The sequence below is a fragment of the Coenobita brevimanus genome, chromosome 105, assembly GCF_032717465.1.
Source record: "Coenobita brevimanus isolate Jiangsu-jjx chromosome 105, ASM3271746v2, whole genome shotgun sequence".
In the NCBI taxonomy this organism is placed as follows: domain Eukaryota; kingdom Metazoa; phylum Arthropoda; class Malacostraca; order Decapoda; family Coenobitidae; genus Coenobita; species Coenobita brevimanus.
In genome coordinates, this window is record NC_137058.1 from 19,313,378 (window position 1) to 19,385,466 (window position 72,089).

Here is a 72,089-nt window from a genome sequence, read left to right on the forward strand (position 1 = left end):
GCATACCTCCGCAAAATGCAATTGTCATAGGATCCGGATACGGATTCGTGGAGATAATGTATAGAATACATAGGATTCGGATCCGCCCAGAAATTTTATCAATACGTCAGTTCTTTGACCCATGGCCCACACTTCCACAAAATTTTAGTGAAATTCATTAAGAACTTTAAGAGATAATGTGCGGGAAACATAGGATTCGCATCCGGATCCACCTCAAAATTTAACCAACTCTTTCTTGGCCCATGGCCCACCTTTCCACTATATTGAAATTCATTGAGAACTTTAGGGGATGTCTTGAGGACAAACTAACAAACAAACAGAGGTGAATACATACAGTATTCTCCTCCAACTTCGTTGGCGGAGGGAAAAAAATAGACAGATACATACACAGTACCATGCAGAAACCACTGGTTAGGCTGGCATCGATACAACCGCAATTTTTCTTGCAGTATTTACACAGTATGGTTATGCCCATGCGCTTGACAATGAAGCATAACAACTGTGAGAATTAATGAATGTGTTGAAAGCTTTAATTGCATCACTTAACATATTTCTGACATTCCCTGTTGGAAGTCATGGTGCCAATAATTCCAATGGCATCATAAGTATGTTTGTAACCGAGAAAGTAGACGTTACCGTGATTCATTCACAACATGCTTCTTTTATCGTTTCTAAATTACAGCACAAACGGTGACCGAGCAGCATTTAACCCAAGGAGCGAAATAAAGTAATATATCTTTGAATCATCACACCTTGAAGCTGCATCTAACGGTGGGCTGTATGTGTTGATGTTACTTTTCTTTTGTTTTCTTTTTTTTAGTGCATAAGCGTCTCTTTATGTTCAGCTGAACACTCTGGCACTAGGAGCAACGGAATTTCAACCCTTTTCCTAATTAAAAAAAAAAATTAAGGCTCAATAGAAACGTTTGATGGTAAGAAAAACGCAGTTTTTCAAAGTATGCCATTGTAATATGGGGATTAAAAGCATCAGCAGGCGAAAAAGAGGGACAGAACACTGACGAAAGTCAATGGATTTTGTGGTTTTCTCAAGTGGGCCAAATTCATCAACTCCCGGAGAACCAATCACTGCTGCCGGGTTTAAAATATAACCTTTTTCTCAACCCTTCCCCTATGTTTCGTAAAATTGAATTAGGGCTAAATTTTACTCTCTCTCTCTCTCTTTCTCTCTCTCTCTCTCTCTCTACCAGCCATGGGATGTGCACATGAGTGTAAATTGCCACCATTCTAATCAGGACACTGGCACCGTTATAAATGAATCGCATGACGCCAGGTACATGAAGTGACACTTGAGTAAATGTTTGTTTTTTGTTTTTTTCATTTTTGTTATTATAAGGAGATATTTGTTTTAATCCTTCACCACGACAATACCATCCAAACTACAACACCTATTTTCAAGGGGTGTAATATCTCCACCCTGCACAACCACTCACCAACATCCAATACGTCCTTTCTACTTCTTTCCGCCTGATTCATCCATTTTCTTCGCCGTCACATCGATTGTCTCACAGAAACTTGCTGGTAAAAAGTCCACCCCCCTCCTCCCGCCACCCGAAAAAAACACCCCACATACAACACTCACAGGAGTAATGAAAGGTAAACATCTTAATGAAGGGATTCGTGTTGAATACGTCAGTTCTTTCCATATAGGCAGCCTTTCCAAAGCAGACGAATCTTTTTTGGTGGTACTAAGGAAAGAGTTAAAAAAAAAAAAGTCAATATGTGAACGGGTTAAGCTTTAGCGAACTCATATTGTGTTCCGTGAGCGAGTTTGAAGCCGTATCCTTGTCAGTTTTAGGCGTTCCCCAACATCTCTTCCAGACTAGTTTATTTTTCCATACCGCATCATAATATTTTCTTATTTGTTATTCAGACTATCATTGGCTATATGAAAAAGAAGAACTAAACGTATCGATGAGAAGAAGATGGTATGGAACCTGATAAGACCAGGAGAGTAGGAGTGGTAGTGAGCTTCCGCCGAACCATGACCTTTTCACCAGCCACCAAAACAGGTTTCAAATGACTCTTAGCCTACCTGGCCTCTCAATGTGCAAGCCTTCAGTACGAGCGGACACTCCTAAAGCGATTAGAGTTGTCTAGCGGTAGGAAGAAAATAGTAAGAAAGGCATCGCCGTGCTAAAGATATTAATGTAAACTTTTTTCTGCTTTGTTTCATAAGCTTCAACTCACCGCATTGTTGCCGCTTCATATTTTTATCGTCGTTTGTAATGAATAAACTTAGCGAAAAAGTGTGCACTTAGCACGAGTAGAGATTCATCTAAACATTACCTTGGGTCTCCTAAGTCTAATAAAAATCGCCAGGAGGCAGGGAGAGTAAGACGAAAAACACGTCATCATATCACACCAAACCAACTAACGGAGATTGTTTCTATCCCGCTCCTTTTGATGCGTTTCTCATATCTTAAATTAACTCGTCTTTCAGTCAACAGAATGAATAAATAAAAACAATGTACTGAGGAGTCTAAACTCAGCGATATAGTGACCAATTAGTCCACTGACAAAACACGACCATGAAATTTTGGTGACACAAGAAATATGATTCTTAAACATCAACTGACTTTTCACTACAAGTTACTATACTCAGTTTTTTTTTTATATTGGAGCGAAGATGCACTTGACAGGATGGTGGTGATTGGCTGAATGCAACATGTCCAAACAACATTTACTAATCCAAATTTCCCCCTCAGTTATCTGTCGTTAATCAACAATGCTAACGAGTAAAGAGATTATGGAGTAATGTTGCATTCAGCGAGTCATCACCAACCTGTCTAGTGCATCTTCGCCTCCATAAAAAAGAAGTATAGTTTCATTTGTTGAGCAGTATAACTTAACGGTGGTGGAAATACGGGAATTCCTTGTCTGTAGGTTGCGGTGTGAATGACAAAGAATTCAGGAATCATTGTCAAAAGACAGCATGGAATATATAAGTCAGTGTTTTCCCAGACCATCGGTTTTGTGAATATTACCTAAACAAGTAATGAAAATTTTCAAACTGTAAGTGAACATATAAGTGCAGCATTGAAATGCATCACATTCCGAACCTATATGAACTATGAATATTCTACGAAATGCTCCATTGATGTTATACAACTTATACGAGTAAAGAGTGAAGTAAAATCAACAACCGCTTTATCTTCTTAGTTCATTCTCATCCTGCATTTGCTCATGATGTTAAAAAAAAATACTTCATAATCACCAACAACGGTATTCAGGACAAGAAACAAACTCTACATTTAATAATGAAGATGGTATTATTCAGTCACATAATGCATGATTAAAGGCAGATGTGACAAATTTGACTCAAGGGTCCAGGTTGTGTGTCCTGGCATGGACCATTGCTGATCGTAAAAAAAAAAAAAAAGTCCAAATCTCCCCAGTGGGGTCAAGGTCACTAACGAATAAAAGTGGAGACTTGTGACTGTACGTAGGGCAGCAACAGAGTTCCAATTAGTTACGTGTTTGTTACTGTATAGTCACAATAAAATAAGCCTCGTTACGTAAAAAGTATGTGTAATGTGAACAAGATCTGACGACCCTAAGGTAACTTCTTGCGTAACATTAACAAAGGATCTGACAATGATGTCGAAGAGCGCATATGTTTGCTACAGTTTCTTACAATGGCCTTGAACACACTGGGGGGGGGGGATTTTTTTTCATATCAGGAATGGCTCATGCCAGGACGCATAACCTGAGCCCTTCAGATTCCCTCCGCAGCGTCCGGTTCTCCTGGAATCGTCGCGAGGCTCTGAGGCCGGAATAATAATACCAGCAAAAACAGTAGTCTCCATTTATCTAATAGGTGGAGACTAATTACTAGACATACAGGTAGATAGATAGATAGATAGATAGAAAGATAGAAAGATAAATAGATTGATAGATACAGATATATGTATAGATAGATTTTTAGATAGAGATAAATAGATATATGTATAGATTGATAACTAGCTAGCTAGATAGATTTGTTGATTCATGACACTCCACTAGAAACTCACATAACGGTTTCTTACGTATCACAGGGACGGCTCTGTCTGCTGGTGTGGGCGTGGGTGTGGCAGTAGGAGTAGGAAGTACGTAAATGGTTCAGGATAGACAGTGATACTGCCGACTGAAATGTTCCCACAACACTGGAAAAATCGAATAACGGAGTGGAAGAGCAGCGTTATACATAGACCGCCCTATATATATATGTATACCGGTATCTATCTATCTATCTATCTATAGATAGATAGATAGATTGATTGATTGATTGACTGATAGATAGACAGAAGATAGATAGATATAGATATAGATATATAGATTGATAGATTGATATACAGTAGATATAGATATAGATATATGTATATATCCCCTTAATTCGACAGTTAGAAAACAAAGACCAAGATTAATTGTTGTAGGGTACATTAATATAGCCAATGTCACTAAAGTTGATCTCTCTCCCTCTCTCTCTCTCTCTCTCTCTCTCGAGAGAGAGAGAGAGAGAGAGAGAGAGAGAGAGACAAAAGTATACCGGGTAGTGTTATTATCATCATATTTATTGTCAGGAATAATCCCTCATATTAAGTCTCTCGTATTCTTATATTAATTACTTTAGAATTAATACTTTTTTTTTTTTATCCTGCTGGACATGAGTCAGTTGAGGAACAATTCCCAGTCCCATATTATCTTCCTAATTTCATAGAGGCTGCGAGGCTGCTTAAGCCAGATGTAGTTTACAGCGCGGTGGCAACGTCTCGCCCTAGCTTTGCAATCTTTTAGTCACCTTTTACCACACATCTGAAGTAAGTGAGAAATATTTATTCTGCTCATAATATTATGTGAAAAGTCTATACGAATCATATATTTTGTGATACAAGAGTAAACCGGTTTGTGCAAGTATGAAGCAAACTTTGTTGTTGTTGTTGTTGTTGTCATTTCGTCGACTCAAAAACAACCATTCTTTTAAACATAAGCATCCAGCTGTCGTAAAAAGATTTCTCTGTGTCAGTACTCCATTAGCGCATCAGAAATTTACAGCTGATGACTGAGGTGGAAACTTAGTCCCAGAACTACCTGGACATTTTTAGTGAATTTTAGCAACAATAACATGAACAATTGTAATTTTTGTCATCAATATTATGACCGAGAATTGCTCGTACTTAAGTACTTCATCATACAAAGGATGCTCTCTCTCTCTCTCTCTCTCTCTCTGATGATTATGCTTATAAATACTGTACTCACTTCAGTTTCTGAAGCATGGCTGCAGGTCCCTCTCATTCAGAATGAGTATTAGCCCCTCGGTGGGGAGGGTCTCATGGAATGCCAGTAACTCACTGTTCCCTGCTTTTGCTTGGTAACCCCTGCTTTGATATCCCTGGCTGCGACCGCCGGTGTTCTTCAACAACCTACAGCAGATGTTCACTCTTGGTGATCTTGGAGTTAAGTTCTGGATCAAGGCGATCCCTTTCCCCACCGCGTTGTTGGTGACTCGGAGTCCTCCAACAACAGTGACGTCAGCTTTGAAGTCCTCATTATCAGGCCATGTCTCAGGTTCCTTGGACAAGAAACTGGTCTTGCTTTTGAGCCGTTCAAAGAGGAGCTTTGATGCTTCGAAGGCAAAGTCCGAGAGCTGTTTAGTGGAAATGGAGGAGGCCGTAGGTACAATGGCACGCTTTGGTGGATCCTTGGAAGCCTCCTTCTCAAGGATTGTTCGAGCAATGTTCTTCCTCACTGTTGCATTGACTTTTGGATCAAAGAGGGCGAGACCAACCAAGTATTCACTCAGGTACCACAGGTGACAGCCAAAGACACTGAGGCAGGTCGCTGAGATCATGGTGTCGTGGTACTCTGCCAGGTCATGAAGGAGCTACAGAAGGAGTGGAGGATGGAACAGGGGCCGTGAACCATGCACGGACAGACAGCTCAAGTGCGAAGAAGGCGAACCGCTTAAAGCCAGATGTCTTATGAGCTGTCAGTTTAAACTGACTGGCATGGAGCAGGATCTTCAGGGCATCAATGACATTTGCCATCCACCGGGCTCGATGAAGTGCTCCTGGCCGTCAGAGTCGAAAGTTGGGTAAGCTCTATCGAGGCTCATGATTGCTAGCTCCAGGAGCTCACAGTAATCCTCATGAGGCTGAAGTTGGGCTAGGTGGAGCTTCCAGCAAGTGATCAGGTCATCTCATTTCTCATTTAAAATTTGGGGGAGGTCTGAGAGGGGGCTGTAATCATCTTGACTGATGTCATGCCACTTCTGCTTGAAGTGGGAGAAGAGACTAATCTCTGGTCCAGAGAAAGGTCACATGCATTCCACATATGCTTTCTTGACAACAAGCTCCAGAATGTGATGACAACACGCGAGATGCAGGAGACGGCGGCTGAGTTTCTGCTCTAGGATGACGCATGTCCCCGACAAGTACCCTGTGTTCGATGCCGTGGTATCAAAGCTTATCGCTGAGACCTTCTCCGACACATCCCATTCTTCAACCGCTGCACTCACTGCTGAACCAATGGCCTTGCCAGTCCCTGAAGTCAGCTTTGGGACACCCAGGACCTTCTCGGTGTCCACTCCAGTCACGAAAATGGCGAGTCGGTCAACACATCCACCTTCTTCATCTTGTAGAATTTTTCCATCCCAGTGCACAGTGAGCACTTCACTGGGTTGAAAGTTCTACTTGATTCCTTCCACAATCCCAGAATGGTGTGTCACTCACGATTGATGCATTGTCTCATAGTTGAGCACGAGTTCCTGTGGGTCATGACCGAGACAGTAGCTCCGACGATCCGGAGAGCTGAGCAGTGGGTGATCCCAGTACGATCTAATGTACTCGCCAATTCAGGGGTGATGACTTGGATAGTGCCACGACGCCTACGTTTTGGGAGAGAGGCCAGTGGTGAACCTGTAGATGATAGTGAGGAGCTCGGTGTTCCAGACGCAGAAGATGAAGTAGATTCCAGCTGGACACTTTCAAAAGCAGGATTGGATTGGCACTGATGCTGAGATTGCTTACCCTTAGCTTGTTTCCAACGCTTGACAGAACACGTCAAGTTCTTGTCCACTCCTACCATCGCTCCCCTCCTTCCCTTATCACGTTGAGCTGTCAGGAATGCACGATCCTCCTCGATGGTCAAGAGCTCCATTGCCCTGGAATGGGCAACATCGAAGAGGTCCTTCAACTCATCACAGAACTTATCCTATTTCTTCTGTTGTGTGTCCGTAGTGCAAGTGCATTTTTTTTTTAGACCCTTCCATGTCAAGAAGAGATCCACAACCTTTCCACCAATGCCCTTGTCTGTGATGGTAGGAATCCGTGCTTTCTCCCAGAAGCCTTTGACCAATGATGCCACCTCGATTGCTGAGTCATTCACTGTCCTCTGTTCCTTGTGAGCATGGAAAAACAGGCACAGAACGTCTCCAGATGAAGGGAGTCGCACGCCCTTGATCTCAAGTATGGGCTGGCCAATAAGCCAGATGTGAATTTTTGCACGTGTACTCGCCATTGAACCTGAAAAACATTGATGCTCTCTGTCAGTGTTAATCTTTTTTGCAAGCAGGAATACTTTTTTTAGTCACAACAATACCTATCTGAAATGAGCTGAAGATTATGCCAGTGTGAAACGGCCTTAGCTTCAAGCACCTTGAGGCACCTCTAAATGGTTTTCAAATTCCATGAAATTTTAGCTTCAGTGTTATCTCATAGGGAAACAGTATTGCACAAATGGCCATTAGATTTATCTGATTTTGAAATTTTACCCTCATGTACTATTGTCACCCTAAGGTATATGCTTCAATTAAAATCCATAGCGCTGATTGAAAAAAAAAAAAAATGAAACATGCATAATTCAACAAAATGGTAAAATGCTGTGCACATACTCTAACAACCATAAGCACGTATTACCCAGCACAGGCATATTAATGTCTTACTGCTCTTTCACATGGACACCTCTGACGTGTCATCAACTCAGCCAGTAACTCCTGCTGGGGTGACTCATTGTAAGATAGTTTACCTTTCCTGAGTCATTGTTTTATAGCTAATGTAAATTGTAGGTCATATGAGCCTTGCAGCTTGGCCTGTGCACACTTTCACTGTGACTCATATGAGGTATGCGGCTTGAAGAGCTAATAACAAAACACCAAATCTAATACTTATATCCATAAAGTATTATGTTCCAGAAGGTGGGTTGCAGTGTCCAGGAAGTGATGTTCCAAAGCCCCTGTTAGGAACAGATGTTTTCCAGCGTAGACATAAACACACACACACACACACACACACACACACACACACACACACACACACACACACACACACACACACACACACAAAAACTGGCCACAACATCACAGGAATTGGTTGTACAGATATAAGAATATATTACAGTATGTCTCATCAAAAAAATTATATTTAATATTCAGCTGTAGTTCGTTAAAGGCTCGACTGAAGGGACAAAATTATTAACTAAATAAAATGAACGATATAACGTTAGTGTAAGAGCTGAAATTCAGTTATGCAAGGCCAGCATATAAATGAAAAAGGTTTTTACATGCCACATCTGAGGTAAAAGCTGGAAACAGTTTTACCAGTAAAACCGTGCGTATCTATCACTTTTTGAGATAATGGGCATGAGTTTATAGGGCCTCCGTCTGCACATGACCACATACACGCACACATAGATTTTCCTCTGTTGGGATGCGCCCTTGTCCACGTCTGTTCCAATGCCCTGTTTTGCACGCCTGAAAGAGACCGCTCAAACGAAACTGTGTGAAGACCAGTCCGCGGTGCTCATTATTGTATGTTTGTGTGCATATATGTAAGTCTGTAAGACATCGTGAACTAGAGATTTATTACTTTGTATGTTAAGTTTTGTGATGAATCAGTACTACTTACTGGTTGGATATTTTGTTTAGCAGTGTTTAAGTCTGCTACATCAGTACTTACATATTGTCTTACTCTACGACCAGTAATAAAATTACTGGTTATGAAAATGTTTATAACATGAAGCAACAACATTCTTTTCACATCTTTCACACTACATGCTTCTCATGAGCTCTTTCTCTCCGACGAGGAGGGTATGCTTTCACCCCTGTTTAACTGTTTGTTTGTTTGTTAGCAGGATTACTCAAAAACTGAAAGAGAGACTTGGACCAAATTTGGTATGTAGATAGTCCATGTCCCACGGAGCAATCAATTAACTTTTGGGACCGATCCGGATCGTATTACAGGTTCTGGATCCTGAAAACACAGTTAACGAAATCATAATCAGTGATGAGAAAACTTAACCCATGATGAAGAGTGGTTTGGAAATTACATTGCCATTGTCAGATTGATGCGCTCCACTTAGTGCCCCTCTAATTATTACTGTAATATCTTTGATTTTAGTCTGCTCTCTCACCGAAGTTGATGTTTCCCTGTTTTTCTAAGATATTCCCAACAATGACCTTTCCATTGCTCACTGGGAGAGGAGCAGTTTATTTTGTATTGATTTTGTCAATTTCCAGATCTTAAAACCGTACATAATAGCTAGGATTAAACATTCGTTGTACCCTAAACATTTTGTGTCCCACATACTGGCAAACTACTTTTCGTGTTGTCTCTATGTTTACCGAAATCTTTTCATCAAGCTGTAATGCGTCGTTTTATTTCGTTTTCGTGATCTTTCGTTAGTTTTGTATTTAGCGCCAAGTAAATGTACTATCAGCTTCTTCACGAAATTCTTTGTTTATTTTGGCGACGCTCTTTGATGTATTTGGATGAAACATTACTTTCGTTTTACTCCAGTTCATCTTCAGCCCTACTGTGATACTTTATTTTGGTAATTTAATATTTTTTGCAAAATCTCTGTTGTTTCTGAGATTAGGACAATGTAATCTGCAATCTTAATTGTTTTACATATTCTCCATCTATGTTTACTCTTTTTTTTTCTTTCTTTTTTTCCCATTCTAGCTTTCTGAACTTGCTTTCGAGGAATGCTGTAAAAATTTTTGGTGAAACTCTGTCTCCCTAACCCACACCATTTTAAACTTTATTTTTCTCTGAGTCTATGCAACTTATCTGTAGCAGTTCCCTCTTTATGTGTATTTTCGAGCATCTGTACAATGCCCTCGTGTACTCCTTCCTGCAATGAATTTATAATTGCCATATGCTCCACTGAGGCGAAAGCCTTTTCGTAACCAGCAAGACCTAAGCAGTGTGGTTTATTATATTCTGTAGTTTTCTCAATTAACTGATTTACTGTGTGCAGATGGCCAATAGTCGGATACACGCATCGGAATCCTGCCTGCTCAGGAGGTTGGTTTTCTTTCAAATTTGTTGTTATTCTGTTCATAAGGACTTTTGTGAAGAGTTTGTCAGTAACTGATAATACGGTACTAGGTCAGTAGAGTTTGTCAGTAACTGATAATACGGTACTAGGTCAGTAATCATTAGGAACTTTCGGGCTGTCATTTTATTAAGCCATGTTTTGGGAATTTTCTTCTTTATACATTGGGTTAATAAGTGGGTGAGCCAGTTTTGAACTTCTGCTCCTGCATCCGATGGTAAATCTTCTGCTTTACCAAATTTTGGGGCTTTTCCTCTTTTAATACTTTTAAGATAATAATTTAATTCATCTGGTGCTACTTTTGGTACTTCACTTATGTCAACCAAAAAGTTAGCTATTTGTACTAATGTTTTTGATGCATACATATTATTTGTGTGTGTGTGTGTGTGTGTGTGTGTGTGTGTGTGTGTGTGTGTGTGTGTGTGTGTGTGTGTGTGTGTGTGTGTGTGTGTGTGTAATTATTCAACGCTGTTCATCATCATTTTGCATTTAATGACTAAACCATTTTTGTCATTTAGAAATATAATCTGTCGCTTTCCTAGTGGCATTTTGCTTCGGACCTGTATAAGACTTTTTCCTTTTGTGGTGGTTTCTTTGATCTGATCTATGTTTCTCTTGTTTTTCTACCCTCTGTCTATTGTTGATATGCTTATTTAATTCCGCTCTTTCTTTTTCATGTTTCTTAGTTTTTACTTTCATCTCCTTTCTTCTTGTCATAAACTAGAGAGTTGTTTCTGTATACTAGTAGGCTTTGGTTGTATTAGCTTTCCCTTCTGCCTTCGCTGATTCTCTAAGTACTTTTCTTAGTCTGTCGTTCAACTTGTTAATGTCACACTCGGTATAACTTAGAGCGTGAAGTCTGTTCTTTAGTCCAAACTGAAAGGCATCTTTGTTTTCACTTACGTTTATTGGACACATCTTTTTATTTACACTTTCTCTTCTGAAACTGAAACTGGCTGTGCGACCCAGCATTCAGTGATCACTACCCGTAATCTATTATTTACTTTGTTCATAAGTGACATTAGTGATCGTGTTGTTTTCATCTTCTATACTGAAGTCGATTTTGTTCTTTGTTTCTCCAGTTGGGCTTCTCCAGACCCATTTTTTCCCAGTTCATTTGTGAAAGAACGTATTCATTATTCTTATAAGATACATTTCAGTAAAATTTACTACTATTTCACCTCTATCATTCCTCTGTCCTACTCAGATTTTCACGTACATGTTTCTCAATTTTGTCTTCAAAAAAAGATTCATACATAGATAGACTGTCGTATGTGTAGATAGATAGACAGATAAATATAGATTTATATCGTAATAAGTAAAGTTACCTAATTACACTGTCTTTGTTTCCTAGGGATGTATTGTTTGTGGTTATGGAAAGCAACAAACGACGGCCATTACCCACAAATTTGACCCCATTTGTGTGTGTGAACTAAACAGCCAGCTCCGAATTTTTCTGAACAAGAATTGCATCGTAAACAACACAGATGGTGCCGCTGTGTGTATGTGAGGGGGAGGTTCCATTGCCGAGTGCATTACCTCCTTTTTGTAATGTAAAGTATCACGTTACTGAACACACAAATGCACTGTTAGAGTCGTTTGTAAATTTAATAAAGTACTAGCATAATTGTGGATGAATAGTGGGTGAATTACAGTCACAGCTTAATAAGTGTTTTTTTTTATTGTAAAGAAGCAATGCTTAGCTCCAGCTCTTGAGACTGTTTTATCCTTGATCTACGCACAGTTTTGTATATGAGTTTAATCTACATAAATACACTAAATTTCACTCTCCAGAAACATTAATTTAGTACGAGGTCGTTTTATTTACATACTGTTTTTATAATTTAGTAATTCTGCCTCCATGCGATTTATATCAGCTTATAAAACGTCTCTCGTGTTCAAGACGTTATTTTTTTTAAATAAACCTGGCAAAGGAATGCCTTCTTTTAACATTTTTTTCCTTAATACCATTTTCTTCAGACAGAGACAAACCCGTCCTTATGAAACGACTTGATAATTATGCAAATATCAAGACACGGAAAAAAAAAAAAAAAAAAACGCACGAGTAAGAAGCTTGGACTCTGCCTCATTGCCGGGCCTTTCATCCGGCGAAATAATCAGGCATGGATTTTGGTCAGTTGGGCAGCGGCTTTGAATGTGTACGACCGATTACACGTCTGGGTGGTTACAAAACAAAATACAAGTGTTTAATTACTGAGTCGTTATTCAGCTTTGTTAGCGAGGTAGGCCCAGTGGGGTAACAAGATCACTGGGTTTTGTAAGAGGAAAAAGGTACTGGGTGGATATGTAATGATCAGAATCGAACATAGAGAGATAGACAGAGACAAACACGTACAGAAACGGATACAACGACAGAGAGAGGATCAAAAGGAGAAAAAAAAAATAAAGGAAATGACGGAAAGATAAGGATGACGTAGAACAAATAAGGGGAAAGGAACAACTAGAGACAGGCTTAAGCTTATACAAAACGAAATACCGCGAAATAATATAATACGAGTGTGGCAAAAACCAAGGAAAAAAAAAGGAGAGAGAGAGAGAGAGAGAGAGAGAGAGAGAGAGAGAGAGAGAGAGAGAGAGGCTTTGCTTGGAAAAAAGTGAGGGATGGAGACTAGAATGTAAGGGGAATATCGAGGGATGGAAATATATATCAAACTAGTCAACTGACTTTGTATCTGACAGATATACCTGTACAGTAGATGCTGATAAGAGAAATACTGTAAAAATGTGGATCTGCAGTATTTACATTTCCACTTTGCTTTGAGGCTATCATTATGAATTTCGTATAACATCGGTGTATCTACACAGTCTTAAGATACAGTTGTTCACACATTTCTTTCAAGACTTGTCCAGTGTCTTCAGTCTTTCATCTACGCAACTGGTCAGCTACGCGGGTGTGGCCTACATGCAAGAGGGCTTCCTTAACACTCACTTTCCATCTCTGTTCATACTTTTCCCTTACACTGTTTTTCTTACAATTCACCTATCCCTTCTCAGATCAAATTCTTGTCTTACTTTCCTTTCTCTTACCACCCACACCCTCTTTCCCTCACTGCTGTGTGTGCGGTCTCGAAGAGGTATGCAGGTTGATTACATCTGAGGCGAGTAGAGCACAACCTATGAAGGTGGACATTTAGGTTTGGCCATTTAAGAGTGTAGAGTTTTTAAATCAAAATTTTCTCAAAATTAGAAGAAGAATGTAACGCTGAAAGTAATCAAAAGCAATGTTTATAACTCTCCCGAAGGTAAACATTACCAAGGATCTGGTCACCACCCAGGTATGTGGTGCAGCCTGGCCTCTCCCTGACGCATGGGGGAAACATTATATTTTGCTTAACTCACCGCACGTGAAATCGCGGGCACAGAAACCGATAATTGTGGTTCAGTCTGACTTGTGTTGTTGTTGTTCTTATTGCAACATTGCATGGCTCAACCTGTGTCATACCTGGGTTCTCAACTGTGTTCTTTTACTTTGTTTCCTGCAGTCCAGCAAATTATTTACACACACACACACACACACACACACACACACACACACACAAACCCGAACTGTAGTCTGGGATGTAAGATTTGAGTAGTATGGTTACCTGTGAAACTCTCTGTTTGTCTGTCTGTCTGTCTGTCTCTGTCTCTGTCTCTGTCTCTCTGTCTCTGTCTCTCTCTCTCTCTCTCTCTCTTTCTCCAGTCGTGTGTCGCAGCTGCGACGGCTAAATATGCTCAAGGTCCTTCTGTATGTCTGCGACAGCCGCTTTGTCCACTGCTGTGTGTCGAGAACGAAACACACACACACACACACACACACACACACACACACACACACACACACACAGAGAGAGAGAGAGAGAGAGAGAGAGAGAGAGAGAGAGAGAGAGAGAGAGAGAGAGAGAGAGGAGATTTGTTAAACAGTATTACCTCCGCCAAGGAGGTTATGTTTTCACCCCTGTCCGTTTGTTTGTTTGTTGGTTGGTTGGTTTGTGAGCTAGATTACACAAAAACTACTGGACGGATTTCCTCGAAACTTGGTAGAAGAATAGTCCTTGGCCCAGATTAGACTCCATTTAATTTTGGTGCGGATCCGTATAAAGGTGCGGATCCAGGATTTTTTTTTTTTTCACATTCTTTGACATTGCGAGACAGGGCGTTTTTCGACATTTTCGTAAATTTTTCAGTGAATGCAGCATGGGTTTCGATGAAAAAAATCAGGCATATTTAGGATGATGGTATCTACGAATGTGTACAGTTTGCGCGGATCCATGTAAAATTTCGGATGTAGCGGATTTAAATATGTTTTTACAGGGGGCATAGACTTTTTCCACATTGGATTAGTCTTGATTGAATTAAAAGGAACTGCGTGTTGGGCCCTGGCGGAGGTATGCGCTCAACTGAGTGCCATTCTAGTTGTTTGTGTGTTCGGGCAATGGATTGTTTTGATTCTACTGTAATAACATTTTGTGTGTGTGTGTGTGTGTGTGTGTGTGTGTGTGTGTGTGTGTGTGTGTGTGTGTGTGTGTGTGTGTGTGTTTTGTGCATTAAAAATTATTTTCCCCTTTACCCTATCTGAATGTGTGGCTCTTGTTATAAATATGCCCATGTATGTATATTGATTCTCTGATACCACTAGAGTGTATGTATGAAGAGAGAAACCTGTATTTTACACAGGAAAAATCATCTGAGAAATTACCAATATGCCGGGAATCGAACCCGGGACTCTCAGGTGTATGTAACTTTTTATAGACTGAGCAGCAATGGCGGGATACGAGAGTGTTGAAACTGCGTGATCTCTCTCATGAATCAAGTTAATAAACTGACGAATAAACAGAAGCATTAACCACACTAAATACTGATGCAATTTCACCAGATCTGTCTAATTCTATCCTGCTCGATGAACTGAAAATTTTGAGGGATAAGATTTTCGAGCTGAAGGCCATCAAGGACCATCAGGTTACGAAATTATCAGCGCGGCTGGAGGGCGTTTATAAAATAACTGAGCTGCAGCAAAGGTTACTAGAGGCACATGATGCAAAAGAAAGACGTATTAACCTCATCATAGTGGGAGTATCAGAAGTTGATGATGATTTGAAAAAGAACGACTGCGAGAGTCAAGATTATCCATGCAAGCGGCTACACTGACGCCGCCGATCCGTGCACCTGGCATGTAAAACGCCAGGGTCAGCCCTAAGACGGACGGAAAAGACCTATCCATGTGACCGTGGACAACCAGGATACGAGGGATGGCATCTTACAGAAGACCTAAAGGACGCTCAAGGTTCTTTAACATCGACCTTCACCCAGCTGTTCCAAGAGAAATAACTCGACTGAGAGGGAAGACCGAGAGGAGAAGAGAAAAGCAGAAAATGCAGGAACAACCATAAGGTAAGATTGAAAAAAATCGTGTCCTAGGCCGAGACAGTGATATAACTGATGGATAAAATACATTTATTTTCTTTGAAGTATAGGTGAAGGAATAAAAAATAAGCCCTTGCAGTATTCCAGGTGTAAGAGACAAACTCCATAATCCGACCATACTTGGTTTTATACTGAAGCATGACTTGGTTTGGCTACTCTAAATGAATATTTGGTTAATATCAGTGTTCATGGATTTACTGTGTATCACAACCCATTAAGGCAGGGGGGGGGGGCACAGGTGAGGGGCAATGTTACTTGTGCAGTGCTCTGTTACATAAGACGTGGCACGTGTTGATCTACGTAAAGAAGGTCAAATTTGGTTACAAGTTCCATGTTTTCCAGATATGTACTTCGGTGGTATATATATACACACCCTGATGACTCACCTTATTTTGATCTCTCGCCATTTGGTGCTCTCAACGCAAGAGTGAGTGACAGAGAACGAGTAGTGGTGAAGAGGGACTTTCATGCTCGGACTGGTCAACCATTATCAAGATATGGGTGGGTATGAGTATGCCAACTAGTCCATGCTAAAAATCGTTAGATCTTGTCTTTTAACATACAGTAGTTTTCATGACTGTTTCTAGACTTTTATTTTTTTTTATATGCTGAGTCCAAATATGATGAGTGCCAGACATAAAACTTTTAGCGTTTTCGTAAAAACACAAAAATCCAAAATTACTGCCAGGAACCCTATGAAACGCTGAGAATGAATCTAAATGGTTATTAAAGGTGTAAATTATGTTATATTTTATATTTTTGTTGACAAAACAATTAGATAATATTACTAGAAATATGGCAATAATGATTTATCCACACATGAAAAAAGTAGTAATGGTATCATATGACAGGTTATGAGTGTTCAGTTCTAGAAATCAATTCAAGAAATTAATTCTGACAAAATATAATGTTTATAATAATGTATTCACACAATATTTATTCAGACTCATCGCAACTGTCATCACTGCTGTCCAAGTTCAGTTTCAACGGTTTTGACAGCTTGCTTGGCCCCTGCATTTGCAGAAGTCTGAGCACGGAAGTGTAATTTTTGTGAAGGGACAGTGTTTCGTTCTGCAGCCACTTTTGGAGCCACAGTTGACGAGATTAAGCATTTCATCTTGTGCAGCTAACTGTCCAGGCAGAGCATACTTTGGTCGCAATTCTTGTCCATTCATTTCCCAGCCATGCTGCAGAGGGTCCAAGTCGGGCAGCGAAACCATGCCTGCTGATTTCCACAAAGCTGTTTGGAAATGAGCTCTCTCACAATGTAACTTAAAATTATGCACCTTGAGTAGGTGGATGGCTGCTCAACTTTGGTGGTACATGTTGTTTACCAGCAATTTTCTCTTGAAAATATTAGCACGAATGTGGGCCTAGTGATATCTCTGGCTCCTGCCAATATAAAATGGCTACAAATTTCAAACAAGAGCTAATGACGTCATCTGGTGATCCTGCAACTTCACCTAGAAGAAACAAACCAGTGAACTTTTCAAGTGTTTTGAGCAAAGTTCCCTTGCCAATACCTACAGATGAAGAGACTTCATCACATCCAGTTAGTGCATGAGCTCAAAGAAGGTTACGGATGACTGCAGCATGTTCATTGACCACCTCATTGACACTTATGACTGTGATTTCCAGAACATGACTCCATGGTTACCTCAATTGTAGTTGGCAAGCCTTTGGTTCATGCCTGCAGGTGATGTGCAAGCATAAGAAGCACATCAGTGTCATCATATACAACCCGAACTGGTGAAAAGCCTGCAGAAGCTTCGTAAATCATGTGATGTGCCATGATGACATCTGCCTCCTCATTTGTTATTGCTGTCTGCTGTGGACCAACCCCAACTTCAGCTGGATGTGGATCAGGGCCTTTCACGATGATGAATTTTCCTTGTGGGACCCAGATGGAGCACAACTTCTTTACAGCCATATGGATCACCTGTTCTTTGTTTGGGCTTACATTCAACACGAAGGCCTGTTTGGGTAAAGGTGATTCTTCTGTCACCTTGAACATGCAACTCAGCTTATGGCATATGTCAAACACCACATGAAGGACTGATGCTGTCTCAGTATATCGCATGATTCTGGACACTGCAGTGCTGATGAAAGTTGAAAGCTTTGCAGGTAATGCTGGCCAAGGAATTGTCCATAACAATACACAGCCATCTATGATTACCACCACTGGATGTTAACAGTGCCGTATTCCACATACCATCTGAAGTTTATTCTTGAGTACAGACATGCTACTTGTCCTCATTTCACAAGTCTCCTTAAAGAGAGGAGTTGAGTGTGGAGCCAGTTCATGAGAGAATAGTCTCTCTATGGAAGTGGACTTTGTTGATGAGGCCATTGTTGCAATGATGCGTGCTTAGATAAATTCAGTATCAACAATGATGTAACTTTGGCCAGCCTTAGTAATACGTGTCGCTGCAGCTGCTATGGTCTTAACATTTCTTTTCAACTTGCTGTGGAAGCCTGATGGCCATTTACTCTCATATTCCAACCACTGGGCAGTTCCGATTTCGAGGCAACGATGAACATTAACTGTAGGATCATCAACAATTCGCCCAGAAAATATGTCAACAAGACCAGAGACTGGATGCTTATCATTGTCAAATATGTCAGTGGATGTGGAAAGAGCATCATGTATATTCATTCTATCAGTCACATCTGCCGTGATGCGTGTCAGTTGCTCCTCCTTATGAGAGGTGACAACATGTTGAACTTCTCCATCTTTCATTGCTTCCAGGTTATTTATCAGCTGTGCACCTGTATTGTGAGACAGTGCCCAAATGGCTAGAGTGGATTCATTCAAAGACGATCCTATGATGCCAGATGTTCCTTTGCCATATTGCATGTAGGTGGTTTCAGTGAAGAGATCTGACCATATAGCATATTCCATAGCCCATCTTGGTGATGCAAGACATGCTCTCCAGACATAAACCTCCTCAGAAGTTCGGGATCAAGACGTTGCATAGACCGTAGATAATAGAGCCCATGGTGCTCATAACTGACATGATCTGATGCGAAAAAATATGGGAGCATCTTTTCCACTCTGGATTTTTCAAGACTGGATAAGCTTCGGTTTCTTGCTACCACATATTATGCAATCCATCACTGAAAGAACGACAAAGACAAATATTTACTAGCCTTATAATCAAAATTCAATTTTGCATGCAACTATAAATTATAGTGTCTTTAGTATTTTAATAATATACAATAATGACCTATTTTGTAATAATAAATAATAATAAAGCGTAAAATTAAATAAATTTTACAGCACTCCATACAAATTTGTCAATCTTGGCAGAGTTCGTGCTCTACATAGGTATAATAGGAGACAGCCAATGCCTTTTGCTGTGATTTTATATACCTGCTCTAAAGAGATGTCTACAATAACGCTCACTTTTTATCTACTGGCATTCATCACATTTCAAATCAGCAGGTCGAAATTGTCTATAACCAGTGTAAAAAAAAAAAAAAAAAAAAACTATATATCCGAGTACAAGGCTCACTCAAAAATCATACTTTCTAGCTCAGACTAAACGTGCAAGATCAGTCATTAACGACCATGGAAAAAAAAAACTAACATTTGTAATCAAAACTCACTTGTGATAGCAAACCATCTAACTCACGGAGGGAGGGCAATGGGCAGAAATCTGTCGTACAAGATGAGAACGGAGTGGGTATCCGAGAGAGCTCTATGCATTGTTAAGAGAATTAATATTTATATGACTGAAAACTTAGAAGTGTGTCAGGATGTAAAAGGCTTTGATCACATGCCAGTTTGTACTATCTTCAATGTTAGCGGTAGGAGTAGCACACCTGAATTGCTATTAAAAAGGGCAAGTAATCTTGGTCAGTCACCCAATAAGTAGCCTGAAGGTCAGCATGTCAAGAAAACGCCTTCCCACTGTGGTGTTCATTATTATGAATTCTTTTGTTGTATAATGTACCACTTACCCCACATGATGTGTTGGATGGGATGAGTCATGATGAGTGAATATCTGATTTGTTGGATAAAGCATGTGATGTTGTAGATGCAGTTGCCAGAAGATGTATTATAAAGGAGAATGAAAGGGTATCCAGGACTGGGAATTCCAGATAGGAACGTCGTATTGATTCAGATGATCAGGAACTATTCTAGAGAGCTATTAACTGGAGAGGGAATATATCGGGAGCAAATTTCATAGAAAGAGATGAAGCTCAGTTTAAATCGCGTTTTGAGGAGCTTCTAAACCCGAATACCAGTAACAGAGAAAGTACTGACTGTACTGATGTGGCAGGTACCCCAGACATACTGGTACTGGATAGTCCATTCACACCAGCAGAATTGGATGATGCGGTACAGAGTCTAAATACAAATGAGTTACTGTGGCATTTTCCCCAGTCTTTATCTCAGTTTGCCTGTTTCAGTGTTCATGTTCTTTTCTACATTATTTAATGCAGTGTTTATGGGCTTCCACTATCCATTGTCTTGGCTAAGCAATAAACTAATGGTTCTCCTTAAATCTGGTGATAGGATGGAATGTGGAAATTACATTGAAATATGTATAATGGAAACTTTAGCGAAAATATATAATACATTGCCATTAAAGTGGTTGCGATTATGATACAGCATTGATAAATGTCAAGCATGAAGCCAAAAGAGGTAGCACTGAACAAATAATGACAATGAGATTGTTGCCTGATTTAGCTCTTTTTAAGAACCTTAAAGTATATGTGTTATTTATTGATTTCAGTAAGTTCTACCATAGGGTCCCCTGTGACAAGCTGATGGAACACATGAAGTTGTTAGGGTGTAGGAATAATATGTTGTATGCAATAAAGATAATGTACAGTTGTATCACTAATGTTTTATGGTCTGCCATGATATCTGCATCCACTGGAGCTTGTCAAGGGTGGACGCCCCTACTAATTGTTTGTTATCCATTGATATAATTATAAAAAGGTTGAAAAAAAAAAAAAAAAAACTATCCCGCTAGATGGTTTTCTAGGGAGTTTCCGTACACTTGTGGTGTATAGTACACCACAAAGTATCGCACCTCACACTTCACCAAACACGTGGTGTCCTTCCCTCGTGGATATTTTCCTCATTTCACCTACACACGTGGTTTCCTTCTTCATGGCTTTTTCCATGCCTAGTTCTCGGAATCAGCATCGCTATTGGTGCAGCTACTAATAGAATTGAATTTCTATTCCCTCCTCACCTGTAGTGGTGCCTAAACCAATCAAATTTGAATACTCAGGCGACCTAGGCCTACCAGTGCTCCGCCCCCCCCCCCCATTAACAGGCTTAAAAGCGAGCGGGCAACCTCACTCGCCCCACTTCTCTCCACTCTACACTTCACCCAGCTACTACCTGCCTCTTTGTCTCTCCTGGTAAATCTGGCCATGTGGTACAACTTTACACATACAATTACACAAACACATCAGCCTAGCACTCTCGCTTCTCACAAAATGTATTACTCATATTTTTATTCTGTAACTATTTATAAAGGGAATTCGATGGCCTTGTACTATTTTGAAATCATGCAGTAACTCTGTATTGTTCCGGGTCAATAATCACTGTCCTAGCTATTTCTTCCCAGCACAACTGTGCTTATCTATCCTTACCATTTTTCTTGGTGTAGCCCCCTAATTAAAACCATACCCATAATTAAACGCTATAGCAATGACAGAAAAAACGCCACATTGGTGACTTCCTGGAATGTAAAAGAACAGGAGACCTTACCACACATCTGTCTATCCCTTCCTACATTCACATATGATATTAACATGTGGTTTACACAAGTTGATGCCGCTTGGCCTGATGATACCAGTGATGACGACAAATTCAGAGCAGTTGTCTGCACTCTCCCAACTCAAGTAGCAGCCCCAGTACAGGACGTACTCCTCAAACCACCTATTGGGCACAAATATAAACCCTTGTAGGAGAATCTGTTACGGGCCTTGGGCAAATCGAAGCAGGCACTTCTAATGGAGCTGGATGCAATTTGCTCCCAATAGCGTGTCCCTCCGCCCTCCTCTCCCACATTCAAGCCATCCTCACGTCAGCTGGGGCCACCTTATCAGATGACCTCCTCTGGCATCGATTCCTCCAGCTCACTTCCAGCTCCACCTAGCATCCCTGGGCCCTGGTACGTCCCTTGCTGAGTTCATCGAGAGGGCGGACACTCTATACAAAACTCAGCAGCATTACGCTAACCAACCAGTAAGTGCACACTCCTCTCTTCCCCTTGTCATAGCCCCCCAGTGCCACCCCTAGTGAAACAATGGTGTCAGTAAACAGTGTTGTGAACAAAACCGGTTCCATGTCAAAGCTATGTACCCTATTAACAAATTGAACAAATAGAATAGACGAGCTGGAAAGTAGCATAAGTAGCTTCACCACTCAGACCCCCAGTGTTGCAAATCATCCCCCAGCCCCTCCAAGTTCCAACAGTCCTCCCTAGTGAACCGTGGTCCTAATCCTCAGTCCCAGATAACAACAAGGGACAATTTTGTGTCATGTACAACTCCGGACAGAAATTGGTGGTACAGGATAATCTGTCACTAGAGGTCAGGTTAATCACACACGTCTACCCCCTAACTCCCCCTCCTTACCGCACCAAAACACTGATTTGTTGGGGGGATGGATTGGAGATATGAAGCGTCGCTCACTCTCACGTCTTGCCGCATGTAATGTTACTTTTATTTATTCTACTATTAGGTGTTTTATCAAGTGCATAGATCCATCTTCAGCTCCATGAGAAGTGATTATATCGAAGTTTAGCAGGTTTCAATACAATGACCTTAATGTACAGAGTTTGGTTTCCAAATAGTTATCCTCCGTGTTCTAAGTGATAGGCTAAAATCTAAGTCACATAAATCCCTCTCCTTCCTTGTCATCAGGACATCCACATAGGCACCCACCTACTCATCCACCTACTCACTCTACCCATCCAACACAACCAACCAACTTCATCCAGGCCACCCACCCAGCCCACCGATCCCTGCTATCCACCTTGCTAACCCGCGAATACCACACACGAAACTCACCCAACAATGCCACTCAACATTTTCACTCATTCACTTCACCACCCTTAACCCATCCAGCCACACAATCCAGCTACCCACTTAGATAATCCCGACCACGCAATCGTCTCAGCCACCCTGGCGACCCATTTTGTCCAAACATCACAACAACCTTTCTTGCCCACCGACCCCTACCACCCACCCTTCCTACTCACGAATTCCACCCGCCCTTCCCACTCACGAATTCGACCCACCCTGGTCACCCAACAATGACATCCATTGCATCCACCCACACAACCCCCCCACCTCTCCCTGAAAACTCCCCACCCATCCTGCCCACCCGCCCATCCACATGCCTAACCACCCTTCTTACCCAACCCCATTCACTCCGCCTCCCCATTCACCCGTTTGAACCAGACTTATCCATCAAACTTATCCCATCCAAACCTAGTTTACCGACCCCTCCCTGACCACCCACATATCCAACCGCTCACCCACTCAGGCCACTAAACGCATCCACTCATTAACCCGTCACATCCCGAGGTTTTCCGCACCTCCGACATCCCCCAGTCTCGAGGTATTTTCGAAAAAATTTTTTTTGGCTAAAACCTTCACTTTTGGTGAGAAACATCGAAAATTCATAGAGAAATCGCTCGCCTGAGGTTTAAAGTGCCCAATCCAGGTAGGGGTTCCTCCTTACCTGAGTGGGTTTTCTAACATGCTGGCACCAAAGAAAACGAGTTCTATGGGAGGGTAACTATTTTATCCACTCATAAATGGTATTTATTTATTTACTTGGTACGAATGTATATGTAGTATGAGAGTATATTGGTTTTCAAGCAGTAATAAAGGCATTATAAGCATTGTTTCACCCACTAACTGATCACCATACCTGACCTTTTTTTGCCACATTACCTGATCATTATTTCTGGCTGTTTCTGCTTCTAATGCTATGTAAACATTGTCCTCCACATTGTCATCGATTGGGGAATCACTCTGGCCCTGAATATCTTTACTAGCCAGGTCACTGGTAACAGGTCCTTTGCCAAGACAATGGCGTGAGGGGGGGAGGTGGGAGGTTATGCAGTGTAAGGCATTGTCCCTGCTTGGCATCTTGTAGAGGAATAGAGGAAGGTGTCCCGTGTATACATACGAAAAATCACGTGCGAAAATTGAAAATTGTGCAAATTAGGGACCTTGCAATTGCATGACGTACCAGTACGTCGCTGATACTGGCAAATGCAAATCGTTGCAACGTACCCATACGTCGACGGGATTGGGCGGGTTAACCCGTTTACCCCTACAACCCACCCAAAGCCACTCCACACACCACACTCAACAGCCGTCCCCCTCCCCTCTCCACCATTACCACTGTCCACCCACCCTGGCGATGCACCGAACTACCACACCCACCAAATCAATCTCATCAACTCCACCCGCCCAACCAACAGACTCTCTCTCTCTCTCTCTCTCTCTCTCTCTCACACCCACACACACCCACACACACACACACCCACCCACACACACACACACACACACACACACACACACACACACACACACAGAGTCAGTAAGACACAAAGAACACACACACACACACCTGAATGATATAGACAATAACACTGGAAATGAAAGCTATTTAAATATGTTTGCAGATGATGCAAAAATACAAAGAATTACTAACACAGACTCTTGTATAGAGCTACAAGAAGAAATATATAACCTTCATGAATGGAGTAATACATGGCGAATGGAATTCAATGTGGACAAGTGTCATGTAATCAAGTTTGGTAAAAGTGGAAAAAGACATGATTGGGATTATACGTTAGGAAATAAAACCCTACACACATCAGAAAGAGAGAAGGACCTAGGTGTGACTGTCAATAACAGAGTATCTCCGGCTGACCACATCAGTGAGAAGGTACGGAACATGTATACACTGCTTGCAAATATGAGAATAGCATTCACATACATAAATGAAGACATGCTAAGAAAGAAAATACCATCATTCATCAGACCAACCCTGGAGTATGCATCAGTAGTCTGGAGTCCTCATCTCAAAAAAAAACATAGACAAGATTGAAAAAGTTCAAAGGGCCGCTACAAGATGGGTACCAAGCTTAAGGGATCTAAGCTACGAAGAAAGACTAAATAAACTGAATCTACCAACACTACAGGAGAGAAGGAAAAGAGGTGACATGATTATGCTATATAAATGCATATCAGGGAAGGAGAAAATAGACATTAATGATTACTTAACCTATGGGGAAGCATCAGCAAGAGGACACTGCAAAAAACTGCACAAGAAGAGAGGTGATAAAGATGTAAGGAAATTTAGTTTCCCAAATAGAGCAATGATCAGTGGAATGCACTACCGATTGAAATAGTGTGTGCCCAAACAATTCACAATTTTAAGGATATGTACGATAAATATGGTTTAAGACACGTGACAGTACGAACTTGACTCATTCCTGTAAAGATACAATTAGGTAAGAACACACACATACATACTGGTGCAAATAGAGAGAGAGAGAGAGAGAGAGAGAGAGAGACAGACAGACAGACAGACAGACATACAGCATGACACAAACAAAATCACTCATAAACACACACACACACACACACACACACACACACACACACACACACACACACACACACACACACACACACACACACACAAACATTGTTCCCTTATTCAAGAAAGGAAATAAACAGAATCCACTCAACCATAGACCAGTATCTCTGACAAGTGTTGTATGCAAGGTCCTAGAAAAACTAATGAGAAAAATTTAGGTAAACCAACTGCAATAACATAATATGATAACAGAAAGACAGTTCGGTTTTAGAAAAGGAAAATCATGTGTTACAAATCTATTAAGCTACTATGATACAGTTGCAGAAACACAACGGAATAGAGAAGGATGGGGGGACGGTATCTATTTGATATTAAGGAAACATTTGACAAAGTACCACACCAAAGACTTTTATGGAAGCTGTACCATCAAGGAGGAATCCAAGGTAATCTGTTCTGTTTGATGCAGGATTTTCTCAGAAATGGGAAATGAGAGAGTACTAAGGAGTAATTACTCATCATGGAGGGAAGTGACTTAACAGAGTTCCACAGGGCTCAGTGATGTCACCAATTATGTTTTTAGTATATATTAATGATATAGACAGGAACATTTGAATGGGATGCTATCTAAATATGTTTGCTGATGTTGCAAAAATACAAAGGAGACTTACAAAGAGACTCTTGCAGAGAGCTACAAGAAGAATTAAAGAAGCTTCATGAATGGAGCAATAGATGGCAAATGGAAGTCAATGTGGACAAATGCCATGTAATTAAGTTTGGTAAAAGTGGAAAAGGACCAGATCGGGATTATAAGCTAGCAAGTTCAACCCTACACATAACAGAAGAGGAGAAGGACCTAGGAGTGATTATCAATAACAGACTTTCTCAGGCAGACCGTGTAAATGAGAAGGTAAGAAACATGCACACACTGCTTGCTACTATGAGAACAGCATTCACATATATAAATGAGGGCATGCCGAGAAAGATAATTACCTCATTCATCAGACCAACCCTCGAATTTGCATCAGTGGTTTGGAATCCTCATCTCAAAAAACACATAGATAAGACTGAAAAAGTACAATGGGCTGCTACAATATGGGTGCCAAGCTTGAAGGATCTAAGCTGTGTAGAATGAATAAAAAAACTGAACCTACCAATACTACAAGGGAGAAGGAAAAGAGGAAACATGATGACGATAAGTACATCTCAGGGAAAGAAAGAATAGACATCAATGAGTATATAACCAATAAGGAAGCATCAGCAAGAAGACACTGGAAAAAAAAATGCATAAAAAGAGAGGTGAGAAAGACGTAAGGAAATTCAGTTTCCCAAATAGGGCCATTGATCAGTGGAATGCGCTACCGAATGAAACAGTGCGTGCCAAAACTATTCATAAATTTAATCCATCATGTCCCGACCAATTTCCCATCTCCAACACCCTCCAATCCCGAGCAATTTTGGATTTTTTTTTTTTTTTGCTAAAACCTCTACTTTTGTTGAGAAACAAAGGCAAATCACCAAGAAAGGGCTACTGGGGTCCACAAGTGGTCAGAACAGGTGAGACACCCCGCGTCAGGTATCGTATTCTGTCACTGACGAGAAACAACAAAGAACATATCTACATTTATTGATTTTGAACTAATAGACAATCACAACAACAATATAATGGTTTTCAATGATTTATATAGGAAAAATAAGCATTGTTCCATCGCACGATCATAGCCAGTTTGGTAATATTGGTTACACGTTAGTTGCTAAGTTTCTTGTTTCAGTAAACATATCATTTTTTCTACTTGCATTATACTGTTTCAATGACATTTTACCATTTTTTACTTTATGTAAATGTTTTCAGCTGTTTACAATCATTACGATGATATTTAGCATAACTATTGCACACATCTGCTCACTCTGCGCACTCGCTATGACTCTTCTTCCAACATACATAAATTTTTTTTTACTTTCATATTATTGTTTTCATGACATCGTACCATTTTTTCAACCAATGTAAATGTTTTCACTTATTTACATTCCTTACGAGGGTATTTAGCGAGATGCTTGTGCATATTCATGTAGCAAGCACACTCGCTACCACTCGTGTTTCAACTTATACTTTATTTCTTCACTTTCAATATACTTCCCCACTTACATTACACCCGTTTCCACCTTTTACTGCTATTTACATATTTACGGGCCTTATTTATTCCACTGAGCGTCTGAATACCACATCAATATACCCTTGCTAGGAATGTTTCGACTTAGATTATATTTATTTATGCACTTACATAATCATTTTCCACTTACATTACACCCTCTACGGGCCTTATTTATTCCACTGAGCATCAGAATATCGCATCTATATACACTTGCTAGGAATGTTTCGACTTAGAATATATTTATGCACTTACATAATAATTTTCCATGTACATTACACCTGTTTCCACTTTTATACTACTATTTACATATTTATGGGCCTTATAATTACACTGAGCATCTCTAACTCACATTTCTTCCTGAGTATGAGCGTCATATCACATTCACACCATATCAGAACTGCATCAAGGTGTGATATTCACTGAAACAAGGGTGAATGCAGAGACCCAGGTCACACTCAACGCACTCATAACGGGTGTCTTTTTTCTGAGTGGTGGGTCTCACACGGGAATTACCACACACATGACACCTGTGTTGGGGCCTAGTTCTATTTGGCTGGGGAGGTATAGGAGTGGGGAAATGGTGGGCAGATATTCTCAGGGGAGTTTGGGTGGCAGGGGCAGTGCATGTGCATTGTTGGGGCCTCTCGACTGCATACCTGGCAAAAATCTCACGTGTAAGCTGCCTCACAAACCCTTCAAAGGCTTCCTGCACTCCCGTTGTCTTGGCGTGCAGGTGGTGGCAATTGAGGGGAGTTATATCTAGCAGGTGAAAGAAGAGCTTCTTGTACCACTTCATCGTGGTCCTGGCACACTCGACAGTGGATATCATGGAGTCTGACTGGTCCACCAGGCACATGTTGATGTTATAATCAAGCACACACTCAGGTTTCCAGATGTGGCGCCTCCTCTCACTGCGGTAATCCATGGACTCTGTACGGTGCATCAATGGGCGGTGAACCATGGACAAGAGGCTGACTTCTCTGTTGTGGTTCCACACTGTAGCTAGGATGTTGTTAGCCTGGAAGAAGACCACCTCATTTTTGTCTAGTTTCCGCCCCACCTTGACCATGTGACGCCGGTTCACCTAGACGGTACCACAGAGTCCCGTGTCATGCAGGTGTAGATAACGAGTGAGAAGAGGGCTAGTGTACCAGTTATCCAGGTAAAGGACGTGACCACGATGAAGGTAGTCTTCAATCATTGTCTTTACCTCTGCTCCAAACAGTCCAATACTCCTATCTTCTATTATGTCTGTCTGTGCACCAGTGTACAAGACTATGTTTTGCACAGAACCAGTCCTACAGTCACATATAACAAAGATCTTGAACCCAAAACGGTGCCTTTTGCTGGGTATGTACCGCCAAAAGGAAATATTGCCACTCCACAACACGAGACTCTCGTCTATGACAAGGTCTCTATAGGGATAAAATGAGGAACAGAATGTTTGCCATAGGTGATCAAAAACCAACCTAAGTCGCCTCATCTTATCAGTGTCATTTGCATTGGCAGGATCATCAGCATCGTAAAAGTGGAAGCGACTTAGAATTTGCTGAAACCAATTACAGCTCACGATCTTGGCAAATATTGGTGTCTGCATGATAGGGTCCCTTGTCCAGTATGTCGGAATTCTGTTTTTACGTACAATACCCATAAAAAGTACCAGGGCAAAAAATATAAAAACTTCTGTGAGGGAGACAGGGTAATCATAAATGATAGAATGCCTGCTCCTTGTGCCCAGTTGTTCATTCTCACGGCTCTGGCTGCTAGCAAAACGGTTGGTTTGTTCCAGTACCTGCTCCACAAAACCCTCACCGAAGAACAGGTGGAATAAATCCAGCCTGGTGGAACAACGATGAATCCCTGGAGCCGTGCAGCCAGCACACCCCTGCTCAGTGAAGGGGTGAATGATGAGAGAAAAATTACTGCCATCTTCCCAATTCCAACTCACATAACCCTCACCCCCATCGTCCCCATCGTTGGGGTGGGGAGGAGATGCTGGTGGGGGAGGTTGGGGAGGAGGAGTGCGGAGGGCTTCCCCACTTGCACTTCTTTTCCCTCAGCCTTTCCCCTTCCCCTTTCCCTTACCCTTACGGCCTTGATGAACACCAGGGGGCTGTGGGGAGGAAGTCCGGGAATATTGGGGAGCATAAGACGTGCTGGGGAGTGGCTCCTCCTCACCTCCCCGCTCCATCACCACACCACGTGATTCACCATGCACCCTCAATGCCCCATGTGATATGCTCCGCTGCCTCACACCACCATGGGAGAGCGATGACTCACTCCCGCCACTCTCACTTTCAATGCTCGCCCCTACACTTTCCATTTCACTCCTTACTCCCTCCATGCCACTTCTGCCCTCCCCAAACAAAACACTAGGCCCATACCTGCTAGTACAACGTGCTGTGCGCTCGGGGCTGCGATGCATGATAATCTCACAGCTGTACCACTTGGCAGCACGTCCCATGGCTCCATCCTCATCCTCGTCCTCAGTTTCTGGCTCCACATCACGTAGGGGCTGCCGAGAGGTTGTTGCATGATGTTTTGGTGCAGGCTGGCCCTCTCTAGCAGCACAATAGGTCATGTACCGCTACTTCCTCGGGGACGGAACCTCCTCATCACTGCTGCTACTTTCCTCCTCCTCTGGTTGGACATAATCCTTGTCCACCACCTCGTCATCAAGGGGCGAATCACTGTCGCCTGTGAAGGCATCCAGGGCGGCTTGAATTTCCTCCTCCAAGAGACCTCTGTGCACCATGTCTGACCTGGGTGAGACGAGGGTGAGCGCAGGTCATGCGGGGTCGCTGAGTGTCCCTGCCTGGTGGCAGGTAGGGGAAAGTCTCCCGACCCTACGTACCCAAAATCAAGTGTGAGATTTGAAATTTGTGCAAATTATGAACCTTGCAACTGTGCGACATACCAGAACGTTGACAGGACTGGCAGTTACATAATGTTGTGACATACCAGTACGTGGACGGGACTTGCAGTTACATAATGTTGTGACATAGTCATACGTCAACGGGACACCTCGGGTTAAGGATATGTATGATAAAAATGGTTTAATACACAGGACAGTACGTGCTTGACTCATTCCTGTAAAGATATAATTAGGTAAGAACACATATATGCACGCACACACACACACACACACACACACACACACACACACACATATGCGGAAGAGTGGGAAAGGAGGAAGGGAGGATCTGGGGATGGCGAAAGGGGCGGATGAGATATGGATGTGTCTAGTATTGTTCTAGTAGCAGCTGACTCGTATCTCCAACATATACCCTTTATTTTAGCTATATTATGGATGTATTTGCATTAGGATTCCATGATATGCCATCCAATTGGCAATAGTTTTAATGAGCGAATACTTTGGAAAAATATTAAATATCATAACTATGCTAGTTTCAATAATACATGCTGTTCATACTGTTCAATGATTATACAGTCAACCATCAAACAGTAATTCGTAAGACGTGGGCCAATCTTCCTTGGGGATAAATAACCACTGAGGATGATTAGTGAATGAAATTGATGTGAACCACTCTCTCCCTGTGTGTGTGTGTGTGTGTGTGTGTGTGTGTATTCATGCGTTTTTTTTTTTTTTTTATGCGAGGAAGAAGGAACCAAAGTTCATAAGCCCGCAGTAACAGTTCCCTCCAAGAGAAAAACATAATACAATAGAGAGCCAAATTCAAGATCCGATCATTTTGAGATGCCTGGACACACTGCATTTGAAAGACTGGAGATCATAGGCAGCAGGAAATACAGACAGAGGGAGGCAGTTCCAGAGCTGACCTGTTGCATAAATGAAAGACTGGGAGTAATGGTTAACTCTTGTATTAGAGAGTTGGACAGAAAAGGGATGAGAGTTTGCTGCCAGACGGGTGCTACGCGCCCGTCGTAGAGGTGGAGGAATGCAAGCAGACAGTTCAGAGGAGCAGTGACCATTAAAGTAGCGATAGAAAAGAGATAAAGATGCAACAGTGCGGTGAAGAGACAGAGGTTGAAGGGAGTCAGTTAATGAGATGAAAAGCCTTTGACTCCACCCTATTGAGAAGAGCTGTATGTGGGGAGCCTCCCCACACATGAGAGTTGTACTCCACACAGGGGCGGATAAAACCCCTGTACAGAGTCAACAATTGTGCAGGAGTAAAGAAAGAGCGGAGTCGGCTTAGCACACCCAATCTCTTGGAAGCAGATTTTACAAGAGATGTAATATGATCTTTCCAAGATAAGTCCCAAGTAAATGAAACCCCAAACATGTTCAAGGATGATGCAGGATTAAGCTGAATATTATCAAACATTAGTGGGTATACCTGTGGAAGATTATGTCGGGTTGATAGGTGTAAGAACTGAGTCTTAGATGCATTAAAAACAACCATATTATTTTTACCCCAGTCAGAGATACGAGCCAAGTCAGACATTAGGTGTGCCACAGCCTCATCCCTTGTTTGTTGAAGTAACTGTTGAGATGGGCGTTGTGGGAACCGAATGGAAAGGTGAAGGGTGGAGTCATCAGCGTATGAGTGGATAGGGTTAGATGTACGGCTTAGAAGATCATTGATGAATAAAAGGAAGAGAGTTGGTGATAGGACAGAGCCATGAGGAACACCACTGTTGATAGATCTAAGAGAAGAACGATGGCCGTCTACAACAGCGGCTATAGAACGACCAGAAAGGAAGCTAGCGTTGAAGGCACAGATAGAAGGATAGAAACAGTAGGAGGGCAGTTTGGAAATTAAAGATTTATGCCAGACTCGATCGAAAGCCTTTGAGATGTGAAGTGCAATGGCAAAGCTTTCGCCAAAGTCCCGAAAGGAGGATGACCAGGAGTCTGAAAGGTAGGTGAGAAGATCGCCAGTGGAGCGTCCCTGACGGAACCCGCACTGATGATCGGAAAGAAGGTTGTGATAGGAAAGATGCCTTAAAATTTTTCTAATGAGAATTGACTCAAAAACTTTTGAAATACAGGATGTTAAAGCAATTGGACGATAGTTGGAGGGTTGGGAGTGGTCACCCTTCTTTGGGACTGGCTGAATGAGAGCAAACTTCCAGCAAGAAGGAAAGGTAAAAGTTGACAGACAAAGGCGATAGAGTTTGCCTATGCAGGGTGTAAGCACAGAAGCACAGTTCTTGAGAACAACAGGAGGGACCCCATCAGGCCCATATGCCTTGTTAGTACTGAGGCCAGTGATGGCAGAAAATACATCAACTGAAGAAATTTTAATGTCAGCCATGAGGAAGTCAGAGGGGGGAAGTGATGGAGGAACAGCACCGAAATTGTCTAAGGTGGAATTGAAGGAGAAAGTCTGTGCGAAGAGATCTGCTTTATCAGTAGAAGAAATAGCTACAGAACCATCAGAGTAGAAAAGAGGAGGGAAGGATGATGAGGTAAAGTTGTTAGAAAGATTTTTGGCAAGGTGCCAGAAGGAGCGGGAAGAATTCGAGTTGGAGAGATGAGAGCATTTAGTATGGATGAAATTATTTTGTAGTAGAGCGAAGAACAGACTTAGCACGATTCCGGGCAGAAACATAAAGATGATGTGATTCAGGGGTGGGTTGGCTCCGGTACCTTTTGTAGGCCCTCTCCTTGTTGCGGACAGCATAAGAACAAGCGTGATTAAACCAAGGCTTTTTTGCGTTAGTCAGAGGATATGAGAAAGGAATGTATGCTTCCATGCCCGAGAGAATAACCTCCGTAATGCGCAAGGCACACTCAGATGGCTCCCGGCCATGGAAGCAATAATCATTCCAGGGAAAATCAAAGAAGTACTGCCTGAGGGCCTCTTTCTCTCTTTCTCTGTATGTATGTGTGTGTGTGTGTGTGTGTGAGAGAGAGAGAGAGAGAGAGAGAGAGAGAGAGAGAGAGGGAGAGAGAGATAGTCATTTGGTTGGGTGGGTGGAGTTGATGAGGTTGTGTTGGTGGGTGTGGTAGTTCGGTGCATAGCCAGAGTGGATGGACAGTGGTAATGGTGGAGGGGAGGGGGGGCCGTTGTTGAGTGTGGTGCGTGGAGTGGCTTTGGGTGGGTTGTAGGGGTAAACAGGTTAGTGAGTGGATGCGTTTAGTGGCCTGAGTGGGTGAGAGGCTGGATATGTGGGTGGTCAGGGAGGGGTCGGTAAGTTAGGTTTGGATGGGATGAGTTTAGTGGATAAGTCGGGTTCAAATGGGTGAATGGGGTGGCAGAGTGAATGGAGTTGGGTAAGAAGGGTGGTTGGGCATGTGGATGGGCGGGTTGGCAGGATGGGTGGGGAGTGTTCAGGGAGAGGTGGGAAGGTTGTGTGGGTGGATGCAATGGATGGCATTGTTGGGTGATCAGGGTGGGTTGAATTCGTGAGTGGGAAGGGTGGGTGGAATTCGTGAGTGGGAAGGATCGGTGGTAGGGGTCGGTGGTCAAGAAAGGATGTTGAGATGTGTGGACAAAGTGGGTCGCCAGGGTGAGTGGGCACCGTTGGTCGCCAGGGTGGCTGAGACGATTGCGTAGTCGGGATTATCTAAGTGGGTAGTTGGACTGGGTGGCTGGTTGGGTTCAGGGTGGAGAAATGAATGAGTGAAAGTGTTGAGTGGCATTGGATGAGCTTCGTGTGTGGTATTCGTGGGTTAGTAGGGTGGATAGCAGGAATCGGTGGGCTGGGTGGGTGGCCGGGATGAGGTTGGTGGATTGGTTGGATGGGTAGAGTGGGTAGGTGGGTGCATATGTGGCTGTCCTGATGACAAGGCAGGAGAGGGACTTATGTGGCCAAATAACTTTTAATTGTTACTTGGATTTTAGTCTATCACTTATAACATGGTGGATAACTATTTGGAAACCAATCTCTATACATTAAGGTCATTGTATTGAAATCTGCTAAAACTTCGATATAATTACTTCTCATGGAGCTGAAGATGAATCTATGCACTTGATAAAACACCTAATAGTAGAATAAATGAAATTAACATTACATGCGGCAAGACGTGAGAGTGAGCGACGCTTCATATCTCCGATCCATCTGCCTAACAAATCAGTGTTTTGGTGAAGGTAAGGAGGGGGAGTTAGGGGGGGTAGACGAGTGCGATTAACCTGACCTCTAGTGGCAGATTACCCTGTACCACGAATTTCTGTTCGGAGTTGTACTTATCATAAGTGCTTTGGCATGGAAACCAGGCAATGTGCTCGACCCTGCATATTCACGGGAAACATGTATGGCGAGAGACAGTCCCCAGTAGTGTCTCCCGACACACACACACCAACCGCCCCCCCAGGTTCAGCACACCCAAACCCATAACACGTTCCACTGGCTCCAGGGAACTGCTATGGGTTAGAGACACCACAAAGTACCTTATTAACACAGGAGCCACATTCAATATAGTTCCCCCTACCCCTGACCACAAAACAGCCCAGCAACTTGCATTTGACCTGACAGCAGCAAACGGCACCCCCATAGCCACATACAGCATGGAAACCCGGCGCGTGGAACTCGCTCAATCAGTTTCATTAACTTGGCTGTTCCTTGTCGTGGACGTTAATCAACCCATTATTGGCGTTGACTTCTTGGAGGCACATGACTTGCTCGTAGATACCAGAGGATGGAATCTATATCACAGACCCTCAAACTCGTCCATCAAAGTAACCGGGTGCATGGGTAATCCACCACTCATTATGCACCTTCACCAGAATTCCTCATGTGTTTCCATACTACGCCAGTTTCCCCTCTTGACCTCTCAGTCACCCAACAACGGCCGTGCTGACCATGGGATAGAGCACTGCATCATCACTTCCGGACCGCCCCGTTTTGCCCGTCCTAGACATTTCCCCCCAGAACGTCGTCAAGCAGCAGAAAAGGAGTTTCAGACGATGCTCGACGAGGGCATCATTCGGCCGTCATCAAGCTGCTGGGCATCCCCTCTACACATGGTACCGAAAGCACAGCAGGGTGAGTGGAGAGCATGAGGGGACTACAGGGCACTGAATGTGATGACGGTTCCCGACAGATATCCCATTCCCCACATCCAGGATTTCCACCATCAACTGCACGGCCTTCGTGTATTCCCCAAGATCAATTTAGTCAGAGTGTTCCACCAAATCTGTGGCAGAGAAGAACATCCCACAGACTGCAGTGACCACCCTCTTTGGCCTTTTTGAATTCACAAATATGAATTTCGGCCTCAGAAATGCTGCACAAATGTTCCAGAGATTTATGGACCACGTTGTCAGGGGGCTAGATTTCGTCATGCTGTACATTGACGACATCCTCATTGCTTTGGATTCCCATGAGCAGCACAAAACACACCTCCAAATGCTGTTCCAATGCCTGCAGGACTATGGGCTGCGTGTGCACCCGGCAAAGTGTACCTTGGTGCAGATGAACTGGATTCCTTGGGCCAAAGGGTATCAGCCACAGGTATCACACTCCTCCCGCAGAAGGTAGACGCCATTAAAGACTTTCCATGCCCAACTACACCTCACAGGCTCAGGGAGTTCTTGGGGATGGTCAGTTATTATCACAGGTTCCTGAGAAACGCTGCAATTACACTAGCCCCCTTTAACGATCTCCTGAAGGGGACAAAAAAGAGATCTTCCAAGCCTCTTCAATGGACCGCACAAGCAGATCGTGACTTTACCACCCTCAAGAACCACATCGTCACTGCACCCCGACTAGCATACCCATCACCAGATGCCCGCATCACACTCACCATAGACGCCTCTTTCGAAGCTGTGGGGGCAGCCCTACAACAACATGTTAACGAGGCAAACGTGCCTGTCGCATTCTTCAGCCAGTGCCTTAACCCTCCCCAGCGCAAATTCAGTGCCTTCAACAGGGAGTTGCTGGCTATATACGAGGCAGTCAGACATTTCAGGCACTTTCTGGAAGGCAGAGAATTCATCATCCTCACTGACCATAAACCCCTTACTTATGCAATGGCCCAGAAAGGAGAAAATTGGTCTCCCAGGGTAGCAAGACAGCTGGCCTTCGTTTAAGAGTTTTCCATTGACATCCAGCATATCAGTGGGGATGAAAACAAGCTTGCGGATGCTCTGTCCCGAGGAATCTCAGCTGTTGGCCCTGCACTACCCCTGCTAGACCATGCAACCTTGGCCCGGGAGGAGGAGGACGATCAGGAACTCCAAGAATTGCTGCAGGCCACGACCTCACATCAACTGCAACAGTTTGACATCACCAGCACACCCAAGTAACTCTGGTGTGACATATCCTGCAGGACAGCACGGCCCTATATTCCCTATCGATTCTGAAGGCAAGTCTTTTGGCATTACCACGACATGGCGCACCCAGGCATTCGTGGCACGCACAGCTTACTTAGCCGGCGAGTGGTATGGCCAGGGATGAGGCGTGACACCACCAACTGGGTCCGAGCATGCGTGGCTTGTCAGTCTGCAAAAATACATCACCACACCAAGACACCACTACAACCGCTGCCCACACCAACTCAACATTTCCATACAGTACACATTGACATCCTCGGCCCCCTCCCCGAATCTAGGGGTAACCGCTATATCTTAACATGTATAGATAGAGCGACAGGGTAGTCGAGGCCACGCCCATACTGGACGCTACGTCTGACCGTGTGGCATATCATTTCCTGGCATCCTGGGTCGCTCGTTTTGGCGCCACACAGGTAATCATCACAGACCAGGGTCCGGAATTCGAATCTCGGGCCTGGCAGGACCTCATGGACTTCCTGGGTGCTACATGCCACAGAACCTCCACATATCACCCTCAGGCAAAAGGGATGGTTGAGCGCTGCCATCGTCGCCTGAAAGAAGCACTGATGACACTTCCCCACCCAGTGAATTGGGTGGCCACGCTGCCAGTCATCCTCCTAAACTTGAGGGTTACTGAGAAGGAGGACATCGGGAATTCCGTGGCAGAGCTAACGTATGGGGAAGACTTGAGGCTGCTGGGGCAGTTTACCCAGCAACCAGGCATGCCAGCCCTGGTTTTCCTCCCAGAGCTCCAGTAGGCAATGCAGGCACTATGACCAGTCCCTCCTCGTGCCTGCCAACAACAAACGACGTTCATCCCGCACTCCTTACCAGACACCGAACAGGTCTTCGTGAAATGGGGTCAACGCATTTCACCTCTCCTAACCCCATACGAGGGCCTTTACCCCATGATCACAAAATCAGACAAAACAGTTACAATAGACAAACACGGGAAATCATCCACAATCTCTGCAGACGGAGTCAAACCAGCCACATCACAAATCCAATCACAGACAACACCCCACACATCATCCCCCAACCTTGACAGCCCACCAACAACATGCATACAACCAACACCTCAAGTCCCTGCACCAACACCTACATGCACCATTCATACACACACACACACACACCCTATACCCTTTGTCAGTTCCTACCCTTGGCTACCTGTCGTCACCAGACGCCGACCCACGCATCATACAGTATAGCAAAACACTCCCACTGATGCAAACATTCCCTCACTACCATCCACACTTCCAGCCACAAACCCTACTTCGTGCACCGACCCTACAACCACTAACCCAACCTCTTCATCAACCTCACACGATCCTACCTCTCACTTGGCTCCCCCACTGACCCCCCCTCAACCCGTCCCTTCACCTAATCCACCCTCTCTGTCAACCTCAGGCGATCCTACCCCACACTCTGTCCCCCCCATCAATACTCCCCAACCATCAACATCCGTCGCTCCCGTAACCCCTACACCACTCACCACAACCCTACAAAGTACATCAGTACCTACCACAATCATGCTGGCTCAGCATACCACCACAATTTTACACTCCAACATAATCTCACACCAAAAGACCCCGCAGACTCTCAGTGTCATCCCACTCTTATGTTGCATTCGTATGGTACATAATTTTTTTGTGTATATTCTCCCTCATATAAAGACTCGATTGTACAGGTGGGCACAACTTTCTCATTCATTTGCTCATATTGACTAATCAAATTGTAGGACAGAAAGTTATGCTCGGCTACTATTTCTTACTTTATAATCAGGCACCCCCCCATTTAATACCTTACTCCATCACACATAGCCATGGACTTGCCATGTGTAATTAACACAGTCAAATTATTTGCAAATGTTCACTCACTGTGAAAACTATGTATATATATATATATATATATATATATATATATATATATATATATATATATATTTTTTGTACTTGTACCCTAATCATTTTTGGTTCTTCCTGTCTGTGTGCCTTAAAACAGAAAGGGGGGGGAGGGGGAGTGCTGTGGCATATATTACACCACAAATTATCACACCTCACATTTCACCACACACGTGGTTTCCTTTCCTCATGGTTATTTTCCTCATTTCACCTACACACGTGGTTTCCTTCCTTCTTGGCGTTTTCCACACCTAGTTCTCGGAATCAGCATCACTATTGGTGCCACTACCAATAGAAATGAATTTCTCTTCTCTCCTCACCTGTAGTGGTGCCTAAACCAATCAAATTTGAATACTCAGGTGACCTAGGCCTACCGGTGCTCTGCCCCCTTCATTAAGGGGCTTAAAATTAGCGAGTGGGCGACCTCACTCGCCCCACTTCTCTCCACTCTCTACTTCACCCAGCTACAACCAGCCTCTCCATCTCTCCTGGTAAATCTGGCCACGTGGTACAACTTTACACATACAATTACACAAACACATCAGCCCAGCACTCTTGCTTCTCACTAAATATATTACTCATTTTTTTTTTCTGTAACTATTTATCCAGGTAATTGGTAGCCTTGTATTCTTTTGAAATCATGCAGTAATTCAGTATTGTTCCAAGTCAGTAATCACTGTCCTAGCTATTTTTTCCCAGCATAATTGCGCTTATCTATCCTTACCATTTGTCTTGGTGTAACCCCCTAGTAAAAATATACCCACAACTAAACGCTACAGCGGTGACTCTAACCTTCAAAAAAAACAAAAAAACAAAAAAAAACCGCCACACACTGATGTGTACAGACAAACTGATCATTCTGGGTATGTCACGTGAGGCATGTGAAAGAAAACTAGCCGTCATTATGAGCTATTGCATAAAGTACGTCAAGGATATAAACCATTTTTTGTTTTTTGTTATTAAGAGGGGTGAAGATGATGAACACCCGTTAACTGTTCAAGAGTGTACTTTATGTTAGGCTACTGCGCTCAGTACATGAGCCTGGGTGCGTGGTTGAAGGACGATGGCAGGACCCATCCTGCCCTCACGTTACGTCAACCACATAACCAGGAAACAGCAAACAGATTGCCTTATTTTGTACCACAAATACCTACAGTGACATCATCATTGTTTTGTGGATCAGAAACGTGGTTTACAACCATATTCTATGGAATGGTTAAAATATATAATCAACTTGTGAAGTGTCTTCTTGGTGTAAGATCTAAAACTAATAACCCATCACGTTGCAAGCTATTTCGCACCTCTGACACCCCCCAGTCCTGAGGTATTTTCGATTTTTTTTTTGTTGGCTAAAACGTCCGCTTTTGGTGAGAAACATCAAAAATTCATAGAGAAATCGCCCACCTGAGGTTTAAAATGCACGATCCAGGTAGCAGTACCTCCTTACCTTACTGGGTTTTCTAGCAGGCTGGCACCAAAGAAAACGAGTTTTATGGGAGGGTAACTATTTCACACCACTCATAAACGGTATTTATTTATTTACTTGGTACGAATTTATATGTAGTACGAGAGTATATTGGTTTTCAAACAGTAATATAGGCATTATAAGCATTGTTTCACTCACTAACTCATCACCATACCTGACCTTTTTTGCCACATTACCTGATCATCATTTCTTACTGTTTCTTCCTCTAATGCTATGTAAACTTTGTCCTCCACATTGTCATCGATTGGGGAATCACTCTGGCCCTGAATGTCTTTATTGTCGAGGTCACTGGTAACAAGTGAATTGCCGAGACAATGGCGTGCGGGAGGGGGGAGGTTATGCGGTGTAAGGCATTGTCCCTGCTTGGCATCTTGTAGAAGAATAGAGTAAGGTGTCCTGTGCATATGTACGAAAAATCACGTGCAAAAATAGAAAATTGTGCAAATTATGAACTTTGCAATTGCGCAACGTACCAGTATGTCATCGGGACTGGCAATTGCAAAATGTTACAACATACCCATACGTCATCGGGACGCCTCGGGTTAATTTGTGTCTTGTAGAAGGTGGAATTCAACCAGCAAGATCCAAAACAGATAAAAGATGAAAAACTTTTCTGTGTACAAAATCCCAAACTCGTGATATGGAAGAGCCATACCAAATAGTACTTAAGATGACCAAAGCAGCCAATTCACCAGGACATAGATTTATATAAAACGCTCAAAGGTTTGACACGAAAGCTGATTGTGCAGAACCTATTATAACCTTGATTGTGCCACGAAGTATGTCACATTTAGATTAAAACTTAATCCAAGCCTCACAATACACAACATTTATAAGGATAAAATTTATATCCCAAACCATACTCTGATAGGGTTCACTCAACTAAGACTCATGTCACATAATCTAAGAATAGAGTCAGGTAGGTGGAGTCGAACACCACCTGAACAACGAATGTCAGTGTGAGGGTAACAGTGTGCAAGATGAACAACATGTATTAATAGACTGTTCACTGTCAATTCAGTCTCGTCATGAGTACTGTACACTTGTGTTCAGTACTCTGAATTGGGTTCTCAGCAAAAGCCAAGACATTACCAGTAAGTGTTAATATATTTATAATGTAATGCAGGGCTATAGATAAATATGAGCAGTAATATGTCTTTTTATATTATTATACTTTATTTTTTGAAAGGAAACAATTGATTTCTCTTGTTTGGGCAGATTTCGTGTACTTGAACAAATAAGTATATATTCTGTTCTTGATCAAATTAAATGTTGTTCTCTTTTTGTCAATACACTGAACTATGGCAACATGGAAGCAACAGGTTTTGCACTTGACATCAATGTTTGTCCAGGGCTTTACGGCCTAGCATGCCAGTATATCAAAGATTTGTGGTGTTTGGGAGCCATTTGTATCTGTGATCTATATGGGTGTCACTCTTGGCGTAAAAGAGAGAGAGAGAGAGAGAGAGAGAGAGAGAGAGAGAGAGAGAGAGAGAGAGAGAGAGTTTGTACGGGTGTGTGCATATTTGTACTTTTTTATGTACGTAACTCTCTTAAGACGACGCCCTTTTCTTTAAGCTGGACGGATTAGGTATGTCTTTCATTAACCATATCAGTACTACGGTGTCCCCATTAATGTATGAATATGTTTGGAGACAACAAGAACTATCATATGATGTACTTGTGCTGAATGGCATAAATGGATTGGTGGAGGAAGGGTGATATAATTGTACTGGGATGGGAGGAATACATCCTGAACGGGAGAGATGTTATATGGGAGGAAGAGAGTCTGAGAGGAGAGGAGAGCGTTTTAGTGGAAAGGAGTGAGCGTGAATGGTAGAGAGTCTGAATGAAAGGGAGGGAGCCTAATTGGGAATGGAAGAGTATTAGATGAAGGAAAAGAGCTTGAATGGAATGAGCGAATGAGAGCTTCATTGGAAGGGAGAGAACTTGAATGGAAAGGAAATGTTTGAATGAGAGAGAAACACTAACGTTGGGAAATCTATTCCATTGTATCAAGAGATAATATCGTGCCTAGACAGACCAGTTATTACCGGGTGGACATAACTACATCCTATTTCAGCTGTGCCAAGACAGACCAGTTATTACCTGATGAACATTACATACCATCTCTGCTGTGCTTAGACAGACCAGTTATTACCTGGTAGGCATAGCTACATCCTATCTCAGCTGTAGGGATTTACCAGCTCTTCTCTGGACAGTTGACGCTTTTTCTTGTGCTGACATCGCTGCTTCATCAGCAAAATTCAGGTGAAAGTTGAGTCAGGGAGGTGCAGGGGACAAGGCTCACTGGCAAACTTCCTCCAGGCAGTTAGTACAGCGGTCGTCTTGCCCCAGGGTCTACTTGACCCGAGGCCATCATGCCTGGGGTCGTCTTGCCCCAGGGTCTTCTTGACCCGAGGCCATCATGCCTGGGGTCGTCTTGCCCCAGGGTCTTCTTGACCCCGGGGTTTTCCTGACTTCTGGGTCTTCTGGCCCTGGGATGACGTGCCCCGGGATCATCTTGTCCCGGGGTTGCCTTGCTACTGAGTCAATTTGTTCCACGGGTCTTCTTGCCCTGGAGCCTTTATTTATTAATGTTTTCCTTGTAATTTTTATTGAAATTTTTATTTACGTGTTACTAAATAATGTATTTTAAACATTAATATATATTATACAGGTACTTTAAATTATTTTTAATTATCATTTCATTTTTAAATGTTTTTTAAATTTCCTTTTTAATTATTGTTTTTATTATGTAAGAAAATATAATATTGCATTAATATATTACATTAGATGATGACAGAATGAATGAAAATTATATTATAATATATGTTTAGAGTATATTATTATTTTATATTACTATCTCATATTATATTATATTATATTTTATTATTTTATTGTAATTATATTAGTTAAAATAATATTATTAAACTATCATTGTTTTGTATATTATTATACTACAGAATCATATTATTATTATTATTATTATCATTATTATTATTATTATTATTATTAATTTGCCATTATACTTAATTATAATAATAATAATAATAATAATAATAATAATTATTATTATTATTATTATTATTGTGATAGGTGGGGGCGCTAACCATCCACTCGCTCGATGTGGTGCTGCTTTGGGTGTCTGCCCTTTCCTCTCTTCTATCCTTCCTCTTCTGTCTTCCTTTCCTTCTATCATTCCTCTCTTCTGTCTACTGATGACTTTTCACTTCCTCTTCTGTCTTTCTTTCCTCCATTCTTTCTTCTTCCTTCCGCCTGTGGGTGACTCTACACTAAATGCAAGCCAAATGGTTTCTGTACACCAGGAAACCATTTTCTACGCTGGGTGGTAACCTTATAACCTAATTATGGCACCTGGTGGTTTAGTGGGCAATTAAGGTGCGCCAATCGGATTGCGTAACTGAAGGTTTATATTCAAAAGGGTGGTTGGGGTTTATTGCTCACATAATGCCACTCAGGGATGAGTGAGGCTGGTCACTCTCATCTAAAATGTCAGGACCAACTTGCCTAGCTCTGGGTTCCTACGCTCCTCATGGGGCGACATAGGATTAGATTATGGATGGATGGTAGGGGCCACTAGCACATGGTTACCTCTTTCATTTTCTTTGCACATTACACATAATCAAATCTATCATTTTTATGAGATACACAGTACATTTCACCAGTAACATGTAAATGGAAGTATTCCGTAGGCCGTTACCTGTGCACTAAGGTGTAGCAGACAGTGTTTCCCTTACGAGAACACACTGCAGTGGGTCAGTTTTTCACTGTCTTTTCACATAAACAAAGCCAAATATATCAATACATGGGATACACAGTATATTTCACACACACACACAAAAAAAATGTAAATGCATGTTTTCCTAACCTCGCGTTGCATTTCACTCCTTTTGTGCTAGCTCAGATGTACGACTCACACTCTTCATTACGTGCACGTGGGTCAGATTTTCACTGTCTTTTCACATAAAACATAGCCAAATATATCAGTACATGGGATACACAGTATATTTCAAAAAAAAAAAAAAAATGTAAGTGCACGTGTTCCCACCCTCACGTTGCATTTCACTACCTTTGTGCTAGCTCAGGTGTACAACACACACTCTTCATTATGAGCACATGTCTCAGTCTTTCACATTATTTCCACATAATATGTAGCCTAATCTATCAATATATGAGATACACAGTATAATTCACCAATAAAATGTAAATGCACGTCCTACGTAGGTCAGTTACATGACCCATACCTGGGCGGTAAGGTGAACCAGACAATAATTTCTAGAGGAGCACGTGGTTCACTCGAACTTTCTTTTCACAAAAAAAATAATAAAATATATCACTATAAGATACATAGTATAGCACACCATCTACAATTATGTATCTTGCATTGGATTTCGGTACCTTTGTGCTAGTTCAGGTGTACGACACAGTGTCACACTTCATTACGAGCACGTGGCTCAGTCTTTCATGTTGTTTCCACATAATACGTAGCCTAATTTATCAATATATGAGATACACAGTATATTTCACCAATAAAATGTAAATGCACGTCCCATGTAGGTCAGTTACGTGGCCTATACCTGGGTGATAAGGTGTAGCAGACAACGATTTCTAGAGGAGCACGTGGTTCACTCGAACTTTCTTTTCACCAAAAAAAAAAGAATAAAATATATCACTGTATGAGATACACAGAATATCGCACCATCTACAATTACGTATCTTGCGTAGCATTTCAGTCCCTATGTGCTAGTTCAGGTGTACGACACACACTCCTCATTACGAGCACGTGGCTCAGTCTTTCATGTTACTTCCACATAACACATAGCCTAATGTATCAGTATATGAGATACACAGTATATTTCACTAATAAAATGCAAATGCACATCCTACATAGGTCAATTACTTGGCCCAAACCTAGGCAGTAAGGTGTGGCAGACGATGATTTCTAGAGGAGCACGTGGTTCACTTTCACTTTCTTTTCACATAAAAAAAAATACAAAATAAATCACTGTATGAGGTACACAGTATATTTCACCAATAAAATGTAAATGCACTTGTTCCTAACCTCGCGTTGCATGTCGCTGCCTTTGTGTTAACTCAGATGTATGAGACGCACTCTTTACTATGAGCAATTGGGTCAGTCATTTACTGTCTTTCACATAAAACATAACCAAATCTATCAATATATGAGATAAACAGTATATTACACCACAACAAGTAGAAGTATTGTCACCCTTACCTGTCCACTAAGGTGTAGCAGATGATGTTTCCCACCTGAAGATGCTGCAGTGTTTACGATTTTATTTCACAATACACATAATCAAATCCATCATTTTATGAGACATACAGTATATTTCACCACCACAGTACCTGAACGTGCTCTGTATGTCACATCTGCGAGTATACTTGCAGACACACCCTAATGACGACAAACGCATCATCGTGGGCCATCATTATCATCTTCGTCATCTTTGTAGTCTTCATGATCGTGGTCATCGTCATCATCATTGTCGTCGTCACCTTAGTCATCATCATCATTATCATTATTATCATGATCTTTTTTTGAATTGTTATTTTTTAATTTAAATATTCATTTAAAGTTTCTGAATTTTTTATATATACATTGTTCTTCTGGTTTTTAATTTATTTTCATTGTTTACTTAAAAATTAAACTTAGTTTTGTAATTATTGGTAAGGAAGAGTTTATGGACATCGAAAGCCCACGAGAAAAAGATCAATTGTGTGTGTCAGGAAAGAATGTCGTAGCCCAGTGCTCCTGTGTACGTGTGTACATTTAATATTTGCGTGAATATACTCAAATCATCACAGTCAGTTACGTCTCGTGGCAACATCCTGCAACATTTGGTGGCTTTATTTGCACACATTTTCATTATTTTAATCTCTCACTACAAATCTATTTATCAGTTGCCAGACGCCCCAATCCTGCAAGGGGTGGCCATAAACAAATCGCCTCCATGTCGCCCTGTCCCCAGCCATTTCATTACAAATGCTCATAGAATTCATTAGCATTTTCATTATTCTCTCTCTCTCTCTCTCTCTCTCTCTCTCTCTCTCTCTCTCTCTCTCTCTCTCTCAATGAATCAATCAAGGAAAATGTAGCCATCATTCGTCATTGCTGTACCAAACTTGCATGTTGGCAATGCACTAGTGACAGATAAAAAAGCTATCAAATGAATTATATAGTTTTGCTAAAGTTTAAGAGTGTGGACTGTAAGGAAGTCCACTTAAAATACAGTAACATATGGGTATATACAACGAAGTGGTACATTGTTTATTTTCCTTAACAAGTACAGTCATGGTCATAAATAATCACCTATCCTCCGGTACCAAGTGTCTCAGGTTGACTCCTTTATGCGCAGCAAGTCACAGTGGAGTAAGAGGGGCTGAGAGGGAGGGGCCAGAGAGAGAAGGGAAGGTGGGTGGGGGGACGAGCGATGGTGCAGGGGGGGGGGGTGGAGTGAGGGAGGGGAGGGAGGGTGGGTAGGGGAGGGAGAATGGAAAGTGAAATGGTGGTCACATTATTTATATATTTTCTCTCATTCAGGGCATGATATATAGGAGTTATTATTCAGTAGATAATGATGCTTTACATTTTGTATAGCAGCAACAGAAAACAAGCTTAGAAAGGCGGTGATATCAAGGGCTAGGTAGTTAGAGAAATATAGTGACGTGACAGATCAGACATTAGTGTGGAGCCAGATATTTGTGCTTATCCGTGTATTTTGACTTTGAACACAATGAAATACGGATGGCTTTGACTTCCGTAATGCTTGTGTAAGAAACGTCATCAACCCATATCTGTAATTAATTTCTGGAACTAAATGTCAACCACTGACACGGTTGTGTCCAAAGCAAATATGATCATCCCCTCGATATCCACCCCCTCTGTACAGTCACCATCATGTGAAATACTTAATGGCACTTCTTTATAAGAAAGCTGTTTAAAATAATTGTGCATTACAGGTAAATAAATTTGAGTGTAACGATATAATCTGGTAGAAGGAAAATGAAAAAATCCTACCCAAACTTCCAAAATATATATATTTATTTTATTGTTTACCGACATTGGTCAGGCCTAAGCAACCAGGAAAGCCTAAGTAAGCAGTCCAGTGGCCTCCTGTCTTGATAACCTCCTGCAGTGTTCGCGACGCCACGGAAATAATGTTGTTGATGGTTTGCTGCTTACGTTTTAACAGCTCCCACTCGTCCTTGGTGTGCTGGAGGAGGCGGACCCGTGTCCTCTCGCTTTCTGGCTTCCCGGCGTTGACAATCTGGGCCCAGACAGTCTCGCTAGCTCTGTACTAATGTTTGATCTGTCACGTCATTATCTTTCTCTCACGAGCTATACAAGGTGTAATGCAGCATTATTTACTTATTTATATTATGCCCTGAATGAAAGAAAATAGACAAATAATGTGACTACGACTTCACATTTCATCCTCCCTCCCCTACCTACCCTTCCTCCCCTCCCTCACAGCATCTCTCGTCCCCCCACCCACCTTCCCTTTTCTCTCTAGCCCCTCCTTCTCAGCCCCTCTTACTCCACTATGACTTGCCGCGCATAAAGGAGCCAGCCTGAGGAACGGGATACCGAAGGATAGGTGATTATTTATGACTACGACTGTATGTCAGAACTGAGAGTAATAGCACTGATTATCACTGGTCTACATTTAGAAAAAAATTTTCAGCCGATTTAATGACTCATGTTGATTTCGTACAGTTTGAGAGTGCTGATTTCGAATATACTTTCAAAAGTTTTGTAGAATGTCAAAATTTTTCACAAAACACATGAGTATATTTACGAATAAAGGGGATACAGGCGGCATTAAATAGCACTGTAATGGAAATTCACCGGGATGACAACCACAATAATGCATAAATGTGATGCACAAAACAATTGATTAGTACTGGCAGTTGATCTAAGGCTGGAGCTTCCTTCTCTTAGATTTCCTAGCATATTCAGTGTCAGAACAGACGCGTTGCAAGCACCAGCAGTAGTCTGCCATCACGTTGGCATTCCATATCCCTTGATACCTGTGCTCCATCGTCTTGATGTCCTGGTGAAACCTTTCACCTTGTTCTTCACTGGTTGCGCTGAGATTCTCTGGGAAAAAGTTCATGTGACTGTGCAAAACATGCACTTTCAAGCTTATGTGTGCCCCCAAGTGTCTCAATGATGTCAGGAGAGTTTCCACGATAGATTCATAGTTTTCTGCTTTCTCGTTTCCATGAAAATTCGAAACTACATTGGGAATGCAATCCAGCAATCTTTTTTACCTGATGCCATGGATTTCACGAATTCCTCATCCTTCATGAGCAGCTTTATGTGTGGGCCGTCGAATGTTCCCGCCTTGAGTTTTTTGTCCGAAAGTGCTGGGAACTTCAAGCAAAGGTATTGGACGCATGCGCTTTCCTTATCAAGGGCTTTTACAAATTGTTTCATCAGACTTAATTTTATATGTAATGGGAGCAGCAGAACCTTCTGAGGTTGAACTAGTGGTAGATTTTCGATGTTCTCTCCAACTGTGAACTGTTCTCTGGATGGACGTTCCTTCCGTATCCAATGTTCCTTCTTCACACGGCTGTCCCGGAGACATAAAAAACATGGAAACTTTTATCCTCCTTGCTGCCCTAAAGCCATCGATAGCACCTTCAAATCACAGCACACCATCCAGTTGTGATTACTGTATTTGATTTTTTTCAACAATCAGTTTCATTATGTCATATGTTTCTTTCAAGTTCCCTGAATGACCAATAGGAATGGAGGCAAGTTTGTTGCCCGTTGGCAGTAGCACACACTTCAAACTTCTCCTCGAACTGTCAATAAAGAGCCTCCATACATCTGGTGTGTATTCACATTTCATCTTCTCAATCAGCCCTTTAATATCATTACAATAAACAAAACCATATTCATTTATGAAGTAATGCAGTAAGTCTTCCTCACAATTGCGGTAACTGATGTTTGTTCCGGGTGCCAACATGTTCTTATCCCTGAGCCTTGACCCCAATAATTCCGCAGATGACTTTGGCAGACTGAGATCCCTTACCAAATTGTTCAACATGTTCTTATCCTTGAGCCTTGACCCCAATAATTCCGCAGATGACTTTGGCAGACTGAGATCCCTTACCAAATTGTTCAGTTCAGCCTGCGTGAACAGCCTCATACTCTTGATATCGCTACTTGTGACAATATATTCATCGTTGTTAGTATCAGGGATTTCAGGCATTGAACTTTCATCCGAACTTGCTACATCCAAAGTGGTGAAAGTAGGCACAGGGACTTCAAGCGAGTGAGGAACAGGCTGCAATGTTGAGGGAAGATTGGGATACTCAGTGTAGGTTTTTGTCTTCGAGCTGAAACCAGACACACTGACCATACAAAAACAGCAATCGGCCAGGTGGTTATTGGGTTCCTGCCATACCATCGGAACTCCAAAACTGACATTCTTCCTCTGAGATTTTGTCCAGTGCCTGAGGTTCTCAATACATGTCCTGCGCACCTTATGGAGGGCCCATGGTTTCTCCTGGTCACCAAGAGAAACATCAAAGTAAGCGCGATACACTTTGCAAACGAACTCTGTGATTTTTGTGCTCTATTTTGGGGTGGTAAAAGATCCACAGATATAGCAAAACATATCAGGATCGATTTTACATTTTCTACGAGAAGCCATTGTTTTCTGCGACACAGTCAGAATAAATGAAGTAATAGCTGGCTCGACCAATTAGCATGGCACCAACACCTCAGTCATCCAACCGACAACTAACCCCTCCCTACCGGGCGTTCTGTGGGCAACTAACCAGTGTTGCCACAATTTTCGATGGAAATTATCGTACTGGCTCTTTCAAGTTATCATTTTTTCGCTGAAATTATCGTACACTTAAATTTATTATTTTAGTGTTTAATAATCTGATGTATTTTAAAATTGTCGCTAATACCTTGGTGTCTTTAGTGAAAATTTACCCATTAAGATTATCTTCATCAGAACCTTAATTGTGTATGATACTGACGTTTACTTAGGTGTATATTTAGCACTTCTTTTTCCTTGTATCAGAATTAGGGCATATCATGAAAATCTCATAATAATATTATTATAGTAATGTACTCGCATCCTAGATTACAAAAATAATATTACAAGGAAAAGAAGTAGCCATTGTGCCACTCAAGAAAATCAGTCTGACTAGCAGCAAAATGCAGTCCATAGAATTTAATTGGAATTCATAGAAACGTACTTACTCTTGCAGATAATAACTCCATAAGACCATTAAAAAAGTATTTTCAGTGATCACCATTACATTAGCTCTTAAGATCCTCATCCGTTAAATTGGCAACAACTGTGCATGATTAGCTCTGTGTGCCACAAAATTTACTGCTACCCTAGCTTTCAACCCAAAATTATCTTACAAACCGTACTATAATAGAAAATGGTATTGTACATTTACCAGAGGCAGTATTACCATACATATACGATAATTATGGTGCGTGTGGCAACACTGCAACTAACCCCTCCCTAATAGGCGTTCTGTCGTCTGCTGCTGAATCATACCAGCCTGAGGCGCTTCCGGTCCCCGCTTCTCGGACTGACAAAGGCCTAAATACCGCGTGTACACGGTAGCAATCGAAATACTGAGGTCACAGCGTAATATGGCATTTTATATTCATCTGCCCCAACATTATATGACAGTGAGACCATTTCAATGACAGCATTCAGCATTTTGTGGGATAATATGACGTTCTAGCTGAAAATGGTTGTGATATTCGGAATCAGCATGCCAAAAATACCCTTAATCTGGAATGAACTGCTAGTCAGCAAAAGCGATGTAGACCAGTGGATAGGTTTATTGCCTTAAATAGAAGGTCAGATTAAAAGCTAATTGCCGGAAAAAAGAGCGAGAACCATAGCTCAAATCTCCCTCCATTAGCACTGCGCCATTTTTCTCATCGGTGTTCACTATTGTACCAAAAATTTTGAACCTGTACTGCGTATCAGATGTGTGGGCTCCCATTCCCTCCCTCTTTCCACAGTTCTGCCTTCTCTATAAGGCATTTTTCTTTTTCCTTCCAAGTTCTGTAATTCATTTTATCCTTAAATTTCTTCAGAATTTCTTTTTTAACGTGTTATTCATTTTCAATAGCCGATATATCCCTTTCTCATGATACTTATCTTTTGTCTCTTCTTCTTTGTGCCTCTTTGCTTGTTTCATTAAATCATTGTTTATTTATAGTGATATGTTACTTGTCTCGATATTGTCTTAGCACTTTCCCTTACCCGTCCTCATAGTTACTTGCGTTGCAAGACACCTCGTTGGTAAAATGCCATCTTGTACAATACCAAAGGTGTCTTTCATTGTCTTGCTTTCCCCGATTTTCTTCTCCAATCCACTGTAGGTTTCTCTTTCATTTCGTCGTGTCTTCAAGAATCATGCTTGGCGATCTGATGGTCTTAGGATCCACTTGAGGTGACGGTCATGTGCTTCAAGGATTTTTCAGTTCCCGCGAAACCCCTACAGGGCTGTCGAGTATGTAATGCCACAAGGACGTAAGCCAGTGACCAAACATTTAATCTTCTGGTCTACGGTAATCTAATCTTAGACCTCAACAGCTCAAGAAGGGTATTGCAGGAAAAGTATTTTCCTTTTATTTTCCTGATCAATCCCTTTCTTGTGCTTAATACCATTACATTCCATCACACAAAGCACTCTCCCCTTACAAACAAAAACTCTATATTCACAGTTAACCGTCCCCCCAAACAATGACCGAATTACATCACACAGGCTATACTCGTAATCGCATACATAACTGTCAAAGCACTCTCGCAAAGGCCGCCCGCCATGATCATAACACTTGCTGAACAGGACAGCAAAGGAACAGAATGTGGCTGGCCACTAGAGCGTGCCGACAGAGCTCGTTTATTTTCAGGCTGGGGGATTAGTGTATGCCTGGCCGTGAACAATTGTGTAATTTTACTTTGTGAAGGTTGACGGTTATACGAGTATTTGCAATACCTTGTTCCCACTGTGGAAGATGGATCTCTCTCTCGCTCTCTCTCTCTCTCTCTCTCTCTCTCTCTCTCTCTCTCAGAGGTCACTGTTGACGGTTGCCGGTCTGTCCTTGACCTGAAGAGATTAGTTTCCGATTATTGTGAGCCAGTGTTGAGTCCTGTAAGAAGTGACAGTGTGGTAAACATGATCTGAAACTCTTTTAGTGCTCAGAGTGTTGGGAGTGCTGTAAGCTAGTGCAACTATGTTGTGATTTTATATTCCCATGTGTTGTGTGTGAAGTATATATGTAAATTTGTATTACCTCTTGTTTTGAGTACTATGTGCGTGATGACTTCCTGTACTGTGAGTTGTGTCGCCACTGCAAATTTTGAGAAAGATTACCTTGAGTTAAAGGATGAACTTCTCAAGGAGAAATCACAAATTTGGCAATTGTTGCAGGAGGTGTTGGAGGAGAGACAGAAAAAGATTTACGGTTGGACACTTGTTCACAAGGGTGCAACAAAGTTCGTTTTTAAAAAGGAAGCAGAGATAAAAGCGACAAATGCATTCAGTACGTTACATGACAAATATGAAACAGAGGCAGAGAGGGTAGCATAGATGGAGGAGTGTGAGAATACTTTCCGTAAGAATGTTGTGAAGATTAAAACTGTTGATTTTTTTTTAAATAACAGAACAGAGCAAGGAAAAACAAATGAGTAAAAAGAATAATAATAATAATAATCCATACACCAGATTACTGGTGTCCTTCACTCATAAAATATCTGTAACAGCTGGACTTGAACAGCTGTGGGTTGAAGTCTGGAGGGAAACCACTTTGGGGAAGCGAGTTCCAGAGAGATGCAGTTCGGGGAATGAAAGATTTCTGATAGGCAGAAGTTCTGCAATATAGCTGAGTGACGTTCCAATCATGAGCACTACCAGATGTCCGTGTTGCACGGGGGGGAAGGCATGGAGAGGTGGCACAATGGACGCAACTTCGTCTGAGCGTTTGCCATAAAAACATCTGTAAAATAATGCAAGGGAGGCAACATTCCTTCTTATTTGTCGGGGAGGTAGTTTATTTATAATAACAAGGTTATTAATAATTCTAGCAGCTTTGTTATGAATTTTTTCTAGTTGTTTTAATGCAACCTTTCCACATCCATTCCACAAGGGTGAGCAATATTCAAGCTGAGAGCGCACGTGACTCTTATAAATTATAGCTAACTGCTCGCCAGTGAAGAAGTTACGGACTCTGTACAATAATCCAAGTTTCTTTGAGACGGTTTTAGCAAGTGATCTGACATGAGAGGTCCAGCTGAGGGCACTGTTAAGTGAGACACAGATAATTTCAATACTTTTGGAGATGGGATTATTAGTAGCATTGAAGGTAATATACGAATCTGGTTTCAGTATCTGTCTATTATTAAATTGTATATATTTTGTTATACTAGCATTAAATGAGACAAGATTGTTTTGTCCCCATTCATTGATCACAGATAAGCCTTCATTTATGGAGATGGCTGTACTGAGTTGAGAATTAGAGATATCAGACTTCGTAAATAGGTGTCTGAATGTGAATGAACTATGAAGTGTTGAGTCATCTGCATATGAATGGATGGGATTGTGGGTAACAGATAAGAGATCGTTAATATGAACCAAGAACAGGCTTGGCGCCAGAACTGATCCCTATGAGAGACTCGCAGGTAAGATACCTACAGTAAATAGGGCAGCTTATACTCCACTCGATAAACATGTATGTCTTCTGGGGGCCAGGGTGGGTAATGTGTTAGGAAAAACTGCAAATATCGTGAAGAACAGTGGAGATAAATCCACTGTCTGCCTCAGTGTAGGAGGCAACGATACTGATAGGCGAAGGTGTGAGGTACTGTGGCAACAGTACAAGGACATGTTGGAGAAGGTTAAGGAGAGAGGAGGGACCCCTGCAGTAGTCAGTGTTTTGCCTAGGTGAAGGGTTGGGAAGGAATGGCTGTGCAGAGCGATAAGTTTTAATTGCCGCCTTGAAAGGTATTGCAAAGCTAATGCAATACCTTTCATAGACTGCTAGGGCCGGTTTAATGGTCGTAGTGACGTGTAAAGCTTGGATGGGACCCAGCTTAGTAGACAAGGAGTTACTGTTTTAGCTAGGACAATAAATTATTATTTTTTTTTTTCTGAGGTTGAGTTAGATGTACAAGAAGTTGTAACAACTCCACTCACGCAATATTGTCATGAAATTTCGATAAATGGATCGAAACCTCCAAAAATGAGACATTTTTAACCATTAGTGTAGATACGTCTATTCAGGCATCTCAGAACAGGCGATGACTGAGGAGAGAACAAACGATGAAAGAGAGATAAGTGATAATATATCAAAATTTTTATACTAGCAGAGTAAACAGTATCCTAGTTATTAACAAGGCAGTTAAAGCAGTAAATCACAATGTAGAAGCATAGCTCTTAATTATCTGAAAGTGCACTACACAAACAGCAGGAGGTTACGTAGTCAACTGGATGAATTAAGGGCTTTAATGGTACAGAGGATATAGACGTTGCTGTTAGTAATGAAACTTGGATGAATACAGACAATCGAGAATTTTTATCATAATGTCAAATCATGGGTTATAATAATTTTGTGTCAAACCGTCTGGAAAGAAAGGGATGTGGGGTAGATTGTTAAGGAATCATTAAACAGTTACAATATAACCAGTATTTAAGTAAACTGAGACATGGAGAAATGAGTCGTAGGAACTATTTACAGATCTCCAAAATTTAATAAAGCAGATAGAAAATACCTTTGTTAGGAAAATAGGAAAGCGTCACTGTCCAGCTTAACAATTACCGTAAGGGATCTTAACCTGCTGAGGATCAATTCGCGAAATGAGACAGGAGATGCGGAATCACAGGAATTTCTAGAGATAGTACAGGATAATTTTCTTTACAAGTGTATCAGAGAGCCCATTAGAGGTAATAATATACCAGATTTGATTTTATCTAATAGGGAAAACGTCATTAGTTATATAGAAGTTGGCTGACAACTCATTAATAATGATCATGATGAAATTAATATTATATGGGACGTCTGTTCCACTGGAAACCGCTCGACCGTTCCTGATTTTCGTTTAGGAGATTTTGATGGATGAAGAGCTATTTCAGAAAAATTATCTATGGGCAAGCTGGTTACTTTAAGGAAAGTCAAGCCACTGGGAAAGCTCAGATCATAGATGTGGGACAGGAAATGGATGGGAGTGTGCATCAGATCACTGAAGAAACTTAGGTCATAGGTGAGGAGGATGGATATATGTGGGAGTGTAATTCAGGTGATGGAGATTATCTCAGGTCCTGTACCAAGCAGCCGTTCGGCCAGTGAGAAATATGACGATTTAGTAAATATAGTACACATAGGCCAAGATAGATGTATCCCTTCAAAAGCGTTTAGAGCGAAAATTCAGAATGGAGATGGTTAAACAGCAAATTAAAACTTCTCATAGGCCAGTGGAAAGAAAGAAATAGAAAAATAAATGGTGGAGAAGAACAGTTAGGCAACTTACACGATCACGTATAGGGAAGGAAAGAGGGAGATACGGTAAGCAAAGCTGGGTTATGAAATCAAGATTACCTGAGAATCGAAAGAACACCCCCAAGGGTGTTTATTATGTGTATTGTATGGAAAATAAAAGTAGGATAGGATCTCTCAGAATGGAATCAGGTAACATTATCAGTGGCGATAAAGAAACGTGTTCTGCCCTAAATGAGTATTTCATATCAGTAGTTATCAATGGGAGAAGAAGAGATGAGAGGAGGGAGGAAGAGATCAGTAGGTCGGAAGTAGTGGAAGCGATGAAGAAGATTAAGCTGGGAAAGGCCCCAGGAATTGATGGAGTGTGTGGTGAAATGCTTAGGTATGGGGGTGAGATTCTTGTGGAGTGGATATGGAAGTTGTGTAGATTGGCTTGGGAAGAGGGAAGGGTTCCAGAGGACTGGAAATCAGGTATAATTGTTCCTCTGTACAAAGGAAAAGGGGAGAGAGAAGTATGTGGTAACCATAGGGGTATTTGCCTTCTTAGTGTGACTGGTAAAATATATGGTAGAATACTCATTGATAGGGTTAGGCATATGACAGAGGAGCTTGTTGGAGAAGAACAAGGGGGATTTTGGAAGGGAAAAGGGTGTGTAGATCAGATATTTGTTCTAAGATGTTTAGTGGAGAAGTATCTAGAGAAGGGAAGGAAAGTGTATCCTGCCTTCATGGACTTGGAGAAAGCTTATGACAGAATAGATAGGCAAGGTATGTGGAAGGTATTAAGAATATATGGAGTGGAGGGGAAATTGTTGAGTGCTGTGAAGAGTATGTACGAGGGAGCTAGGGCTACGGTGCAAGTGGATGGTGAGCTGAGTGAGTTCTTTGATCTCAATGTGGGACTGAAACAGGGGTGTGTGATGTCTCCATGGCTGTTTAATATATATATGGATGGGGTTGTAAAGGAGGTGCAGGGTAGGGCAGTGGATGTGGGGGTGGCCCTAATGAATGAGGGTGAGATTTGGAAGCTTCCGGTGTTGCTGTTTGCTGATGATACAGTATTGTTGAGTGAAGATGAATGGGAGTTGCAAGGTTTGGTGAATGAATCTGGGACAGTGTGTAGGAGGAGGAAGCTGAAAGTTAATGTAAACAAAAGTAAAGTTATGGTGTTTGAGAGGAATGAAGTCACAGATTGTGCAGTGAGGTTGGATGGTGAGGATATGGAGAATGTGAGTGCATTCAAGTACTTGGGTAGTGTGATGAGTAAGGATGGAACTTTGGGGGATGAAGTACGTGAAAGGGTACAGCAGGGAAGAAAGGTTGTTGGTACACTGAAAGCAGTGATGAGAAATAGAGAGGTGAGTATGGAAGTTAAGAAGTCACTGCATGATGGTATTGTGATCCCTACCCTGACGTATGGAAGCGAGGCGTGAACCTTGCAAGAGGGGACCAAGTCAAGAGTGAGAGCAGTGGAAATGAGTTACTTGAGAGGAGCATGTGGAGTGACGTGGAGGGACAGGTTGACGAATGAAGAAGTGAAGGAACGTTGTGGGGTAGATGTGGATGTGGTTGAAAAGATTAGGAGAAATACACTGAGGTGGTTTGGACATGTGGAGAGAATGGAGAATGAAAGACTGACTAAGAGGGTGTATGTAGGTGAGGTGGAGGGAGGGAGAGGGAGGGGTAGACCGAGGATGAGGTGGAGGGATGGAGTTGAGAGGTATATGAGGGAGGGGGGGTGAGTTGGGGGGAGGGGAGTCAAATGGTGGGTGACAGAGTGACTTGGAGGCGTTTTGTCTGCGGCCACCCTTTGCGGGATTAGGGCGTCAGGCTATAGATAGATAGATAGATAGTTATCAATGATAATCTAGAGCTGATACTCAAGCAACAAGTATTTACGATGATAATACGGAAATATTCTTAGTAAAATAGCCTATAGTAAGGAAGAGGTATTGAAAGAAAGACTAAGCTGAAACTTAAAAACTCTGCAGGTTCGTACGATATACACATGCCAGGCTTATAAATGAGGCCAGAGAAGAATTATGTCACCTACTTCCACGTTGTTTGATAATTCGTCAAGTTCAGGAGAAGTTCCAGAGGCTTGGAAGAAAGTAATCAGCTACGTCGAATTATCCTCCAATAAGTCCAACATCAATAGTAGGAAATTTTTTTAGTCTATTTTGGAAAGTATTTCGAAGACACTTAGAAAGGTGTAATATCACAAATTAAAGTCAACAGAAATATGTGCAAGGACGATCCTGCCTCACAAACTTATTGCCATTCATCTCGTAGGTCTGTGAGGAGATAGATAGCAATGAATCTCACGAAATTATGTATCTGAACATGAAGGTAGACAGCGATGAATCTTACGATGTTATTTCTCTGAACATAAGTAATGCTCTTGATAGGGTCTCACACAAAAGGTTAATAAGTAAGGTTCGAGCACACGGTATTGGCGGCGATATCTTAAAATGGAGAGAATCCTGGCTAAAGGGACGAAAGTAGAAAATTTTAACAAATGGCACTAAGCTGGGTTGGGGATTAGTCAGTACTCAGTCCCCTATTATTCTATCTATCTATTGCCAGACGCCTCAATCCCGTTTGGGGTGGCCACAAACAAATCGCCTCCAAGTCGCCCTGTCCCCCGCCATTTCACTCCCCTGCTCCCAACTCACCCCCCCCTCTCTCATATACCTCTCCACCCCATCTCTCCATCTCATCCTCGGCCTCCCCCTCCCTCTTTCCCCCTCCACCTCACTCACATACACTCTCTTCGTCAGTCTTTCACCCTCCATCCTCTCCACATGGCCAAACCACCTCAGTGTGTTCCTCATATAACGCTTCCTATCACATCCACATCAACACCACAACGCTCCTTTATATCCTCATTCGTCAGCCTGTCTCTCCATGTGACTCCACAGGCTCCTCTTAAATAACTCATTTCCACGGCCCTCACTCTTGACTTGTGTCCTTCCAACAACGTCCAAGCTTCACTTCCGTACGTTAGAGTTGGTATTACAATACTGTCATGTAGTAACTTTTTCACTTCCATGCTCACTTCCCTGTTTCTTATCACTGCTTTCAAAGAACCAGCAACCTTTCTTCCCTGCTGTACCCTTTCAAGCACTTCACCCTCCAAACCTCCATCTTTACTCATCATACTACCCAAGTACTTAAACGTACTCACATTTTCCAATTCCTCACCATCCAACCTTGCTGTACATTCACTGACTTCACCTCTCTCAAAGACCATCACTTTACTCTTCCCTACATTCACCTTTAGATTCCGTTTCTTACACACTCTCTCAAACTCATCCACCAAGCCTTGCAGCTCCCCTTCGTCTTCACTCAACAACACAGTATCATCTGCAAACAACAGTACAGGGAGTTTCCAAACACTATCCTCTCTCACCAGGGCCACTCCAACATCCACTACCCTACCTTGTACCTCTTTTATTACCCCATCCATGTACAGATTGAACAACCATGGAGACATGACACATCCCTGTTTCAACCCAACTTTCAAAGAGAAAAATTCACTTAGTTCACCATCCACACGCACTGCAGCCTTTGCACCATCGTACATACTCTTCACAGCATTCAACAACTTCCCATCTACTCCATATATTCTTAACACTTTCCACAATCCTAGTCTATCCACCCTGTCATATGCTTTCTCCAAATCCATGAAAGCCACATACAACTTCTTTCCCTTCTCAAGAAACTTTTCCACTAAAGATCTGAGAATGAATATCTGATCTACACAACCTCTTCCCTTCCTAAAGCCTCCCTGTTCTTCTCCAACTAATTTCTCTGTTCTTTCTCTAACTCTGTCAATAAGTATCCTACCATACACTTTTCCTATTATACTAAGAAGACAAATGCCCCTATGATTACCACACACTTCTTTTTCCCCTTTTCCTTTGTACAAGGGAATAATTATACCTGACTTCCAATCCTCCGGGACTCTACCTTCCTCCCAGGCCAATCTGCACATCTTCCACATCCATTCGACTACTATCTCTCCCCCATGCTTCAGCATTTCACCACACACTCCATCAATTCCTGGGGCTTTCCCTGATTTAACTTTCTTCATTGCTTCCACAACTTCTATCCTACTGATTTCTTCCTGTCCTCTCACCTCCCTCCTTCTCCCAGCCATTCCCCAGCCACTTATACTCGCATTACTTCCATCCTCCACGTTCAACAATTCCTTAAAGTGTTCTCTCCATCTGCTCACTTTTTCTCCCTTCTCCACTAGTAATCTACCATTTTTACCTTTCACTCCCCTGCTAACTTCACTTCCACCCTGTCTTACTCTTTTCACCTCTTTCCAGAACATTTTCTTACAGTCCCTCCACTTTACACCCTATTATTCATTATATATATAAATGGTCTAAATCTAGGAATCATTAACACTTTTGGCTAATTTGCCGAAGATAAAAACATAGGGCGAATCATTAGCTCAACTGACGACCAAATATACAAAAGGGCCTCAATATATTGTACAATATAAATGACCTAAAGATTGGCAAATGTAATTTAACGTAGGAAAATGTAAAGTACTGAATGTGGGCAAGACCAATGGAGATACTAAATACAGCTTAGATTATAAAGAAATTAGTAAATCAGAACGCGAGAGAGATTAGGAGTCATGTTCAGTAAAGACATCAAACTAAAGCAACAGAGTATTAGAGCGAGAAATAAAACAAATAGGGTCCTAGGATTTACGTTGAGGGTGTGTAATAGTGCGTCTAGAGTAATACGACATCATCATCTGGATTATGTAGGACCAAATTTAGAATATGCAGTGCAATTTTATATCCACAGAATGGATATAAATTTGTAAGAAAATCTACAGAGAGGAATGAGAATATGTTATATGATGTTCGAAACCCTTCATATGAAGACGGACTGACAAAACTAAATTTGCACCGATTAGAAAAGCATAGAGTCAGAGAAGACTCAATTGAGGTGTTTAAGTGGATGAAGAGAATAAATAAGGGAGATATTAGCAAGGTCGTGAAAGTAAGTGTACAGGATAGAGCTAGAAATAATGGTTTAAAAATAGGTAATTCCGTTTTAGTAAGAAAATAAGTAGAACTAGTGAGGCAGTAGAGTAGTAGGCAAATGAAATAAACTACGTAGTCATGTAGCTGCTGCCCCTTCCATCCAGAGTTACAAGCACAGGTTAGACAAGCATATGGTAAATAAGGGCTGGATATTAAAAAAAAAAAAAAAATCCTGTAACCTGTATTTTTTTTTCTCTCTCTCCTTTTCGGGTTACACTATGACAGTCTCTTCTCTTTTCGCACTTTCCTATAAAATGTCAGCGGCAGTTTTTCTGTACTGCATATACCTGCGTGATGTTCCTTCTGGCTTTTTCCTGCCGATTTCGGATGGAGGGTTTGGTGGGTGGTGGGAGCCTTCCACTTTGTTATCCTTGTCTCTTTCTTATTAGCCATTCTTGTAGGAGCTACCTAGCATGGGTCAGCTTGCCTACTGCAGTTCTTCCTTTGTTTTTATTCTCTCTCTCTCTCTCTCTCTCTCTCTCTCTGTCACACACACACACACACACACACACACACACACACAAGATTGTAGACAGCAAAATAATAAATTTAACACAATGTAGTCTTTGTCTGCTACTCTCTCTCTCTCTCTCTCCACACACACACACACACACACACACACACACACACACACTTTGTGGTAGGGAGCGCTATTAAGTCCCTGCTCACTAATGGATGCGTGTGCTGGTGTGTTGCTCCTGAAAAATCCGCCAAAATTCGTTTGGAAAGTGAAAGTAGGATAACGAGGTACAGGATTTTCGTGGCTGGAGCGGCTCATTATTGGCGGTGGTTTACCAGACCAGGAATGTTAGTGTGTGACAGTGTTGATTGTTGTTGGTGTTTATGTAACTGTGACGCTTGTTCTCCCATAGCACAAAGCAGACTGTTCACTGTGTGTGTGTGTGTGTGTGTGGATAGGACGTGATGTTATACTCTTGTAGTACTTTGTGCATTTGCCTCCGCTTTGTTTTATCATTCCTAGGTGATAACACTCTGACGCTAGTTAGTCGGTCGAGAGAAAAAAAAAAATGTCAGGTAGTGCATAACCGACAAAAACGTACTGGAGACAACGATACGGAGAAGGGCAGAGCAGCCTGGCACTGGCATATGTTTCTACCGTTTGACCTAACCTCCGCTCCTTCCATTACCACTTATTTCTCTTTTCCTTCGTCTTCTTTTTCTTTCTTCTTTTTTATTTTTTCTAATTCCTGTCATATCCTTTATTTCTCCTGTTCTTTCTACATCTTCATTTCTTTCTAATTTACATTCTTTGTCCATTTCAGTCTTATTCGTTTCCGTTCCCTCTCCAATATATTTTCCTTTTTCTTTTTATTTTCTTATTTCTTTCCTTTGTTTTTCTTTGTTTCATCTTCATAACCTAACATCGACATGTAGAAGGCGAGATGAAGTAAGGTGGAGCGGCCTGGGTGTACCAAGTTAACACCTTTACCAGTTATACTTCAGTTTATTTCCTTGTCTGTGCCATTCTTTCTCTCTTCGTAGGTTTATATATTATTCAATATTCATTCTCCTTTTTATCGTCTTGAAGGAGAACTGCAAGGCTTGGTGAATGAGTTTGGGAGAGTGTATGAGAAACGGAACCTAAAGGTGAATGTACGGAAAAGCAAAGTTATGGTCCGCGAGAGAAATGAAATCACTGAATGCACAGTAAGGTTGCATAATGAGGAAAAGGAAAATGTGAGTGCATTTAAGTACTTGCGTCGTGTGATGAGTAAGGATGAAAGTTTGGAGGATGAAGTGCTTGAAAGTGTAAGACAAGGAAGAAAGGCTGGTGGTTCTTTGAAAGCAGTGATAAGAAATGTTAAAGTGAGCATGGAAGTTAAAAAGTCGCTGCATGATAATATTGTGATACCAACTGTAACGTATGGAAATGAAGCTTGAACCTTGTTGGAAGGACACAAGTCAAGGGTGAGAGCAGTGGAAATAAGTCATTTAAAAGGAGCATGTGGATCATATGGAAAGAGACTGACATATGAGGAAGTGAAGGACGTTGTGGTGTGGATATGAATGTGATAGGAAACATTATGAGAAATACACTGTGGTGGTTTGGCCATGTGGATAGGAGAGTGTATGTGGGTGAGGTGGAGGAGGATAGGGAGGGGGAGGCCCAGGATGAGATGGAGGGATTGAGTGGAGAAGCATACTATAAATGGGTGTGTGAGCTGGGGGGAGGGCAGTGAAATGGCGGAGGACAGGGCGACATGGAGGCGATCTATTTGTGGCCACCCCTTACGGGATTGAGGCATCTGGCAATTGATAGATGGATTCATCCTCTTCGTTCCTCAAAATCTATCATTTCCTTATCTCGCTTTTGTGTCCTTTTCTTTCCGTTTCTCTTTTGTCTCTCTTTTTCATTCCTTTTCTCTTCTGCTTTCCTTCTTTCTCATTATACTTTGTTTCCGTCCTCTTTTCTTCCTCTCTCCCTTGTCTCTTTACACTATTACATCAATAACGCAATAGGAGAAGTAGGTGCCAAGGTAAAGTAAGGTGAAGCAGCCTGAAACTCTAAGGAAAGTAACTGGAGGTAACTTTTTCATTCGTTGAAGGCTCCATTTTTTGTCTTTTCTCAGATCCTTTGTCTTCCCTTTTTTTCTTTGTTTCTTTCTTCCTTTATACCTTTAATATTTGTTGGTCTTCATTTCTTCCTTCTTCTGCTTATTTACTTTTTTCCTTCCTCCATTTTATCATTCTTCATCAAACTCCTTGTTCTAAATTGTCCGTATCTCTCTTGTTTTATTTTTCTCCACATTAATTCTTCCTTTTCCGTTCCCTTGCATTTCTGTCCTTTACCATTATTTATTTCCAATTTTTTTCTCTTTTCTTCCTCTTTTCTGCTTCTTTATTTTCTTCATTATAATACAGGACCCCAACCTGTACGACAGGTAGAAGACAAGATTTAGCAAGGTGATGCTGCCAGGTACTAAAGTGGGTGTAGTGAATACGATCTTCCTGTTGATTTGGTCTCCTTTTCTGTCTTTTATCATGTTTTGCTTTCATCCTCATTTTCTCTCATTTCTGATTTTATTCCTACTACATTGTTCCAATATCCATCCAGTTCCGAAGAAAGGAAGTTCCTCTGACCCCACTGATTACAGACCAATAGCTATCACATATTCTCTTGGTAAAATATTAAAGATTGTATATAATAAGCACATTGTTAAACATCTTGAATCCAGAAATTTTATTAGTGACAGACAGGATGGTTTTCGCTACGAGAGATCCACCGTTGATATACAATCTCCTGACTCATACCGCTCAAAATTAACTTGACCAACATGGAGAAACTCAGGCAGTGGCCCTTGATATTTCTAAAGCTTTAGAGAGAGTGTGGCACCGCTTCCTGCTACCTAAACTCCCTTGCTATAGCCTATCATCTTTTGTTCCACGGATTTCCTCATATTTTGGTGACAGAAAGGTTAGATGGGAGTATATGATGTATAATGCTGGCGTGCCAGAAGGATCAGTTATGGTTCCATCCCTACTCCTATTTCTTATTAATGATTTCTTATCTGTCACCCATAACCTCATTCACTCATATGCAGTTGACTCAATACTTCATAGTTCATTCACACTATACATCCGTTCACAAAGTTTAATATCTGTAACTCACAAGTCCGTACAGCAATCTCCATATATCAAGACATATATAAGATAACTGAATGGGGACAAAATAACATTGTCTCATTTAATGCTAGGAAAACCAAATATATACAGTTTACTGATAGACAGACATTGCCTGATTTGTATATTACCTTCAATGATACTAATATTCTTATATCGAAAAGTATTGAAATTCTGGGTGCTTCACTTAACAACGCCCTCAGCTGGACCTCTCATGATAGATCACTTGCTAAAACCACATCAAATAATCTCAGATTATTGTACAGAATCCGTAACTTCTTCGCTGATGAGCAGTTAGCTATAATTTCCAAGAGCCATGTGTGCTCTCAGCTGGAATATTGCTCACCCTTGTGGAGTGGATGTGGGGAGGTTGCACTAAAACATCTGGACAAAATTCAGAGCAAAGCTACTAGAATTATTGATAACCCTGCTATTACAAATGAACTACCTCCTCTAAAAGAAAAAAGGAATGTTGTCTCCCTTGCATGATTTTACAAGTACTTTTATGGCAAATGGTCTGACGAAGTTGCATCCATTGTGCCACCTGTCCACGCCTTCCCCTGTGCTTCACGGGTATTTGGTAGCGCTCATGACTGGACTGTCACACTGCCATATTGCAGAGCTTCTGCCTATCAAAATTCTTTTATTCCCCGAACTGCATCTCTCTGGAACTCGCTTCCCCAGAGTGATTTCCCCTCCAAATTTCAACCAACAGCTGCTCATGCCCAACTATTACAGATTTGTTTCTGAACAGAGGACACCTCTAATATAATGTATGGATTATTTTTTATTTGTTTTCCTTTCTCTTTTCATCTTCTGAAAAAAAAAAAAATCTTCCCTTCGTTCTCCATAATATTGGATTACCACAGTCTGTAAGGGAGGTAGGAGGCGAGATAAAGTACAGACTCTAACACGAGTGCATTGAGTTTTGACTTCCCCTTCATCCTTTATTCTGTCATCATTTTATTATGCCAGTCTATCTTCAATTGCATTCAACCCAGTAATTTTACACATTTCTTTCATTTTCTACTCTTTCATTCCCTTTGTTTCTCCTTCCATTCAGTTTCTCCTATTCACTCTTTCCTTCCTTTTTTCTTCTTTTTGTCAGTTAATTTTCAATCTTTTTCTTTCTAACTCTAACCCGTTCTCCTTACCCCATTTCTACCTCTATTCGTTTCTTCACGTTGAGTTTCTTTATCTTTTCTCTTTCCGTTCCCTCTTGTTCATTTCTTTTCCTCTTTATTTTCCGTCTTTTAATATTACAGCATCACAAACTACAGGATAGGAAGGAGTTGACGTGACGGAAGATTAGTATAATCAGTACTAAGACACTTCATCGTCATGATAATCTTCATCATCCCTGCCAATTTTCAAAGCAATACCTTAAATATCATCACATCAAACCAAATAAGTGTTAACGTAAGAAAATCATTATCATCATCACTGATATAACTCACCTTCACCACCATTAGCTACATTAATACATGACCACCACCTTCACCACCATTAGCTACATTAATACATGACCACCACCTTCACCACCATTAGCTACATTAATACATGACCACCACCTTCACCACCATTAGCTACATTAATACATGACCCCCAACCATCACCACCATTAGCTACATTAATACATGACCACCACCTTCACCACCATTAGCTACATTAATACATGACCACCACCTTCACCACCATTAGATACGTTAATACATGACCACCACCTTCACCACCATTAGATACATTACTATAATACAGCATCACAAGCTACCAGAGAGTTCGGAGGCGAGATGGTCAGGTGAGGCAGCCTGGGACTCTGCTGAAGGTGAACCAAGTCACACATTTACTATTTACATAATATTATCCTTCATTTTCTTACTCTCTGTCTCCCTTTCCCCGTCCCCCTTTTTGATAATTTTTTTTTAATTCTCGTCTTCTATTTCGTGTTTTTCTCGTTCTCAGCTCCCATCTTAAAGTTTCTTCTATTTTCTTTCCTTTCTTTTTTCTCCCTTTTCTCTTTTTCACTTCCCGCATTCTCTTATTCCTTTTATAATTTCTCCTTTTCTGTTTCTCTCCATTCGTTCTTCACTATATTAAGGCAATAAAACTACAGGAGAAGTAGGAACCAAGGTGACGTGAGCTTGAAGATGCCTAAACTACTGTACAGTATATAGTTAGACACGGCCAGTTGAGGCTTCTTTTTGTTTTTCTGTCTCGTTTCCTTTACTTTCTCGTGATTACATTTTAATCCTTCTGTTTATATTTCGCTTTCTTTCTTGCTTTCTTTGCCTTTTGTATCTTATTTTTATTTGTCTCATTTAAATTTTTTTTTTTTCCTTCTTTTACTTTATTCCTCCCGTTTCTTTTTTCATTCCTTCTTTTCTCATTTATTTCTTTCTCTGTGTTACTCCTATTTTCCATAACATTGCATCATTACAAGCCACAAGAGAGATGGGAAGAGAGGAAAAAAATTATCATCAGTGCTAAGGGACTGAACATCAACGTAAAACCCTACCACCACCACCATCGTCTTTATCGTCGTCATTGTCCATACCTTAATCATCATCATCACAATCATGAAAACTAACTTAAATAACCATCACCATCACCATCATTACCATCGCTATAATCATCACAGTAACCTGCATAGCCATGAGCATCATCATCAGCACCATCATCAACATCAATATCACATACATCGGATCAAAGTCACAACTATAATTATTCTAACACTATAAGCCAAGATAGAGGTAGCAGGCGAGATGAAGTAAGGTGGAGAGGCCTGACTCTCTCCTTCACCTGTGTAGAGTTCAAACCTTCACCCGGCATGCTCCTTTTTTTCACCCCCCATCTTTCTTTTTTCTTTATCCCGTCTGCTTTTCGCTCTTTCTTTCTCAAATTCTCTTTTTATCTCCTTTCTATCTCTGTTTCTGCTCAGTCTTCTTTTCCTTTCATTCTTTCCATTCTTCCACATCTTTCCTTTTTCATTTCGTTCTCCTGTGTCCTTTAATTTTCTTCAGTTTCCTTCATTTCTTTCTATTTTTCTTTATTTTATTCATGCTTTCTTTCTTTCTTTCTTTCTTTCTGGTTTTCGTGTCATTGGTATGTTGTACAGACGACAGCCAGTAAACTTGCTTGACTCTGGTAAAAAAGCGTTGATTCTCAGGATGCCACGACTCACTCTAAACAAAATACATCGTTTGGCGGCAGCTACAATACAATACTAGATCTGTGAGCAAAGTAGAACAAACCACACTATAATACACACAGACAGTGATAAGGAATACAGTAAGAGACAGTATGTTGAAAGTATAAATAAGGATACTAATATGACCCTGAGTGTACTAAAAATAGGTTTATTGGAGAGAGTATGATAAAGAAAGCGGTAGTAATTGTAGTCGTAGAAAGAGTAATTACAACCCCAGGCCCATCTGAACTCGAACTTGGGAGTGTGAGAGACAAAGTAGCCCACCTAAAGTCGACCATCCTCCTTTCGGTAACTAGTGAGGGAGCTGAGGAACGGTTGTATGCTTGTTCAATAGCCATGTGGTCTTCTTCAACACAAAGAAAAGAGACCACTAACTATAACAAAGGAAAAGTATAGGAAAGAAAGTGTATGACAGAGTATAATTTGAACCATAAATGAGCTTGTGTGTGTGTGTGTGAGAGAGAGAGAGAGAGAGAGAGAGAGAGAGAGAGAGAGAGAGAGAGAGAGAGAGAGAGAGAGAGAGAGAGAGAGAGAGAGAGAGAGAGAGAGAGAGAGAGAGAGAGAGAGAGAGAGAGAGAGAGAGAGAGAGAGAGAGAGAGAATGTTTTATAATGTGTACGATGGACAGAGGGCATGATATAAAGGTGGATGATAGTGTATGACAAAGAAATCCTGTAATAATTGTAAGCTGAGTTCTAAAATTGCTGAAGCAATAGTCATGAACTCCACATTCCAGATGATACTGGCACATCCCAGGCCAGAATGAAAAAAAATAAAAAAATCCGCACTTGTACATCAGATATGGTTACAGTCTCTGAAGCATACACAGTATTAAATGTGGTTGTGGTAAAGGGTGCATTACTAATAATACATCATAAACTGAATGTGTAGAGATAAGCCATGATTTTTATTCTAACCAAGATCTATATATGTGAGAATCTATAAATTCTTGTAAACCATTATATATGGCAGGCTACTAAGTCTTGGTAAATTATATACGCAGAAACGAGTGTTAACAAAGGGAAACCGTTGATCATGTCTGTGGTCGTTATTCAGGACTGTGTAATGACCATTTGCAATCCACATGCCATGATTTATAACTGCTGGGATTCTGTTATGTATGCCATGTTTAGTGACAATCTCTTCTTCCATTTGAACTTTTCCATTTATCTTTTGTAGATCTGAATCAGATTTCATGAGCAATACAGAGAGAACATCAGTTCTTGTAATTTCAGTATTACATATTGTTTGACGTGCAGGGCAGTGTCTACTGTACAAGGACGGTCTGACAGTAAGTCTGATGGCTCAGTCACAACAAGAGATGGCACTGGCGCAGATATATAATGTGTTACGGAACAGAGAAAGATGATGTACACTTTAAGTGAGAATACTAAAAATCACTACTGTCCCGTAAAGTTCCAGGTTCAAAACAAAAGAGTTAGGTAAAATTACAAGTTAAAGTTTAATGCTCAAACTAACAACAAAACATTCAGGACTCATAAGGATAATGTAATGGCAAAAAACAGGTTAAATATATGGTTAACTGCAATAGCCTCTATTAACACGAAATTAGCAAGAGTAAATTTATCTAAGTCAGCCCTGATAAAATAAAAATACACCGGGTAATGCTCAGTTAATGCAAGATAAATTATTACAGATACAAAATATTATTAATGATGACTGACAAAGAACCCTTACACAAATTACAAAAACCTTACTAGGCCTAAGAATTAACCTTATGCTACACAGTACAAGAAAAAATGCAACAACACTTATACTCAAATTACACAGCTGCTGGATGGTTGGAGATTTCCTGAGCACTCAATAATAACGGTACAGGGGAAGACAGAGATGTGAACAAAATGAGGAGTAGATCTAAGTGGCAATGATGCAGAGACTGAGCTCATTATATAGGGGCCAGCAGAGCTTGATACGACTTGTAAGAAGGACGCGCAAATGAAGCCATGGGGACAAAGAGTTGACAATCCCGCACTGAATAACAGAAAGGACGACTTACTCTACTATAACGGTAGAAGGGGGGGACTGAGGCAGAACACGCTCGTGATCAAACAGGCAGCACAGTGTACGTTAGAATTACACAAAGGGTGATGAAATCATAGGCTATGTAACACCTCCCCACAAAGAAAAAGAAATTTAGAAAGGAAATTTCTTATTACTCTAAAACAATCTGTCTAAAGTCTAGATAAGCAATCTGCAATGACATTTTCTTTCCCCTTGACATGTTGTATGTCTAATGAATACTCCTGAAGAAGTAGACTCCATCTTGTCAATCTCTGATTTTTATCTTTAAACTTACTAAGGAATTTCAGTGGGTTATGATCGGTATAAATGACTATGGGGTCAAAACCAGAACACAAATAAAATGAAAAATGCTGTAAACCCAAAATCAAGGCCAAAAGCTCTTTCTCAATAGTTGAGTAGTTCTTTTGAGGTGGAGTGAACTTCTTACTGTAATAAGATACAGGGTGTTCAATACCCTGATCATCCTCTTGCAGCAAAACAGCCCCAGCTCCTGTATCACTTGCATCAACAGCCATCTTAAAAGGCTTAGCAAAATTTGGAGTAGCGAGCACTGGCTGACTTAGTAGGATAGCTTTAAGTTTGTTGAAAGAGGATTCATAGTTATCGGTCCAGACAAATTTAACTCCCTTTTTCAGTAGGTCTGTAAGTGGTGATACAAGAATAGAAAAGTTAAGAACAAATCTCCTGTTATAACCTACCATTCCCAAAAATCTTTGTAGCTCTTTCCTACTTTTAGGTCTGGGAAGATCACTTATAACCTGAACCTTAGCTGCTGGTGGTGCAACATGTCCATCACCAATTACATACCCAAGGTACTGAACTTTAGCTTGACCAAACTCACACTTTGACAAATTAGCTACAAGATTAGCCTGAACCAAACGCTCAAGAAACTTACTGACATGGCATAGGTGATCTTTCCAGTTGTCACTGAAGATTAATACATCATCAATATAAACAACACACCCTGCCAAACCCTCTGTTACAACATTCATGAGATTCTGAAATGTGGCTGGTGCATTCTTCATACCATACGGCATTACGGAACATGCAAAAGTCTTTCCTAGTGTTACAAAACATGAGATCTCCCTAGCACGTTCAGTCATAGGTACTTGCCAGTATCCCTTTAACAAATCAAACTTACTTATGTACCTAGCCTTTCCGATCTTGTCTATGCAATCTTCCACGCGAGGGAGAGGGTAAGTGTCTGTTTTGGTGATCTGATTAACACGTCTGTAGTCGATGCAAAGCCGCTGTGACCCACCTGGCTTAGGGACTAGAGTGACAGGAGAACTCCACTCGCTCTGACAGGGTTCAATCATCTTCTGGTCCAACAGGTAGCCAAGCTCCTTCTGGATGAGAGGAACTTTCACCGGGTTGACACGGTAAGGAGGCAATTTAATTGGCTTTGCGTCTCCAATATCGACATCATGCATCAACACAGTGGTTCTTCCTGGAGTGGCACGGAACACTTGCGGGTACTCCTGCAGTAATGCCGAAAACTCCTGCCTTTCCTCGGGAATTAGATGAGAAAGCTTAGTCTGGAGATCATTCATGATATCAGGATTCTTCCCCAAACTATCACTCAGGCTCATACTGCATGGGAGAGCTTCACTTGCAGACTCGGGTGGAACACCTACAGTGCAGACTGGCTTATTTTCGTCCCGCCTGTGATATAACTTTAGCATGTTGATGTGACAAAGTTGCTTGCTCTTTCTACGATCTGGTGTGGCGATGACATAGTTGACATCACTGAGTTTCTTCTCCACGAAATAAGGACCACTAAACTTGGCTTGAAGAGGTTGCCCATGAACTGGTAGCAGAATCAAAACCTGATCTCCTGGCTGAAAGTGGCGTAACCTGGACTTCTTATCATATCAAGTCTTCATCTTCTCCTGAGCAGCTCCTAAATTCTCTCTCGCCAGCTGTAAAGCAGTGGACAGCCGTTCTTTGAACTTCATCACATACTCCAGCAGGTTGACGTCATCTTCCTCCGACAGCCAGCATTCCTTGAGTAACTTAAGGGGTCCTCTTACTTCATGGCCAAACAGTAGTTCAAAAGGTGAGAAGCCCAGTGATTCATTTGGAGATTCTCTTGCGGCAAACGCAACGAATGGAAGACCTTTATCCCAGTCTTTCTGATGTTCCAAACAGTATTTCTTGAGCATCGATTTGAGTGTTTGATGATATCTCTCCAACGCTCCTTGGGTCTGGGGATGGTAAGCTGAAGACGTGATCTGGGTGATGCCCAACTCTTTCAGAGACTGCTTGAAAACGTTTGACATGAAATTACTTCCCCGGTCTGACTGTACCTCCTTGGGCAGACCAAGCTTTGTGAAGAACCCCAGCATTTTCTTAACCACGTTCTTTGCTGAGATATTTCTAAGTGGAATGGCTTCAGGATAACGAGTAGCCATATCAATCAGGGTCAACACATAAGAAAATCCTAAAGAAGTCTTAGGAAGAGGGCCCACAATATCCACCAACACACGG

At 41.6% G+C, this 72,089-nt stretch overlaps 1 protein-coding gene across 1 annotated transcript; it reads left to right on the forward strand.

Moving 5' to 3' along the window:
* The first annotated feature begins 21,534 nt into the window (after positions 1–21,534).
* Positions 21,535–37,465, forward strand: LOC145416245 (uncharacterized). Its single transcript, XM_080285248.1, has 7 exons — positions 21,535–21,636; positions 21,766–21,896; positions 34,790–35,418; positions 35,579–35,886; positions 36,045–36,329; positions 36,486–36,676; positions 37,027–37,465. Exons 1-7 carry the CDS (start codon positions 21,535–21,537, stop codon positions 37,463–37,465), a joined length of 2,085 nt encoding a protein of 694 aa, XP_080141374.1.
* Positions 37,466–72,089: the final 34,624 nt, after the last annotated feature.

Excerpts from the sequence above, each read along its gene's own strand:
- LOC145416245 (XM_080285248.1), top strand. The coding sequence starts at position 21,535 with ATGTGGTTTACACAAGTTGATGCCGCTTGGCCTGATGATACCAGTGAT. Across the intron at positions 35,887-36,044 it reads CCAAAGGGTATCAGCCACAG|GGGACAAAAAAGAGATCTTC; the intron begins GTATCACACTCC and ends GATCTCCTGAAG. Across the intron at positions 36,677-37,026 it reads GACATCACCAGCACACCCAA|GGTAGTCGAGGCCACGCCCA; the intron begins GTAACTCTGGTG and ends ATAGAGCGACAG.